General features: G+C 35.5%; 4 protein-coding genes and 1 long non-coding RNA gene across 5 annotated transcripts; 4 read left to right on the forward strand and 1 right to left on the reverse strand.

The window, feature by feature from the left end:
- The first annotated feature begins 2,448 nt into the window (after positions 1-2,448).
- On the forward strand, positions 2,449-3,288 carry LOC121234761. Its single transcript, XR_005934446.1, has 2 exons — positions 2,449-2,543; positions 3,026-3,288. It is a non-coding gene; the product is annotated as an uncharacterized LOC121234761 (long non-coding RNA).
- Positions 3,289-4,444: 1,156 nt separating this feature from the next.
- Positions 4,445-6,644, forward strand: LOC121234760. The gene has a single exon (XM_041130850.1). It carries the CDS (start codon positions 4,554-4,556, stop codon positions 6,417-6,419), a length of 1,866 nt encoding a protein of 621 aa, XP_040986784.1. The 5' UTR covers positions 4,445-4,553; the 3' UTR covers positions 6,420-6,644.
- Positions 6,645-18,605: 11,961 nt separating this feature from the next.
- On the reverse strand, positions 18,606-20,535 carry LOC121268797 (transcription factor MYB86-like). Its single transcript, XM_041173059.1, has 3 exons — positions 20,131-20,535; positions 19,881-20,010; positions 18,606-19,757 (listed from the first exon to the last, which is right to left on the reverse strand). The coding sequence occupies exons 1-3, from the start codon at positions 20,261-20,263 to the stop codon at positions 18,911-18,913; spliced, it is 1,110 nt and encodes a 369-aa protein (XP_041028993.1). The 5' UTR covers positions 20,264-20,535; the 3' UTR covers positions 18,606-18,910.
- Positions 20,536-37,308: 16,773 nt separating this feature from the next.
- On the forward strand, positions 37,309-40,996 carry LOC121235180 (histone deacetylase 6-like). The gene is made up of 6 exons (XM_041131463.1): positions 37,309-37,922; positions 38,414-38,854; positions 38,963-39,105; positions 39,700-39,790; positions 39,872-39,987; positions 40,644-40,996. Exons 1-6 carry the CDS (start codon positions 37,377-37,379, stop codon positions 40,696-40,698), a joined length of 1,392 nt encoding a protein of 463 aa, XP_040987397.1. The 5' UTR covers positions 37,309-37,376; the 3' UTR covers positions 40,699-40,996.
- Positions 40,997-42,882: 1,886 nt separating this feature from the next.
- Positions 42,883-44,133, forward strand: LOC121235973 (probable polyamine aminopropyl transferase). Its single transcript, XM_041132436.1, has one exon. It carries the CDS (start codon positions 42,939-42,941, stop codon positions 43,968-43,970), a length of 1,032 nt encoding a protein of 343 aa, XP_040988370.1. The 5' UTR covers positions 42,883-42,938; the 3' UTR covers positions 43,971-44,133.
- The last annotated feature ends 13,583 nt before the right edge of the window (positions 44,134-57,716 follow it).

A 57,716-nucleotide genomic window follows, 5' to 3' on the forward strand; every position in this document is an offset into this window, starting at 1 on the left:
CCCAAATGTATGCCCATAAAAAAAAAAGAAAAAAAAAAAGAAAAAAACTTCAACACCAAGAAGTACGAAGCAATCGCAGAGGAGGTGGATCGGTTATTAGCAGTTGGATTGATCAAAGAAGCACAATATCTAGAATGGCTGTCCAACGTGATATTGGTAAAAAAAATCTAACGGGAAGTGGCAACAGTCTTGCTCGCAAGATGGCTTTCCATCACCACGGATAGATCTGATAATAGACACAACAACAGGGCATAAAATGTTAAGCTTTTATGAATGCTTATTCAGGATACAAACAAATCAGGATGAAGGAGACTAATCAGTTGAAAACTGCTATAAGGTGATGCCCTTTGGCTTGAAGAATGCTGGGGCAACTTGCCAGAGGTTGGTGAACAAAATGTTTAAAGACTAGATCGGAAGAAATATGGAAGTATATGTCGACGATTTCCTAGTAAAAAGTATGGAGTTTGACCAACAGGCGGAAGACCATAAGGAGGCTTTTCAAGTTTTATGTTGGTACCAAATGAAGTCGCCCACAAACTTGAATGAGGTACAGAAGCTAGCAGGCAAGATAGCAGCTCTTAACAGGTTTGTATCCCGATTAATGGATAAATGTCTTCCTTTCTTTCAGGTGCTTAAGAAAACACAAGATTGAGATGCCAAGTGCAAGGATGCATTTACCTAGTTAAATGAATATTTGGTTAAGCCGTCATTGCTCAGTCACACCAAGCTAGGGGAGCCATTATCGCTATACCTAGTAGTGACTCTGGATGTAGCGTCAACTGCATTGGTACTAGTGGAGGGGAAGGAACAAAAGCTGGTGTCTTACGTAGCAGGGCCTTAAGAGGATCCAAGGCCAGATATCCTAAGGTTGAGTTAGTTGTCTTGGTTGTGGTGGTAGCAATAAGGCGATTACGACCTTACTTCCAAGCCCATCCAATAAAGGTAATCACCTCATCACCTCTACAGAAGATGTTGCAGAAACCAGACACCTCGGGACGGTTGGTCAAATGGTCAATTGAACTGAGTGAGTATGACATCAGTTACATACCAAAAAGCATCATGAAGGAACAGATATTGGCCAATTTCGTAGCAGAATTTTCAAACTTCAGAGAAGAAATCCATAAACCACTTGAGGAGAATCCATGGCAAGTATATGTGGATGGATCAGCCTGCCGAGCAGGGGGAGAAGTTAGTGTGCACGTGGTAACGAGTGAGGGGGAAGAGTCGTACCATGCTGTACGATTGGAGTTCAAGGTAACATACAACGAAGCTGAATATATGAAGCAGTACTCACCGATGTCGCAACAATGAGGGTATTAGGAGGAGAGAAAGTTGAGATGAAAGCCGATTCACAGGTAGTAGTCGGGCAAATCATCGAGGAGTATTTGGTGAGGGGAACCAAACTAATAAAATACCTTCACCAAATCCAGGAGCAGTGCAAAGGCCTCAAATTCTTTCGAATCGAGAATATACCTCGAGGAGACAATTTCAAAGCTGGCCGATTGGCTCGCGATGCCTCAGCAAAGTAAGAAGAAGCACTGTCATAGAAGGTTGATTTACGAATGATGGCTAGTCCAATGGTAGGAGAGGAAATTTTGCAGATCGAGGAAAGTTTGCAGATCGAGAAAAGTACACTAGGATGGGCTAATAATAGAAAACAGTATTTGGAGACAGGTGATCTTCCTCCATCTCGGGAAAAGGCGAGAAAGTTGAAAAGCAGGGCGACCAGGTTTACTATAGTTGACAAGAGTCCTTTGCAAGTGGGGTTTTTCAAACCCATTATTGCAATGTATAACAAAAGAGGAAGCAGAGTACATGATGAAGGAAGTACACGAGGGGATTTGCGGGAGTCACTCAGGAGGACGATCACTCGCCGCAAAGATTGTAAGGGTAGGGTACTATTGGCCAAATGCACTCAAAGATGCAAAAGAGTTCGTGAAAAAGTGTGTCCAGTGCCTGATTCATCACCAGTCCCAGGTGCACCTCCAGAAGAGCTGTGGTCCATAATGTCTCCATGGTCGTTCGTCCAATGTGGAGTAGACTTGGTAGGCCCTATGTCCCCCAACAAAGGAGGAACTAAGTTCATCATCGTAGCCGTCGACTACTTTACAAAGTGGGTAGAAGCTGTTGCGATGGCTACAATAACCCCCCAAAATACACTTTTTCTACATGTTCATCATCACTTCTTTGTTTATTCCCAGCAACTTATATACTGAAGCAGCTCTCTCTATATAAATAAGCTGGAAATTTTGTTTTTGATTATGAAGTACATTTTTTCTCATCATATACAAATTCTCCCTTATGACTTTTCACTTGATCCAGATTTCCTTTTGACTATTTCTTTGATTGCGTGGTGTCATCTTATTTTGATAACGATTATTCTTATTGCTGCTAGCTCCATTTCTCTATCACTTGATTGCAATTATTTTGATGAATAAATAAGTAATCTTGTGAAATGCAAGTATGTATTTGGAATCACACACGTCCCTCGGTTGGAAGATTGGCCTGTTAAGCCAGTGGAGCGCATTGGCTTTATGCTTATGGTAATCACTGGTTAATCTTACCCTGCATATGTACTTGTAAAAAGAAGTTAAAAAAAAATCATATGTTGTTTGCACATCTTGACTGCGGCATTAGTAACGAAAAGACATCGGTGATCGGCCTGTATTTGGGAGAATTGGCCCGAGGTGTAAATTCAACATCTTGTATCTGATGTTTGTATGCCACTTGCTTGATAGAGAGAATGCAACAAGTGCGGGTCTGTACCTTAGGCAAGAACTACAACCCTTATCATCACCAAAGACCATTCTTCAACTAAGTTTGTTTGAATGGTCACTTAGCAGTTTGAACATGTAGTGACCAGTGACCATAGAGTTGGCTTTATCTGTTCATATAAGTGGATATTTTGTGTAAATTGACTTGCCAATCAACCTCCTGAATCGTCATATATATATATATATATATATATTATTATGTGTCTCATATGTGATACTGATTCTGATGATGGATGTGCGTGTGTATGCAGCCTCATGGGTTCTTCAACTGCTCTCCTGCTGTAGATGTTCCTCCCAACTCCTATGAATTGGATGCCAACGGAAATGATGTCAAGGGCAATGGGATAGCCAAGACAATTCAGCCTGCATTGCTGGCGAAGATGTGAAGAGATGTTGCTCTCATGTGAATGTCTTTTATATGTAAAAGAAAGGTGACATTCTGTTGCTTTCAATTCAAGCAAGCAATAAGTGGGGAGTTCTTCAATCTCTATAAAATGGAACTTTATTCTGATTCTGTGATTGGAATTTCTTTTATTGCTTTATGGCTATCACGGATTCGAATGCTGATCGCTCCGTCCATAAAAAACCTATCCTGTTTATTTATAGAGTTTATTTCAACTCATCTCATCTAATCTAATCATTATAATTTTTTTTTAATTTTTACACAAAATATAATAAAGAACTCAATTTTTTCAAATCTCAAAACGATAATAATATTAAAAAAATAATATTTTAACAACATTTTATTAAATTTTTATCTCAACTCATCTCATCTCAACTCATTATCCATCTTATCTCATTTCTCAATATTATTCAAATATAAACAAATTTCAAATTCAAATATTCAACTTTTTCATTTAATTATTATATAATCATTATAACTTTTTCAAACTTATAAAAAAATACAAAAAATAATTTAACTTTTCTAAAAATTTCAAATTTTAAAAATATTTTATTTTTATAATATTGTTATTCAATTTTTCTTTTTCATCTTTCAAAACTTAATAAAATATCATAATTTAAATTATTTTAATATTATATATAAATTATTTTACTATTATTCATTTTAATATTATATAAAAATTATTTTCCTATTATCCATGTATTTCTATCTCTTCTCATTTCCGGAGCATGAGCTTTGAGAATTTCGTTTTTTCTTCTAGGCAAGTTAGATTATTTAATAATATTATATTCTTAGAAATTGAGAGGTGAAAGCTCTGCGAAAGGCACATAAAGTGGAGTTAATATTGCATTTCAATCTGTTTTCCACGTTCTGTTGCTTTTCTCTTCTGTAAAGATGATCTTTGGTCAATGGAGTCCAAAGACTTGTGGAATTTTCTTTTTAAAAATTGTTGAGAAAATTCAATTAGTCCAACACGGTAAATATACGTGGCATTTTTTAGTTGGTCACACTTCATCAAATCCTTTGACGTTTTGGTCTATTGATTCACAAGTAGGACCCTCCTACTGCTTTGCCACGTCATTTCTCTCCCCTCCATATCGAATTTATTTATTTAATTTGACCTGCGATACCAAAAAAGTCCTCTTTCCCATAGGAAAAGAAGAAAAGAGAACCCAAACCAATAATACATTACAGGCTTTTATTACAACTTTATCCCCAAAATCAAATTAAATAGTAAAAATAATTAAATGCTTTATACATATATTTTTTATGCTATTGCTTTCCTCCTGGCCGGCATACAATTAAGCAAGCAACAGGGACGCTGAAACATCGTTGCAGTTCTAGTACTTCACAGATTCTGGTCTCTCCGCTACTTCATGGCTGTCCCTGCTGACGACAAGACGCTCAATTTCCAAGATGAGCTCTCTTTTCCAATTCTGCTTGCGGCCCGAGTCATCAAGTCCGCCCAAGAAGCAGAATCCTCCAAGCAGGAATGCTCCGACCTCGCCATGCAAGTTGAACGCCTCTCCAATATGCTCCGCTCCACCGTCCGACTCGCCGCCGTCTCCACCCATCCACTATACGAGCGACCCGTCCGTCGGATCGTCGCCGACGTGGCCAAGAATCTTGAGCGAGCCCTCACTCTCATCCGCAAGTGCAAGCACAGCGGGGTTCTCCGCCAGGTGTTCTCCATCACCACCGCCGCCGACTTCCGGAAGGTCTCCAATCTTTTGGAGTCTTCCATCGGAGACATGAAATGGCTCTTATCGATATTTGACTCGGACGGGACCAATCTCTCGCTCCCTCCCATCGCAAGCAACGACCCTATTCTCGCCTGGGTCTGGTCCTACATCGCCACCATCCAGATGGGCCAGCTCAAGGATCGTACCGACGCCGCCAACGAGCTCGCTTCGCTGGCCCGCGACAACGACCGCAACAAGAAGATGATCGTGGAAGAGGGAGGGATTGCCCCCTTGCTCAAACTCCTCAAGGAGGGCGCGTCCGCCGAGGCCCAAATCGCTGCTGCCACCGCTCTCTCCAACATCGCCACGGACAAGGAGAGGGTCATTTCCATTGTCCAGAACCCCGGGGTTCCGATCATTGTGCATGTCCTTGGCGACTCGTCGACGAGGGTTCAGATTCCGGTGGCGAATCTGGTGGCGCGGATGGCCGAACTGTTCCCGGAGGCGCAGGAGGAGTTTGCGCGGGAAAACGCGACGAGGCCGCTTGTGTCGACGCTGTCGATGGGTGCGGTTCTGGATGATCCGAAGCTTCATTTGGGTAAGACCACCTTCCACTCCCTTGTTCAAATTAACAAAGAGTTAACTAAAAATGGCAAAGCACCATCAATAAACGATCATAATAATTCGTCATCATTGTTCGGTCGCTCTCACTCGAGTTCTACTCACTACGATGGGAGTAGCAGAGGCGGGCATTATAATAGGAAGGAGAGGGAGTGGGAGACGGAATCACCCGAGGTGAAACTTAAGGTCAAGGTCAATTGCGCCGAGGCTTTGTGGAAATTGTCCAAAGGGAGTTTGGTAAATAGCAAGAAAATTGCGGAGACAAAAGGGTTGCTTTGCTTGGCGAAGATTATTGAGGTTGAGAGAGGAGATTTGCAACTCAATTGCTTGATGACCGTGATGGAGATAGCGGCAGTGGCGGCATCCAATTCGGACCTCAGGCGAGCGGCTTTCAAGACTAACTCGCCACCTGCAAAAGCTGTATTCGATCAGCTTTTGAGGGTAACTCAAGAAGGGAGTAGTCCCAGATTGCAAGTTCCTGCCATCAGAGCAATTGGGTATTTGGCTCGGACTTTCCCTGCAAGCTGGGAGAGACGGATAATTAGGCCTTTGGTTGTGCAGCTTGGTAACAATAATGTGGACGTGGCAACGGAGGCTGCTATTGCATTGGGGAAATTCGTGTCCCCAGAGAACTTCAATTGTGTAGAGCATTCGAAGGCGGTTATAGAGTTTGATGGGATTCCACCCCTAATGAAGTTGTTGGAAATTCAAGAACAGGGGCCTCGTATGCACGGAGTCGTGTTGTTGTGTTACCTTGCTTTGCACGTTAGCAACAACAAAGCTCTTGAACAAGCAGAGGCGTTGAAGGCTCTTGAGGATGCTGCCCGTCCTGTTGTTGCTCAAAATCCTGGTTTGAGGGATCTGTTTGCCAAGGCCATACACCAACTCACTGTTTATCAGGATGCAGCTTATCCGCACAGGCAGCCTTCAGCAACTTAAATGCCGGAGTCTTACTAGCCAGAACTATTCCTCCATGTGAGTGTCTTAGATTGTAACATACCAAGAACGGATTGTTATAAGGTAAACAATATTTGACCATAGAGGATCTGATTGTGTTGATTGGTTGAGTTTAGCTTTCGAGAGTGAACGTTTTAATATGTACCTGTAATTGTTTGCACATAACTTTGACAAAATTTTATTGTTGTATTTCTGTGGAATTATCAATTCTCGTTTCCCCTATGTTATCTAACAATCGATATGTTTGGATCTTTCTTCCGGTTTTATTATTCCCTAATGAATAATTTTTATTTTTATAAGTACTAACATTTCTTTGATATGTTTTAGATTTTTAATAGGCCTCTATGGCACACCAGATCCTACAATATTTACTTAAAAAAACAACTTTCTAATATGCCACTATGGAAAGAATCTAGTGAAGTAACATCGATTTTATTTAGTGAGTGGAAACTTTTTCTGAAGCAAGAGTGATCAAGTTTCTTCTATGGTTGTGGTTCTATTTTGTTCTATTTGCAGACTGATTTGGATGGGCTTGTCTGATGTCTCAGATAGCTACTTCCTTTGCATCTTTTGGGCAATGTTCATTGCAAGCTTTCTGATTGTTTGAATCGGTCACATGGAAGGTTCGAAGCCATATCTTACTTTAACTTCAGGTTACTCAGGCTGCAAGTTATGACTCTTTTTGAGTGTATGATACTGCTGCAGGCTTGATATTTTAGTTAGCCATGTTTCTAGTAATTGTTCTTGTGAATATAATGTGCAATAGTTACTTTGATTGTTTAACCTCTTTCACCTCTAGCACTTACTGGTTATGGTCTTTAAGCATGTCTATCATGACGATGATGTCTTTCCCAAACCACAATATCATTTGGGTTTCAGCAAGAAATGGACCAACCGCTTTTTTGTGGCATTCCAAGTTTCTCTCATTCATAACAAGAATGCTATCTTAAATTCTCACTTAACCAAAAAAATAATAATACTATCAATTATCAAACCTAGTATTTTCTCTGTTAGTATTTTCATTGTTGCCACTGGCCATTTTCTGTTGTTACCATTGGCGGTCCTCCATTACCCCACTTGTTTGCACTGGTGTTTACACTATCCAACTTTTTTTTATTTTTTGAACTCCAAATTTATTGAAAAACCTTCACTTATGGCAGAGGAATACCGTGGTTATAATCTGATCCATAGGGACTCCAAATAAACAAGAAAACCAACCCAGGAAAAAAAAGAACTAAAAACCACCACATTAAACCAGAAAGACCTCTAATAGAAATAAAGAATAAGAAGACAACATGGTAATAAAGAATCTCAAAACCAACCCAAAAATAAGGAACTACAACCTGCACGCACTAAATATCCCTCAACAATAGATAAGGTAAGGAGTATTTGTTAAGGCACAACAAACTTTTAAGTCTTCTAGGAATAAGACTATGAGCATGAAGATCCATACAAGAATTACGGGCTCCTTTGGCAAAAAAATGGACAACCATATTGCGTTCTCGAAAAACATGACACATGCGACAATTAAGAGTCCAAATAAACTCAATCACCTTTTCCCAAAAGTTTCATAAATACCAATGGGAACATTCACCATGAGAATCCATGAAAGCACCATCATAGAATTTGTCTCAACCATAATATCCGATAATCACAGGTTTTTACATAGTCTAAGTCCATCTCTTAAAGTCTAAAATTCAAATACAATATTAGTTTGGATTTGATAGTGATGAGAAAAACCTGCAAATAAATCTCATCTATGATCTCGAGTCACACCACCACCACCAGATAAGCCAGGATTACCAAGTGAACAACCATTTATATTTAACTTCCAATAACCACGATCTGGAAGTTGCCAAGCAAAAGCTCTAGCTTTAGTACACCGCAGCATAAGGATAAGACATCTAATGCTCCGCAACATCTCTTGGTCCCGAATAGAACAAGACTTGAACTTCATAGGCACCACAAACACATTCTGAATCCGCATCAGAATAGCCGACACAATATACTCCCAAATGAATTTGCTATCCTCCATGCAAATCTTACACTGAAAAAACCAAAGTCCCCAAGTAAGCATAGTCAGAATAAGGCCACGCACTATCCCCTGCTAAGAAGAACTTTTGGCTTTCGACCACCAAAGTAAAGTACGATAAAAAATACTTTGACCTCTTTTATATCTCACCTCTAATCTTTTGGAAAAAAATTCTCAAATTTTTTCAGCTAGAAAACCATTCCCAAACAAATGTTATTCTGTTTCAATAGCACCTTTATCCACATAACAATAGCAGTGAGATGGTAAATGAATGCCAATTTTTTTAACATTCGCATCAACAAGCAGCACATGATTCCAAAATTTCTAAGTAATATAAGAGATTTTACTAGAAATACCTCTAAACCAGGTCCATTTTGCTGAATGGGGAGGTTCCAATTGAAGCCTTAAAATATTCCTTGCCCTCTTAGTCGAAAATTTACCATCAGACGAAGGTGCCCAAATGAAAATATCTGGACCTTACTCAACTGAGTATTAGATTGTAGAATTTTGTTACATAAATCTTCCCTGACCAAAGTTGAAAGACGAGGAATATTCCAACTAACTAGAGATAGTAAATCACAAATCTAGAGCAAAGGAGAGTCAATCTCTTGAATCCGATCAGCTAGCACACTAGATGGAAGCCAAGGCTCAAACTAGAAATTTACCTTACCTTTCCGTATCTTTCATAAACCATGTTTTGAAAATCAAAGGAACTCTATCAAGCACACTTCTCCAGACCACGAGGAGACTGAACAACTTCTAAAGGTGACATATTCCTCAAATATTGGCTCTTAAAAAAATTTTTCCAAAGAGAATCACTCCCAATCAATTTCCATGCAAACTTTAGTAAAAGCGAATCCTACATTTCCTTAAGGTACCTCACCCCCAAACTACCTTCTTGAATCGGTTGGCAAACTTTCCTCCATGAAACCCAGGTTTTTTTCTTTCTCCCTTCCTTGGAATCCCACAAAATTCTAATAACATGCGTTGAATATCTCTAAACACTATTAGAGGAATTTTCAGCACAGATAGAACATGAATCGGCACTCTATTAAGGACATACTTCAATAACACCAATCTTTCATCGGAAGAAAGAAGACTTATTTTCCAACTAGCAACTTTCTTCCTGATTTTCTCAACAAGCGACTTCAACATAGAAGCTATAAGTCTACAAGTATGTAGTGGCACACCAAGGTAAGTATAAGGAAATTTACCCACAATAAATTCCCGAAACCTCTAGCATCTTTTGTTTCTTAGCACAGTTTTTTTTTTTTTTAGCAAAAAAAACTTCATTTTTTTTTGCAATAATCCTTTGTCCCGAAATAGATTCATATATTTTCAAAGTTTTCAAAAAACCTCGCATGGATCATTTATCTCCTCTCAAGAAAATCAGCAAATCATCCGTATAGAGAAGCTGCAAAATCCTCAAGCAAGAATTCGAAAAATTATAAGACTTAATAGTGCCCAAATCAAATTTTGAATCCAGTAATCTAGAAAGGATATATTCCAATAAAATAAGAAGATAAGGTGAAAGATGATCACCTTGCCTTATCCCATGTGAAGCCTTGAAAAGGAAGGAGAGGAAATACACTGAAGAATAAGGTCACACTAGCTTAGAGAGAAGCTGAATCCCTTCATAACTTGAAGAAGAAAACAACAATTAACCTGATCATACATATTCTCCATATCAATCTTACAAATTACATTCCCTCCATGAACTTTTCTATCCAACCTAGTGACCAGTTCTTGAGCAATTGAGATATTTTCAAAAATACTACAATTGCTTACAAAAGCTGATTGAGTAAGTGAGATCAACTTACCTAAAATAAAAGCCATACGATTCACCATAATCTTGGAGAAAATCTTATATACCACACAACACAAACTAATAGGTTTGAATTTAGTGAAACTATCATGCTTATCCACTTTTGTAATAAGGACTAAGTTTTTAGCACCAAAAAAAGTGGGTAAAGGATAACCATTAAAGAAATCCATCGCCGCACACATCATCTTGAAAAATATTCTAAGCCACTTTGAAAAAGCCTACCGAAAACCTATTGGGTCCAGGACAACTATCATCCGAAATGGAATCAAGAGCCTCTTTAACTTCATTCAAAGATGGAGGCTGAAGAAAAGGAGCATTTTCCTCCTTTGAAACCAACTTTGGAATGAGAGAAAATACATCCTCATCTCTAACAACTTGTTCAGAGGCCAAAAGCTTCTGAAAAAAATTAATAGCTCCAACATGAATCTCCTTAGGAGACTTTAAAGAAGACCCATCCTGCAAGGTTAAAGAAGTTAAAATATTTCTTCTCTTTTTGTTCATGACACTCACATGGAAGAATTGAGTAGCATCACTCTCCTTTAACCATTGAATGCACGATTTTTGTTTGCACAAAATCTCCTCTCTGTCCAACCATAATTGATGCTTCGTCTTAAGTTGTGACATTTGATTTTCTGCCATCTCAGAATAATTTCCAGCAACCCCATTCTCCAAACCAATCAATTGATCCTCCACCAGTTGTAACTTCTTCTCTACACGCCCAAAAGTTGAAACATTCCACAATTTAAGAGTTGATTTGAGCTTATATAATTTTTTGGCCACCCGATTCAAAGCATTGCAATTCATATTAGAGTCCCACACTCTACTTACTAGAGGAAGGAAATCGTTACAAGATGTCCACAATCTTTGGAAACGAAACTGACTTGACCTTAAAAACTACTATCCTGAAACAACTCAGTGCACATTGGACTATGATCAGATGAAGTACGAGGAAGATACTTCATTTTTACATGCTAAAATCTACTCACAAACGATGGATTAACAAGAATCTTATCAAATCTAGCCCAAATTCGATGACGTCCATTTTGACCATTACACCAAAAAAATTTAGATCCCTCAAAAGGAACCTTTAGTAAACCACAATCATGAATGAAATTATTAAAATCCTGCTTCGCCCTAGCAGGCCGATGAACACCCCCACCTTTTCACCATCATCCCAAATAATATTAAAATCACCCGCCAAGAACCATGGCTTTCATTCACTATCTAAACTTCTAATATCATCCCACAACTCCAATTGCACCCACCTAAAACAACTGACATAGACAAAAATAACAAATATTCTATCATCACCAAGCGAGAACCAACCCGATAAGAGTTGATTCGTAGGCAAACCTGATGAAATCATATATCATCATCTTAAAAAAGCCAAACTTTTCCACCCTCTTCCGAATTCGAAACAAAATTGTGGAGCTTTAATCGCCGTGCCCAAAACTGCATATTATTGTCATCTAAGAAAGGCTCCATGATTGCAACAATACGTGGTTTAAAATTCTTTATAATACGGAATAATCGACTACGAGAAGTACGCACACTCCTAATATTCCACGTAAGGATGTTAAACATAATTAATGATGTTTTTTGGAGCAAGTGGTGACTCCACGATCACCTCCAGACTTCATTTTTTCTGACTCCAAAATTTCCTGAATTGTAACACCCATCTCCGAATTAGATTCATAATCCTTTCTAGCAATGGTTTCAACCTCCATCAAGCTTTCAGAATGCGACACAACAACAACACTTTGCCTCTTAATCACATTTGTCTCCTCCTCATTTTCCCTCTCCATATCATCAATAACATGTTGTGCTATACATCCCAATTCATACTCCAAAATTTCATCCACCATCTTTAAATAACTACACGGAGAATGCAAATTTACAGCTAGATTCAGATAAGCTTCACGAGGAGTAACAATCTCCTCTGACGACTCCACAAATTTCTCATCTGGATTCACCAAACTTTTAGATTGCACAAAAGGACTCTGCCTATTATACTCCTATATATTGCTCATAATATCTTCTCTAGAAACATAAAGAACCCCCGATCATCTTTCTCACTAAAATTCTGCCTTTCCTTAATCTTATTAAGAATCTCTTCTCTTATTATTATTTTTTTTTTTTTTGGTACTCTTTCTAATCCAATTTAGCTCGCTCAACCTGACGCCACACCTTTTTTGAAGCTTTCAGTTTTGAATTCACTATATCCTCTCCTCCCTTAATTTCTTTCCTTTGCAATAAACAAAGTTTATCAATGTGTCCTTGAACATGACAGTGATGACAAAATGTAGCAGGGTCTAAAAAATGACCTCCTGGAATTGGCTACCAGGTTCACCAGGGGACCCAATTCAGAACCCTTTCCGCAAAGGTTGAGAGATGTCCATTTTAATACAACATCTTGCTCCTTTTGGACGTGAAACACACGTAGTGGCGTTGTCTCTCCTAAACAATTTTCCATAACCTCCAGTGAGAATCTTCAACATGGAGATGTGATAAAAATTTGGGGGTAACCTCGGTAAAAACAACCACACCAGGGCATTCACAGGTTCAATATTTTCATCAAAATCAGGAGACCAATGAGAAATGCGATAGGGCACACCTTCGATGTCAAAAAATTCCCTTGCCATAGCCGTGCAAAAAGCATCCTCATTTGTCAAGCAAACCATAACGTTGGCCGATTTCCTCATCCCACCCACCATTGGTTGCACCTTCAAACCCTATCTTTGTTTGATAAATTTTCGAATCAAATCAAGAGATGGACGTTTCCTCAATAATTTCATAACAACAATGAATCGGAAAAGAGAGGCAGAGCGATCGATTTCCTCTTTTGAAAAGTGAAAAACATTTCTAGATCCTTAAAACCTGGGCGACGCATAGGAATCACAACTTCAGGAAGAGGTTTCGGGGATTCCATAACAATGTCAGCAAAGAAACGGCATCCCGCTAGCACTTGAGGATCCAGCGAGTCCTTCTGAGCAGCCATGCGGCTAACCACACGAAAGGAGAAAGCGATCGAAAATTAGAGAGAGAAAAAAATAATAAAAAAATAAGTAAATAAAAAACCTAGGCCATGTCAACAAGCAGAGCCCAATATAGCTTGTTCGGCTTTGTTTACACTATCCAAATCTAAGGCCTCGTTTGTTTCAGATGAGATAAGTTGAGTTGCGTTGAGATAGTTAAAAGTTGAATAAAATATTGTTAGAATATATTTTTTAATATCATTTTTATTTTAGGATTTGAAAAAGTTGAATTGTTTATTTTATTTTGTATAAAAATTTGAAAAAAATTGTAATGATTATATAAGATGAGATGAGTTGTAAAAACAAACGAGGCCTAATTCTTTGATCAGAAGAATACTTACACTGATGGAGGCTATCCTTATTGGCCAAAGTTCTTCTTTTTCCTTCTGGACTTCTAAATACTTTGTCATATATTATCTATCTCAATATATATATATATATATATATATATATATATATATATATATATATGATTTGTCATTATCTTGTAATTTCACTGACCAGCTCAAAGAAAGCTGGTTTGATCAACTCTAGTCACGCCTTACGTGGATTCAACTGAGAGCTCGAAGTTTACTTTCTCTTGCTTTCAGTGGGGGTGGACGGGATCTCTAGTTTCATGCATGGCTATAGAAAAAAGGTTCTATGAATTCTGAATTGGAGTTCCTGATTCATGGATTTTGCCCAAGGACCAGGGCAAGTCATGCTACTCTTTTGAGGCCAAGTAGAAGAACCATCTAATTTACAGAGAAAAGTAAAAAAGAATGGGAAAAAAAAAAAAAAAATCTGTAATCTGAAGATAGAGCGAGTCAGAATGACTTTGAACTTCAATTCAATGATCTTGTAACCATCATACCCTGACTCGAAATTTGAAGTTGAGTAATATGAACATTTCCAACCCCGTCTCCTCTGGATTCTGTTGTTTGCTAGGCCTAGGAAGCTTGGGATTGAGTTAAGCCACAGAGCAGGTAAATTTAAGAATGTAGGAAAGGCAGACAAGGCTCATCCTTTATATCAAAGGTCAATGCAAGCCTGTCCATGACTAACATTTCGGTAGCTGGTTCTAAGCCCAGAACAGTTGAGGTTGGCTGGGGGGGTTGATAGCCAGCATAAATTATACAAAATCTTAAATCTTGTAGTAAAATCACAAAATTTCCCCTTGAGTCTAGGAATGTTGCTCCACAGTTCACACTAGCTCACCATATATATTACAAAACCAGTGTCACTTTAGCAAACCTTAAAATAGTAAATTAATGCAAGAAGATCCAATATATCCTGACTTAATGAAATTAAAACATAATGTCATAAATAAGTCTAATTAAAATCCCAAAAATATAATGTCCTCGCAAAGTCAGTGTCTTTTCTTCCGACTTTGGCCTATAGATTCGTCGTCCTCATCGGAACCTAGGACACAGTTTAAACATAAAACACCAAATGAGTTAAATACATAATAGGCGGAACATATGTGGTAAACCTGGATTTCTTTGACATACAACACATTCAGCATCATGTCATGTGCGCATATATCATGAAATTTATTTGAGAAAAACGTAGCATTTTAACTTGAACATCATGGGCATGCCTCAATTGCGTTCCTTGAATAAGCTTAACTTATCAAACCATCATAGTATCACTCATTAGACATGACATAATGTTTTTACTTAACCATGTGTATATAAACCATCCTTGTATAATCTTTCATCCAGTTATGTAATCAATCCTTGAGTGTTACAGTTGGGGTTGAAGAGGCGTACGTCTCCATTCTCTAAGAATCTGATTTGGACGAGACCTTCAGCCCGGAGCACGACCCCGCTTCTGTTTGTAGCCAACTTTTTCTATCAGTTTTATTAATGATCAAGAAAAAGAAACGAAGGGATTATGGAAAACATCAGATCGATACACCTAACTAAAGAAAGAGAAGGCCGATAAAGAAAAAAGATAAAGAAAATCTTGAAAACTAAAGCTGCAGAGAGATAAATACGTGGGATGCCATTCAATGAGCATTTAGTTTCTACTTGTTAGGAAGCAACAAAGGCTGGCATCATGGGTGTGCAAAAGCTGCAGAATGGAGTTACTGTTGGGTAATACTGATGTGAGTTGTCGATAGTGCAGCTTCAATAGAAAATATTCGAAAGCTAAAATTAGTACAATTTCTGTTGACAAACTTCCCACAAAACTCAATTTGTTTTTCTCATGGTATGTTGCGTTTCATATTCTTGTGGAATTCTGTGGCTGGGGTTCGTTTTAGATAGCAATCCTGGCTGCAGGGAAGCTATGGAGATTGTAGAGTTTAAAAGCAATTTGTTTATCTCCCAGTATTATCCATTGCTGGAAACATTCATATTATAGAATTTAATGAGATGCATAGAGGTTAGATCCATTGCTGAAAACTTAGAATCTACGTTGAAATGAATTTTCCTATTGCTAATTTGGAGGCTTTTTCAGTGTTCTGCGCATGCCTCAACCATAAGCAAGGGCCTAGGAACAGATCAGCTATTGAAAATTGGAAGCACAGTCCCATCCCACCTAACTTCGTTAAACCAAGTAATAAACTAGACGTGCAATGGAGCAGAAAACGAATCCCAACTGTTAACAATGCAGAGCAGACAAACACTAACTAAGTAATCAGTAGTTTTTTCTGCTGAGATGACGAAAGAGGAAATCAATCGATTAAGACATGAAAGCACTTTTCCTGAGTTGTCGCACTAAGTAACTTATCTTTAATGAGACGCTATAATAAAACTTTCAACCTAAGAAAGATCCTATTAATTTTAAGTACTCGAAGTTTCTCTGCACTTTCACGTTTAAGCTCATCATTGCTCCAAACCCAAATTGTCAATCTGCAAATCTGGTAGAGACTGCTTTTGTAGGGACCCTAAAACCATAGGTCATGTAGTCCTTCCTATCTTGGAAATTTGGAAAGTATGCAGTACTAAAATCATTCCTAATTACAAGCTACTTTTGAAACCTAGACTCAGTTTGGTATGTCGGTATAACTTTGACCGAATATACCAAAGGTACATGTACATGATACTTGCTATTCAGGGCTCTAAAGTCTAAACCATAACTAGCGTGCTTGAACTTTTGCAGTATTGGTCCAATTATATTCACATCCATTATTCCTCAGATTTAGGTCCACATCAAATCTAATGAGTAGCAAAGCCTTTTTCCTTCTGACCTTTAAGTAATTACTACCTAACATCATCTCGTGGGATGTTTGCTCAACCGATATATATCTCGCTGTTTAAACATCAACTTTCATGAAAATTAACACCTTTGGATCGAGATCATCATGTTAGAATATATTTCAGTACTCAGGTGGGGATATCTTCTCATGTTTTCACAAGCATTGGCACCATAAGAGCTAATTGAAACTTTGCTGATGAGAGTCAAAGGCGAAGCTTTTTTGTAGGGCTTGGATGTAAGTAACACATGATTTGTTTCATATATAAGTGGGCCAGTTAAGAGGCATGAATGCCAGGCACATACCTTCATCATCGCTGTTTTCCCTCATTTTTACTTGATAATTATATTTACTGAGCCTTATTCCTTGTCAATATCTTGAATGTAATACCAGCCGCCCTGTCGGTGAAGAGGTGTGTGTGTGTGTGTGTATATATATATATATAGTCTGACTTTCTCAGAGGGAGACCTATCGTTAGGAAAATCCATGGCAAATGCAGTCACTTGTGGGACACCGTCACTTTGACCGAAGAAGGGTAGCAGATTGCTTGCTCCTCTTTGTATCTTTTCCTTAATTTTTTTTTTTTTTTTTGTAACGATAATTATGCTAGACCTTGCTTTATAGCAAGTCGGCATGCGTCTAAGTTCTCTAAAATGAGTTGCTAATGACGATAACTCGGTATTAAGAAAATGGTTAGGGAGCTGTTAATGGTCTTAAGCGCATGGTAATCAGGAGCATTGGAAGACTACAACCTGTACAATTTAGTTGGTTGTTCCAAGTTTTTGGACGTCTTGTGTGCGAAATGTTGGCTGCCTTTTGTCACTCGCACCGACTCAAAACTAGGTAATTGGGTCTATAGCTACTAAATACCAGATACCAGTGATGAAGGTTGAGAGTGTCGTTTTTGGTTCTGAATATGTATTAGTCCTTTTTAAGAGTGGTAATACGTGATATGACTCGTTAATTAAATATGAACACGATGCATATTTGAGTTTAATCTTAACGAGATTGGGTTAAAATAGATTGATTCGTTAAGACACGATTGCTTAACGAGTTGATAACGGGTCAATCCGTTATGACTCGTTAAGAAAGTTAAAATTACAATCATACTATTATACCTAAAAGTAAAATTTTTGAAATTTTAATTTCGATATTTTTATTGTTTAGATTGTAATTTTAGACTTGTAGTTAGTTTTATATTTTTTATAGATATTGTGATTTTAATATTTATATAAAATTATGCTAAACTTAATCATATCAAACAGGTTAATTTTCGATCTGTTCAATTCATTTACATAAACATGTTAAAACGGGTCACATTGTGTTAACCTATTTCGTAGTATTTACTAACGGGTCGTTACGTATCAACCCGTTATATTAATAGGTTGTGTTAGGATTTAAGATTTTTAACACAATAAGCTTAACGAGTCATATTCGAATTAATCCATATAATATAATATACATATCTTAACACGATCTATTAACACGATTCGATACCCGTCCGATCTTTCTGTCTTGGATATCTTTGCACCCACAAAAAAAAGAAGAAGAAAACGGACACCAAGTTTTGGAAACCTGAACCTAAAGCGTTGTTGCCAGGACATGGACTGGGAGAGGATGACCCCTGGAATCTCTCTCTCTCTCTCTCTCTCTCTCTCTCTCTCTCTCTCTCTCTCTCCGGCCAATAATGCAGAGGACAACCAAAATTTGGCCTTTTGGAGTGACTCAGAAATGCATGGATGAGGCTGGAGCCCGCAGCTGGATCATATGTTAGGAAATCAGCATCTCTTATATACTGTAGGTCCCGGTAATCTTCTTATTAAAGCTCTGCCAGCGCTTGATCAATAGATCACAATCTGAACCTATCCCATTTATCTTAACTTATTCAATTTGTACATAAGACAGACATACTGTAGTTTGTTTAAAATAACAGTGATCAAATTCAGATCATGGGAAGGTTTAAGGTTAAATTCACAGGAAAAGAAAATTGCCAGTGGAGGACTTTGTTTCTTTCAGATATGTTTTGTCGGCTCTTAAATGTGGTTTAGGTTAAGCAGGAAAAACAAATAAGAAGGCATGAAAAAAGCACTACAACTGCATCTAATAATGATAATTAGTTAGACATTTGGAAAGATTAGGACCACAAAGTTAATTAATTTCAGAAATACATTATTTCAACTTTCTGGAAACAAATACAAAGGAAAGAAAGAAAGAAGAAGGGGAAAATACAAATCAAAGCTCAAACAAAGATTAGCTAAATTGTTATTACCGGCTAGGAAACCAAAAAGAAAAAAAGGAATTCATCTCAAACGTTCAGTTGAAATTCCCTGTACTATCAACATCTCTGTATTCGTTTATGAAGAGAGAAAATAATTCAAAAAAAAAAAAGGAATTTACAGTTCATATCTGCTGGAAGACATCAAAATTTGCTCCCGTTAGATCTTCTGATAGCGACGTCAACGGATAGCTACTGAAATCTACTGAACTGCGAGCATGAAGCTGACCCTGTTCATGTTGCCAGGAACTTGGCTTTGGTTCATCGGATTTTATCCCGTTTACCTGAAACTGAAACAAAGATTCTAACTTGTTGTCGGCATCCCATGAAAAGGCTGCATTTTCTACCATGTTGTTCATCTGGAAACCGGCGTAGCTACTAATGTTTGAGCTGTTGCTTGAACTTTCCTTCACTTCATTCAAGAAAAAGGAGCTCATTCTCGAAGCTGAGTTATCAGAGAACTCTGTCCCGGACAAGTTTCCATGATCAGAATTGGTCAGACTTGGCATTGAAGCGAATCCATAGTTGGAATTCGTCTGGAAATGGCTTTGATCATTTGGGGTTTTGATAGTTGTCTGATTCTGAAGTAGGAAACTTGAATTATAGCCGTTTGATTCGACACTACCCGCTTGGAACTCAAAGTAGGCCATTGGATCAAAGGCAGGCTTGTACATGAGAAGCTCTCTTGAAGCATCTGTTACTTCACCATCATAGTAATTCATGTCTTCAACTAAAAATGTTGGACCCTGAGAAGCCAAGGCTGATATTGTTGGAAATTCTTGAGACTCTGGTATGTGCAAAGATGCCATTTCTGTACATTTTTTCTCATCTTTTGGTTCAATTTCGCTTAGTAGCTTGTGGGTAGTTGGGTCAATTCCTTGCTTCATCAGCTTCTTTTTCAAACATGAATTCCAGAAGTTTTTAATCTCATTGTCTGTTCTACCCGGTAACTGTGCAGCAATTTGAGCCCACCTGAGATTTAGACAAATGAGGGAAAAAGATCAGATCAACTCGAGCCCAATGAATATTCATTTCCATTTTCAAATCAAAGATCAAAATTCCGATATATTGCCTTAATGAAATTATGATCATTACCTGTTGCCAAGAACTTCATGAAGGCTGATAATGAGATCCTCCTCCTTTTGTGAGAACATTCCTCTCTTTAAATCGGGTCTCAAGTAGTTTATCCATCTCAATCTGCAGCTCTTCCCACACCTTTGCAATCCTGCAAGAATAAAAAACATTTAAAAATTTGTGGATACCATGAAGCTTGACATGATATGGTAGTACTCTCAAAAAGAAATTACAAACAGTGATGGAGAAAATTATATATATATATATATACCAGCTAGTTTAGGAACTGAACTCCAGCAGCCAACACCAAACCTCGTTATGTAATTGTACAGTTTCTCATCTTCTTCAGGAGACCATAAACCTTTCCTTAATTTCTGCTTTAAACAGCACGAATGACGTCCCATTCTGCAAAGGCTATTGTGAGGGACAATAGTATATTATGCAGCTGCAAGCGTGATCACTCGGACATGGAATGTTTGAGAGGTGGACGAGAATATATGTCTATGTTGTGAGAGTGGGAAAACCAGGACTAATTTCTGATGATTTAAAGGGAACAGGAATAAATCATACTTAGAGTTCAAGTTATGGAGAGAGAGAGAGAGAGAGCGAGCGAGCTGAGGAAGGTGAAGTAATCAAGTGGGTTTTAAGCAAATCCGGTGCTGCTTTTGCATTGGACTGGATTGGTTTTTAAGATATCTCTATCTCTAGAAAATTAATAAAAAGGTGATAATAAAACAAAAACAACTCCATAAACGTGTACTTATGAGTAAGAATACAGTTATATGTTTATTTTTAACATTAATTGATAATATAAACTATTAAATTAAACAGTACAGGTCTCTTGTATTTGGAACTAAGCAAAAAAATATGGCACCTTTTTTCTTCCTGATCTCGTTGTGTTAGCACCATTTTCAACAAAAAAGCTCTGTGATTCATGCATGGGGTCATCTGGCATATATGGAACCCATCTTTCTTTTAACTTTTTATATATCTTAGGTCGGAGAAATTTACCCCTTCATCACTTAAGTCAAAATAATTCTAAAAAATTAATTTAATCATGCATGCCCCTATTAATATTTCTTTATAAGAACCTCTAAATTAGTTAGCCTCGCCATGAATCTTCTTCGATGGCTGGTAATATCTCTCAAAGTAAACTTGCCAACTAAAGTAAAAATAGCTGATGGATACATGAACAAAGCATTATAGTATTTATTGTTGTCGGTATAAACTCTTGGAACAATATTATTAAGAAAATACTTTAGCAAATTAGATAATAAATATGGTTTGATGTGATATGTCAGATTGTAAAATTATTTTTATTATAAAGTAGATCTAACAGATTTTATAAAACTATATCTGTTTGTGAGTTTACTTTATATAATTTTTTTTGTATCTGTAGCAGCTCTTATATTATTAACCGCTCAATAGAGACTATTTTATATGTGTATATATCTCTTTCGTTTAAGACAATTAAAAAAACTTGAAAGAATCTTGATGTCGGGTGAAGTTTACTCCAAAGTGAACGGACGGAAGAAAAAAATCACTAGTTTTGAGAGGTAACGACCATATTTTTTATTTTCCACAGGTTGTTGGGGCGGCGTATGATACAAGTATATATGGTGTGTTTCATGCCTTTGCTTGGCAGCCATGCACTGTACAAAAATGCAACGGATATATATATATATATATATATATATATATATATTATTATACATAGAGTTTTCTCTGCTACAGATTAATTTTCCTGATCGAAAGCAATTACAGGGTCGACCGACATAGTGCGACGTCGACAATGAGCGTGTGGGCTCCATGCATGCATATATGTTTTGACTCTTTAATTAAGATAAGGAGCTAGGACTTGTACTACTGCCTGTGCGACCTTGAGGTTCCATTGAAAAATACAAAAAAATATTTAATGGGAAGAGAGAGGAAACTAAATAAAGAGAGGATTGGAAAGCTTTTGTTTTCTGTTTTTGGTACTTCCCTTTTGGGATCGAGTACCATAAAATAGTTGGTCGGTTCTACTTCTCACCTTAAAAAGATTATTTTCCTTATAACATCATGTGGCTAATTAAACGCGTTTATAAAATGATTAAAGAAAATCATATATATGTTATTAATGTTAAACCAAGTACGAAGTGGCACTCTAAAAGAGATCATGATCTTATCATAGGGTTGAAAAAATATATGCTTTTAAGAACACCACGAGACTTTATTAAATAACTTACTTCAATTAAATAATTTTAATTGTTCTTATGTGCATTGCACGGGTACTCTATGACTAGTTTCAGGTCTCGTTTGTTTTTAGAAAACATCACATCTCATCTAATCATTATAACTTTCTAAATTTCAAATACAAAATAAAATAAATAATTCAACCTTTTCAAATCCTAATAAAAATAATATTAAAAAATATATTCTAACAATATTTTGTTCAATTTTTTAACTTTAATTTCAACTCATCTTATATGTGAAAACAAACGAGGCCTTAGAGTAATGTTACTCATCATTATTTTATTTATTATTTTATAACGTGATATTAAATAATTAGAAATTCATTTATTATGTTAACTTATCTACCAATAATTTAATGTCCTATTAAGAGAGATTGAGACGATAATAATTAAAGTAATTATAAATAATTTTTTTCTTAAACACGATAAGAAAGGAATAGATTATACCAAATATAAAGTTAATGCATGTATTGGGTTGATTTACTCTTTTTCTCAAAGGGTGGGCTCTCCATGTTAATGCAAATATAAATAAGAGTAAATCTAACTCTTCTTGTTAGCTTAAATTTTTAAGAATAGTAATGATTTCACATGTTATTAAATTAAAGGTCTTGAATTCAAATTATGACTCTACATTTCATCTATTTAATTAAATGACTACTCCATAACAACTTTTGTAAGATGATTTTGCGACTGCATTTTAAATTGACGTGGAACATATAAGTTTGAATCGAGCAGATCATGAATGCTCGAAGACAGGACCATATATAAGTCTGAAATGCTCTTAAATGTTGCTTAAACCTTAATTCCTAAAATTTCCACCAAGTCATCATCAACATGAACAATAAGTTGTCCACCACCTATCTGATCTACAGCTCAAATCGAGCTGCATGCTAGCTAGCTAGCTAGCTACTCTCAAGTACCATATATATGAGCTCCAAACTTAATGTTTCATTGAATGTAAAATGACCGTTAGGTTGCAACGTCAAAATATTATTAAGTACTCATTTTTTAAGTAGTTCATGAGTGTTCTTTTCTTTGAAAACCTCAACATTCGATTTGAAGATTTGGGACCTTTTTTATTATTTTTTATTCAAGTAGGATGAGATAAAAAAAAAATTAAAAGGAAATGACTAGTTTGAGAGAGCTGTCCATGGACATGCAAGCGTTACTACAAGAAAATGATTCTGTAAAAATGACTATTTCCTGTCAAAAGTAGTTTATTTTTATCGTAAATAGTTATTATCATCGTAAATAATCCATCACAAAGAAAAAAGAAATTTACTTATTAGTTTTTAGATATATTCAACATACATAAGAGTTCTTATTTACAAGAGAAGTAATTTTATGTAAAAATTATTAGACAGAAAATTATTTATTCTAATAAAAAAAAATATTGCTCACAAATATTATATTATTTAGAAAAGTACTACAAACACAAATGAATTATACAAAAAGAAATCTATAAAGTGATGTGATTTCATGTATTCCATTATATCTACTTTACAATAAAAATAATCTTACAATCTAATGTATCATATCAAAATATATCATTTTATGATTTCAATTTTGTATATTCCTTCGTGGATAAAGTATTTGTTTATTATTTAATATCTAATTAGTTTAAATTCGATTGCCGATTGATCACCTTTTCAATATCATTATCTCACTATATATACATATCGGTTGAGATCCATATATATATATATATTTTTTTTCTTTTGAAAAGATTAAGATCCATATTGAGATATTTAAAGATTATTTATATTTTTTTTATCTAGACATGGGTCATGGGACCTATGATCAATCTTTAAAATAAAATTATTTTTAAAAAATATTTATTTTGTCTAATAATGAATAATGTTACCGAAGTGCTTGGTAGCACGTGGGTGAACACATTCCCCCATTGTCATCTGCGAGTAGTAAATAATGAATTTCTGGTTAAACCCCAAAAATGAATGAAGTGTCAATGATTGGAGGGTTTTGATGGACGTAACCAGAGAACTGAAGAACCGACAGTTACAAGTAGGCTGTCATTAAATTAAATGCAAAATAGTCTTGGAAAATACGCCGCCAGCTTGACATGCCAAATCACCCCCCCCCCCCCCCCCTCGGCGCCCACATAAGTCCAATTCGTACAGTTATTGGCTAACATTTTTTGTCTGTCTTTTTAATTTTTATAATCCCAATATCATATAATATATATATATATATATATATATATAATATTTCCGGCACACCGCCAACCTATCTGAATTTTCTATAATTTTCAAATTTTTATTAAGATATGAGAATTTGAAGAATGATTCGTTTGGATCATCAACTCATCATTATAATTTTTTTAAATTTTAATATAAAATATAATAAATAATTCAACTTTTTAAAATTTCAAAATAATAATAATATTAAAAAATAATATTCTAACAATATTTTATCATCTCAACTCAACTCACTTCAACATCTAAACATAATTTTAAGTAGTTTGGGTTTCACATTCATTTCAATTCATCTTATCTAATCATTAAAATTTTTTTAAATTTTAATATAAAATATAATAAATAATTCAATTTTTTTAAATTTTAAAATAATAATAATATTAAAAAATAATATTCTAATAATATTTTATTTAATTTTTAACTTCCATTTCAACTTAATTTAGTTCAATATTTAAATACAACCTTAATAAGAATGTTAATAAAAAAACACTTATTAACAGTTATAACTAGCGATATACTTAGCGCTAAAGGCTAGGCCGTCCTCTGGATTGATCTCTCTCTCTCTCTCTCTCTCTCTCTATATATATATATAAGTAATTTTTAAATTATAAGTTTTCCTTTAAAGTTGTAATTTAAAAGATTATAATTTATCTCAATTTATTCATTTTATCATTACAATTTTTTTAAATTTTTTTATAAAATATAATAAATAACTTAAAATTTTCAAATCTTAAAATAATAATATTAAAAATAATATTTTGATAATATTTTATTTATTTTATTTAAAATGGTCTCTGAATCTTATAAACGGGTGTAAAAAGATAAAAAAATAAAAAAGAAAGAATATTAATGCAGGGAGCTGACAGCTAGAAGATCAATTAATATACTCAATCAAATTCTGAATAATATTTTTGTAGTTAATGAAATGATTTGTTAATTCCTAGCCTGCGTGAACAACCGGCCTTCTCAGTCCTCATGCATGCATCGTTGGCTTTGATTTCAACCGATTTGACGTCTGGGTTATGGTTGTTCAATGCCAATGAAAGTTCGAGGGGATCATCAATACTTGAGTTGCACGGCTGAGATTGCTTATTTGACGATCTTCCAAATTATGGATCGAGGAGCTGCTTATTAAACTAGTTGTATTATTATTATTTGGAAAACTATTACCATACGACAGACACTGTTGGGCCATGAAGATCTTGTATCGCACGTGAAAACTAACTTGTCGGGGTGTGAAAGAAAACATCCTATCGACCGTCGGCAACAATATTGGCTAATTAATTTAAAATGGAAATTAATATTAATTCATCAGTAGTTGTCATTTGATCTACAATACATTAATTAATGTTATCTAATTGATCATTGTTTGATTTGAAAGAAAACTTAAATAAATCAGATTATATATATATATATATATATAATATGATTGACAAAAAAATTATAGTGGGAGAGTAGAGATGTTCGTGACGAAGAGGATCAAGTTGGTATCTCTTTACATAATTACAAAATAATAATAATCTACTTTTAATAATCTCTTGTTTGAAGGGTGTTAGTAAAGTCTAATCAAAACAATTAAGATGCCGTTTAGATAGTAAGTTAAAATAAGATGAGTTAAAATTGAATAAAATATTATTAGAATATTATTTATTATTATTATTATTATTATTATTATTTTAAAATTTGAAAAAATTAAATTGTTTATTATATCTTTTGTAAAAAATTAAAAAAATTATAATGATGAGATGAAATGAAATGAAACACTTTCATGATCCAAAAAGACAACATTAGTCTTCTTTTTCTTAAATTAATTCCTCCGGATTACTCATTTTGATCTGCTTTTGCAAGTTTTTCAACGCATGCACCAAACTCTAAGGCCATTGGACGGGGTTATAAATGACGAATGTACTCTATATAATTTCTTTCAAAAAACAATTAAGTAGCTAGCTAGGAAACGTAAGATCGATCAGTTCTTTTAGGTACTCTTCATAAATCATTGTTCTTTAATTTGGATATTTTAATAAATGACAATTTTCCCACATGCATGTTTATGAAACTCATGTTAATTTGCATTTACATTCGCTTAATTAATTAATTAGCATTTGACTTTTGTAGCCTTGTGCATGTCATTGTGTGTGTGGTATATATATATAATATATATTTATATATATATGATCTCTCAGCTTATAACTTCCAGCTAGGAAGGATTAATTGTCTTTATAAATTGATCAGGTCTATTCATGTGTCCCGTGATCACTTTCTGCCGGATCATCATCAGGTGTATATATATATATATATGGAACCGGAGACTGGATTAACGAGCTGATGCATCCTAGCTAGCTAGCTAGCCTGATAGGAATGGTTGGGATTTTTCTTTTTCTTCATGTAATTTGCTTTATTAATTAAGACGATATATATATATATATATATAGAGTAGGATTTTGTTCACAATATAAGATCAGTCAAGAAAAAGGCAGAAAACGACCATCCATGCATACCCATTATTCAATTTGATGATGATCAAAGTAATTCCAAACCTGTTTCTTTCAAAATTTGTTTGCCAAGTAGCTAGGAATTAAATCATAACTTTAACTTTACGCTTAATTGGCTCTGAATTAATTATTCATGAGAATATTATACAACGATCGACCAAATTAAGCATTTACGTACTGATCTAGTCATGATAATTTGTACGTAATATTGCAAGCATGCTTCTTTTATTTTTTTTATTAGAAATACTGCAATTATATATATAAAAAAAAACTGACTATATTTAATTTATTATATATAAATAAAAATAATTTTATAATTTGATGTGTGTATGACATTAAATTAATTCTTTATGCAACTAAAATATATATATTTTCGACAGTGCTCTAATGTGCCGCCCAACTTTGACTGCTTAGCGTGCCAATTAGTATAAATTTTACTTTTTATTTTTTTCTCTTTTTATTTACATTTTTTAACATATTTCAATATTTAAAAAAAATACATTAATATATTAATAGTCACTTTCTTAATTAGTACTAAGTAAAAAGAAAATTAAATATCTAAATGAATGGACAAAATAAAACTATAATTTATATATTTTTTATATTTTTCAAATGACCGCAAAAAATATAGATAGATAACTGGTCACCGATGGCCGAAGACAGGAGCCGCGGGAACTATATCTATGCACGTACAAGTCCTCGATCGCATGCGTGTCATCACTGTCATGTTCTGATGTCCGACATGTTCTATCTATCCCCGGGAAGGCCATACTGAAGTTACTGTTCCATGTTGAAGCCACCTAAGTCAGTCCTCGATCGTGTGGCTACGTCACCATGATGTCCCGGACATGCTCCATCTCCCTCATGGCCCACACCCACCCAACCCGGCCATCTCTCTCTCTCTCTCTTCACAAAGAAAAATACAAGAATTGGTGGAAGGCAAATTAACGAGGCCTGGTCGTCCAAAGACTCCAAACACTGCATCGATGAAAGATGATCATGAACAGGACCCAGGTGTAGTACTAATGTCATTTGGAAAAGCATTCAAAACTGATTTTTTCTACCCAAAAAAAGACATGAGTCCAAGCCACCCAAATAGCCCTGATCGAGAATACAACTCACTAGAGATTTATGGATATTATGTGTTTTTGGCAGAGTATAAAATAAGCAAAAATAAGATTATGCAGAACTTTTTGATCTATAAATAGCTATTCATGTAGGGACTTATTTAGATCATGGAGCAGTTCTATGCCCGCCCCATCTGTTTTTAACTTTCTCCTTTGAATCAGTGCCAAAACAACGTGTTCTAAACTTTAATTAATTTCGAAACAAAAGTTTGAAAAGTATGAAAAATAGATCTATCTTTCTGTCCAACTTCACACGAGAAATAATATAGAATATCAGATACCTCAGAAAAACAAAAGAAAAAAAAGATAAAGATCAAGAAACGTGATCACTAAACAAGCTTTAATTGATTGATATCAAATTATAATATATGAACTCTGATTCCTTAAACAAGCTGCATGCATTTTTTACGTGTTTTTCTTCTTTTCAGGTGCTGTCTGGCATCATCTAGAATATAAAATATTCTGCAGATCAACGATCGATTTCATGATCTGGTGTGGCTTTCCTTCGGGCTTATTGTCTGTCTGATGATACTCAAATGCATATATCCAGGCAGTGGCATCTACTTAAGCATATACTCAAATGCCTTACTCAAAAAGATCAGCCATGTGAATGAATTGAAATAATCTCGTGATTAATTTGTATTTTTATGATGTACGTGGATTCTATACAAATGGCCGGATGACATGTACATGAGTTATATAAGGTAGGGAAACTACTGGTATTTTCCTCTAAAGGCATTAATGTCCTTTTCGAGCAGTCTCAATCAACCAACAATAAAGCTTCCTTTTCAAGAGATGATGATCACAAAATGATAGTGAAAGTAAAGCTTTGGAAACCCCCATTTCTTTTCCTTCATCCTTCCCCCAAATGATTAGGTCCTTTGCCTGGGTCTGAAACTTTTGTTTGTCTACATAGAAAACAAGAAAGAACATTTCTTGTCGCCATGATAATTACTTCCTTAACGACCAAGGGCATGGAACTCTCCTACTACCTCTGTCATACAATGACACATGGAGCCAAGAAGTCGGAAGATGCATATGGGCTGTTGGAAATATATGGCACTTATCATGTGAATTAGGAAAAGTTGGAAGATCAGTAAATCTCAGGCATGCATGCAGCATGCAGAGTTACATGAGACTGTTTTACCATTTTGGGAATCGATCCTTGAAAACCAAATAAAGCAACAACCATGATGTGAGTGACATGATGAAAAAAAAAAAAAAAAAAAAGCATGCATCGGAAGGTCATTTTATATATTTGGGTCTTCAATCTCCTTTACCAGGTTGCTTTGGTGGAATATATTTATCAAACATAATTGCCCCAAGTTAACTTCAAACTGGGGTCATTAACTTGTCTCAACCCCTCCTCTAGCTACTGAGCTGTGTACAGTACAGAAAGTGTCAAGATTCCTTGGTCCCTCTTGAGTCCATATCCATGCACCCAATCCACTAGTAATCAAGTCAAAAGTTGCAATTAAAATGCCTTGAGAACAAAACACCTTCCATGTCTAATCATAAAGCTAAAGGGATAACCCTGATTAAAGTTTCATGTCTGCAATTGATAACAAAGTTTGATTTGACACCAATGTTAAATTAAACTCCATGTATAATTAATTATGTACCATTATTTCTTATACAACTTTAGTCCTCATTCTCCTACTCTGTAATCGATGATCTCACCTTTTGTTGCAGAAAAAATACCACTCATGATACGCGTACCAGCCGACATCAAAAGTCGTATAAAGTTGGAGAAGGTTTGAAATATTTCCATGGTTTAACGTTGGAAGGGACCTTTGAAAGACACAAAAATGCATTACAAGAAAAATAGTTATTTGTAATAGATTATTTGTAACGATAATGACTATTTATGACGAAAACAGATTATTTTTAACAAAAAATAATCATTTTTACAAGAAATATATGATTACAAATAAACAATCTACAAGCTTGTAGTGACTAGTGAAAGTGTTTATTCTGATAACTTCATAATCTTAGGAGGGGATCGGAGGGAGAAGAAGAAAAAAAAACTGGTATAATTAATGAGAATACACATGACCGACATCGCTTTCCCACAGAAAACTACTCCTTTAGTGGGTCGATCATTGCAGCCTGAGATAGTGATATCAGAATATTTTGTTGTCTGGAAAAGTTTGATTCTGCATGACCTCCATGTCTTGCGCGCACAACCAACATGTGAATGAAAACCAAGATTTTTTTTTGGAATTCCATCTAGTAGTTGTGTACCATTTTGTACGTAGAATTCAAACTATCTTCAAATTGATGTTTCATTTTTTCTTCAGCTCTATATTCAAAGTCAAAGATTGCCTACTACAATTAAGTCTGCAACAACCACCATGATCATATTTGTTTAACAAGCTTTCTTTTTATTGGGGGAGGCTGGGGGTTTGGTATATACGCTTGAAATGTGGGAGATCTCTAGCTAGCTTTCTTCTATAATCGGATCGTGATTTAAGAGTCATAATTCTACTCATAGTTACACAGAATATATATATATATATATATATATATATATATATATTCCTTGTTGAAACAAAGAAAATAAGCCAAAATAATAAAGAATATACATAGCAAATATGAAGAATATCTTTCTATTTTTATTGCATACTCCCATGGTGCTGCTAATTTTAGAGTTGATTTGGATTCAGAGATCATGAGATGAGATGGTTTTAGATGAAAGATGAAAATTAAAAAAAATATTGTTAGAATATTATTTTTTAATATTATTATTGTTTTAAGATTTGAAAAAGTTGAATTTTTATTATATTTTGTGTGAAAATTTAAAAAAATTATAATGATGAGATGAGATGAGATATTCCAAACGAGACCTTTTTAAATCCAAGAGATGATCCATGAGATAAAACCCTTTTTTAATCCAAGCGAGGCCTTAGTTGTTCAGCTGATTAGTTTCCAAACCGAATTGATCGGTGTCTCTCCGAACTCAATGGGTTCATGATCATATAGCACAAAGTCAAGCTTCGGGCGTTTTTGACTGGGCTTTGGACTTATGACTAGTATTCTTACTAACCCATGAGAGTTTTTTGTATTCATGGGCTTATTTACGTTCAAATTAATACAAATTATATTGGGTTTGTCTTTTATAGGCAGCTTTACAAAATATTAACAATAAATTAACATGGAAAAGGCCAGATTGATATAGATGGTAAAATCAGGTCTTGCTTACCTAGATTTCTTTGTTGATTACAAATTGGATAGAGAATGTTTCTTTTTTTTTTTTTTTTTCCATCTTCGCATTCGATTGAGAATATTGAGTTACAAGAAGATGATTATTCTATGATATGTGTACGTATTTTCAAAAGGAAACAAACTAAGGTCGGATAACGAAGCAGGTTTGACAGTATCTCTGTTATTACCACCTTCCCCTGATGAGTCAAAGAATGATGATAGTGTGGGTTCGCGGGGAGTCGCCCCCTCCCATCTATATAGATATCATCATCTGCATTCAGAAAATCGTATGCTTTAGAAAAAACTTGTACAATTTGAAAAGAGGTTTTGATTGATCAAAGCTCTAGCAGATAGAATAGTCAATTATGGGCAGGAAACAATGCTATATTTACTCGCATCTCTCATCAGTTGCCTACTGATCTAGTTGATATTTTTGGTGTTGGATAAAGCTGGAATGCTTGCTTCTTACACTGACAAAAGGTTAACATTGAAAGGGCCCAATGATCTGTATCCAACTATGCTCTAGTGAGACTCCTACTAGTGCTCTCTTTTGCTAGGTTCACCAGGTTTGTCACATTTTGTGCCTACAAAATTGGTACGATAAAATTATAAGATCTGGTTTAGATAGTAAAACCAGCCACTTATCTCTTTTTATCCTATTTCATTTCAATATTTAAATATATATCATAAACACATTTTATAATTTTCAATTTTCAATTTTTTCATTTAATTATTATCTAATCATTATAATTTTTCTAACTTTTAAATACAATATAAAAAATAATTCAACTTTTTAAATATCAAAACAAAAATATTATTAAAAAAATAATATTCTAATGATAATTTAATTGTATAATATTTTTATTCAATTTTTTTTCTATTTTTTCAAAATTCTGTAAAATATATTAACTTAAATTATTTTATTACTATTTATATATCATTTTATCTCATCTTATTATGTCAATGAGACATAAGTTAGGTTGTTTTGTTAATCCTAGGCACTCTCATATTACGATAAAAGTCAATCTACTTATAAGCTAACGTGGAGGGTACGTTATATATCCTATTTACATAGGGCGCCATTTTTTTTTTCCCCCAAATAAGACATTTATAAATAATCTACGGATACAAGATATAAATTTGGGATGGAAGTCTCCTATAGTCTTTTCAAAGCCAACATATTATAACACAGAAAAGAAAAATAGAAGATGGGTTTCGGAGCTAAATAAATGGCTCCCATCCAATTCCTACAAGGGGAAACCGCTTGGTGACGGTTTTAAAATAGTCTGCTGAACAGACTATAAAGCTACAACTAGAAGTCACAGTAAAATATTGTGTGCTGCAATATGTTGGTCTGGACTGGCAGGAAGGAACTTCATCTACTTTCACTCGATCTTTGGTCGGGTTCCAATGAATCGACACCGCTGATCCCGTCGGTGTCGTGCGTGGTGGCTGAAAACTTCCCCAGGCGTGGCGGGGAGTGAAACTTGCGCACGGCATAAGTCGCGCGTGAGGCTTATGCGTCGCTTGTATGGACATATTTTTTTTTCTGCCGGCTTGAAGATTGGCACTTGGGGAGGGTGATGGCGAGGCTCGTGTCAACATTGGCACACCGGAAAGCAGCAGATCGACTAGTTTTGGTGCTAAGAGGTAGAAGCTAATTGAGTATAACTGAGCCGGTCTTTGGCTTGCCGAGCTCGATATTTTTTTTTTATTCTTTGTTTGAGCTTGACTTGATAAGTTAAACTCTCAACTCGAGCTCGTCCCACAAATGAGTTCGAGTTGAGCCGCTCGAACTCGAATTGTTTATTTTTTTAATAAGAATTAATAATTAATAAATTAAATAAAATAAATAAAAAATCTAATCCTGTATTTACAAAATTAACAAATAGAACTTCTATTGAATTATAAAATTTTAAAAAATTTATAAATAATTAATATCTAACTACTTGATATTTATCCAAAATAAAAATATATTATATGTCTACATATATTATTAAGGAAAACGATAAGATTACTACCTTCCTGCTGCCTATTTACTAATCTTTTTGTATTTTATTTTTTAAAAAATTTTTTAGTTTACTTAATAGTTAAGAAAGTGAATATTAGTAAAATTATATATTTTTATTTGCTGCTTCAACCTTCCATCTTCAATAGTTGTCACGTGTGATTGTGCTCCCAACTCTATATACAAACATAAATAAATATTAATAATAAGAATAAAACATCAAATGCTAGTAAATTTGGAATACAAAAAATTCTAAAATTAAATTACAATAAAAACAAAGAAAATATTACCTGATTCTACTATGAAGCTCTCCACATTATCCATAACTTTTCGGATATCAATGGTTGTTGCTGGATGCTTTAACCAATTTTGAGTATACATAAGTGCCTCAATGGTTCTCGGAGCCAACAAACTTCGAAAAGGTTCAAGCGCACGACCTCTCATACTAAATGCTAACTCGGACACAACCGTGGAAACCGACATGTCTAATAAGTCTCGTGCAATCCTTGTGAGTATAGGATAGTCAGGCTCATTAATTTTCCACCAAGTCAAACAATGTACTAAGTGCCTCACAACTATTTGATAAATATCGATCTACTTTTGTTTTGGCAATAGTAAATCTTATGGCGGAATATGCTTTATACCACTTGTAGAATCATTTGGTCTCATGTTTGCCATCTCCATTATTCTTGGTTTTAGATGTTGGAGGGGGCTCATGTTCTTGGGTACTCATGGTGGAACCGAATTTCGCATTATAATCTGCATACAAATCTGTCAATATCTGTCTCACACTCGATACCAACTCCTTAGCATGAAACTCATCATGAACTTTCTTCATGTGGAAAGTAAGAAGTCCTAACTTGCTTCGTGGATCAAGCACAACTGCAATTAACATGAACAAGTTCATTCTGTCTAATGACCCTCAATACTTATCATATTTTGTTATTATGTTTATGGCTATACTCCTTAAGCATATATTAGTACTCTCACTCAATATGATTGACTCATTTTGGAAATAAAAAATCTCCAGAGAACTGGTGTTGGCTGTCACATATAACTATCCAAAAAATCTATTAGTGGCATTATAAAACATTCACAAAAAAAACTTAACAAACACCTGTACTGCCTCCCACTCCCTAGCTTTAGGAGATCCCATGTGCCCAGGCCCAAAGCCATCATCAAAGTAAGAGAGGTAATTATAATCCTCACTCTTCATTCTCCTGAAAGCCTTCTCAAACTTCTTAGCCGCTTCCAACATCATATAAGTTGAGTTTTATCGTGTCTGTACATCAAGACACAACATTTTCTTAAAATCAATTTTTTCTTTTTCTGTACATATCTTAAACTTGTCTAATCTTGCTGGGATGAACGCACATATTTAACTTAATTTCTAACCATTGTGTTGGAATCTTTGCACTCCCTCAAACTCTCATTCATAATAAGATTCAATATATAAACATAACATCTCATATGCATATACTTACCCCACAACAGGTTCCCAGCCAAAAACTATTTCAAAAATGAAATTGCAGTATCATTTGAATTTACATCATCAACAGTCACAATAAATATTCTATCAATGCCTCAATCAAGCAATCATGACTCAACATATCTCCCAAAAATATCTCCTCCATAAGTAAGTATTAAACAAAAATTAATGATTTTTTTTTTTTTTTGCATTTCCAATCCTTATCAATGAAGTGTGTAGTTAGACACATATAATTCAAATTATGTTTCAATGTCCATGTATCAGTCATCAACGAAATCCTCATGCCACCATCTTTAAACACTTTTTTAAATTTCCCATTTTCTAATTCATACAATTTTAAACAATTTCTTGCAACTGTGACATGACATGACACTTTAAACCTAGATTTAAAAGACCAACACACTTTCGTAAATCTTTGTCCTTCAAAAGCTCTAAATGGCATCTCATTTATAGTTACCATCTCTGCAATTGCCAACCTCATAACCTCTTCACTATATTTATAGGCTACAAGACTTCTTAATATACTACCATCACTTTCTCCAACCCCTTTCTCAAGTGTTGCTTTACCTGTCAATTTTTTTGATACCTATCTAAAGTCCCGCATTTATGAGAATTTTTAAGACATGAAGGTAAAAGGTTTTGTATTGTTGAAGTTTCGTTCTTCTTTAAGTGGCAAATGTACATCTTGCCACAATAATTACATTTACCTTTCAGATCATCTACAAGACAACCCTCAACCTTCGTAAAATGGTCTCAAACAATCAATGGATCATTCACTTTCCATTTCTTAGGTAATGGACAAGTACTACTAGTAAGGACACTATAGGGTTTTGATGTTTAGGTCTCCCTTAAATTATCTCTCAAGTTAATGGTTGATTCATTTGAATCAACATTAATCGGAGTCGACGGAGAATTAATCTAATTTATAAAACAAAACATAAATGTTACATGTACATTATATGTAGTGCATAACACATTATAATTACACAGCAACTATTTTGTAACATGGTAAACATCACAAGTCTAAGACTCTAATCTAGATTTAGTTCACTCATCTTTCCTCAATTTATATTAAATTATTTCACACAAATTATCACACACAATATGAATGTAAGTAAATGTGAGTAGAAGCAGCATGCTTCATGTAATTTAGGCAAAAATAAAGAATTCATGAAACTTTTTCTTTCCTTTACATAACTCCTGTTATAAAATAAATTTACCTTAAAATTCAAAAATAGTAAAATATTCCAAGCCCATATAGTTTATATAATATGGTATAATTCATGAGCTAGTACCATCAGAAATTAGGATTAATTTTTCATTCATCTCAATCTCATTTACTGCTTATTTTGAATTTCTAAAGAAAAGTTGCTTTTAGTCTTAAAATAATAAAACCAGTGCTCATAAAAAATGCATAAGAACAGAGACTCCCAAGTAAATCTTAAATCTTAATGAATAAAACCAGTGCTCATTAAAGCAAAGGAAAAGATCGAATTCATATGTATAGAGATACATAAACATGGTAGAACTGAGACTTCTTTATAAGAACAGAGACTCCCAAGTATAAGATGGGAGAACTGGCCGGCAAAGAAATTAACAATTAACTAAAATAGGACCTAGCAAAGACATAAAATACAAAGAAAACTCACAGTGGGGATTCGGGAATCGGCGTTGCACGGTGTCAAATGCGGGGGAGAGACGGAGATGGGAGAACTGGCCAACTGGGGGTCTAAGAGAGGAGAGAGGGCCGAGAGGTGTTGGCCATGACCCTGCCGTCGTGGGTCGTGGGAGTCGTTGGCAGTGAGAGATGAGAGAGTCTAAGAGTGAGAGGAGACGAGGTCACGAGAGGGAGAGGGATAGGAGAGTGAACTGTGAAACGAAGAAGAAGGAAGAAGGGGGAAATCGAATGATTCTTAACCCTAGCCCAAAAACGACGTCATTTGGCGTCGTTTCATTTAATTTTCTTTTGAGAGGGTTGAGAATAAAATGACACTGTTTCACATGAAACATCATCGTTTTGTATAAGAAATATATATTATATCGGTCGGTTTGGCGGTTTGAGACGGGTTTAAACCGGGACCAAACTGGGCGACGTCAGTTTTGTTAATTTTCTCCTGTTGGCCGACCTGTTCTCCACTGGTTTTGGCTAGTTCTGAATTTGGCGGCCAATCTTCATCGACGACGGTCGGTCTGACAAGTTCCTGTACACCCCTATCCTCTGCCCATGCAGGGGTAGAGGGTCGGGTCAGGAGCACCCCGTCTAGGGATGCGATCCACACCCCTAAATTACATGAAATCTAAAACTAAAGACAATTTATTTATGAGCGGTACTACTCTGCCGCTTAGAGTGCACTACTCAACCTTACCGCTAATTTAACATTTTCATTTTATTTTTGTTCAATTTTTTTATCATTTTAAAATATTTTTTAAAAATATAAAAAAATATCAATACACTAATAATCACTTTTTTAACTATTAAGTAAAGAAAAAATTAAAAAAATTAAAATACATGAGGTGTCAAAATAAAGAGGCAAATAGAATGAGTAAAATAGTATTTTTCTTTATTTATTTTTATAAAATAAAATATAATTAGAATGTAGAATTTTTCTTTCTTTTAATTCAATTAATTAATGAATTAAGCTTGTTTAAAAAAAATTAATGAATTAAGCTCAATATTCTAAAAAAATTCAATTTGCCCATCCCTCTCCCATCCATTCGCAGTTGATCCCCGGAGAGAGAGGTTTGGGGCTATGGGGGATAGCATAGAGGGCGCGTCGCTCCCAGCCGCGGCGGGGCCAGACGCGAGGAGGCGGCGTGTAACCTACTTCTACGAGCCCAGCATCGGTGACTACTACTACGGTCAAGGCCACCCCATGAAGCCCCACCGCATCCGCATGGCTCACAATCTCATCGTTCACTACTCCCTCCACCGTCGTATGGAGATCAACCGTCCCTTCCCCGCCGGCCCCGCTGATATTCGCCGCTTCCACTCCGAAGATTATGTCGACTTCCTTGCCTCCGTCACTCCTGATACCCTCTCCGAGAACGCCTTCTCCCGCCACACCAAACGCTTCAATGTCGGCGAGGACTGCCCTGTCTTCGACGGCCTCTTCGGATTTTGTCAAGCCTCTGCCGGTGGATCCATCGGCGCCGCCGTCAAGCTCAACCGCGGCGACGCCGATATCGCCCTTAATTGGGCCGGTGGTCTCCACCACGCCAAGAAGTCCGAAGCCTCCGGTTTCTGCTACGTCAATGATATCGTGCTCGGTATTCTTGAGCTTCTCAAAGCTCACAGGGTATATTTTGCTTCTCTGTTCTAGTAGTTTTTACTACAAATCATTGTTGAGCTATGTGTTATATGTGCGCTGGGTTACATTTACTTCAGATTTTGAGCTGCGTGTTCTTATTTGAAATTTTGGAGCTAGTTGTGATCATGTTTTGGGCTTGATCCTATTCTTTTGATCAATAAAAATTTATTTACCGATAAAATTATCAAAAAATAAATAAATAAATTATTTACCGTTAAAAAAAAGTTCTGAGCTTGATTGGTTTCTGTGTAGAGCTTTTGATATTGTGATCAAGCAGTATGAATCGTGCTCCCTCTTGCTTTGACTTTTAGGTGTAGTTTCTCGCGCGTAGACATTCCTTGAAAACATTTTCTTGTTGTTTCCATTTTCCCGTTGTGTTTCTAATTTCGGTCTTTATTGCCGTTTGGGCATTAGATTTTAATGTTACTGGACTTATATGTTATATTTTTTTGAACACTCTATTTGTTGTTATCTGACAGCGTGTTCTGTATGTTGATATCGATGTCCACCATGGAGATGGGGTTGAGGAGGCATTTTATGCCACAGACAGAGTCATGACTGTGTCGTTTCATAAATTTGGGGATTTCTTTCCGGGTACCGGGCACATTAAGGATACAGGATGGGGGCCTGGGAAGAACTATGCCCTGAATGTCCCATTAAACGATGGAATGGATGATGAGAGTTTTCGTGGTCTGTTTAGGCCCATCATTCAGAAAGTCATGGAGGTTTATCAGCCGGATGCAGTTGTTCTTCAATGCGGAGCGGATTCACTGTCTGGTGACAGGTTGGGGTGCTTCAACTTGTCTGTGAAGGGCCATGCAGATTGTCTTCGTTTTCTTAGATCTTTTAATGTGCCTCTGATGGTCCTGGGTGGGGGAGGGTATACAATCCGCAATGTTGCTCGTTGCTGGTGCTACGAGGTTTTCCTCTGCATTTCCATCTATCTCTCTACCTTGATGGCACAATCGTTAAAAACTCTATAGGTGATATGCAACGTCTTTATCAGTTACTTTGTTGCTTTGTCACAGACAGCAGTTGCAGTTGGAGTGGAGCCTGATAATAAATTGCCTTACAACGAATATTATGAGTATTTTGGTCCAGATTATACTCTTCACATAGAACCATGCAACATGGAGAATCTAAATACTCCCAAAGATATGGAGAAAATTAGGTATGTTTATGTAGTGTTATTTGCTTTTAGACCAAAATAAGCCCTTTGCTTACACGCCCGGCTGTAGCTGGTGCTAGTGATTGAATTCATAGAATTTTTTTACAGTTGAAGTTAAACCTTTGGGTGGTGGCACCAATTAATAAAAGTCATACTTTTGTCTGGAATAATATGTGTTTGGGGGTATGCTCAAGTGGTAAAGGTCTTGGGCTTGGGGGTATGCTTCCCCCAGGTCTAAGGTTCAAATGCCCTTGGGTGCAAACAATCTTTAGGGGCCATCGGACTGAGGGATTTTTCTCTTGAATTAGCCGAGGTGCACTTGCAGGAAACTCCTTGCGAGAGCCTGTGCACCCCGGGATTAGTCGGGGCATTGTTCCTGGATACCCAGTGCCAATCAATAAAAATATGTGTTTGTGTTTTTGCTTGCATTCATGCATGGGTGTGTGTCTGTTTCTGATGGATAATCGTTCTGTAAGGTTATCGATTGTCCAGTATTTTGTACTGGTTTCAGTCTGACATTGCCTTTGTTTGTGTGTCTATGCTCTGCTTTTGTATACCCCTTTGTTTGGCAAGTATTTGATCTTTGTAAGTTTTCAGGAATATGCTGCTAGAGCAACTTTCCAGAATACCACATGTACCTAGTGTACCTTTCCAGACAACACCACCCACCACACAAGCTCCAGAAGAGGTCGGCAGCCTTTAGCAAATCTTTCAATTATATTTCTCAATCTCCTTGTTTTGATATAACTGGAGGTCTGGTTGGACGCAGGCGGAGGAGGACATGGATCGGAGGCCAAAATGTCGCATATGGAATGGTGAGGACTATGACTCTGATCCTGATGAAGACGAGAAGCCTCGGCATACTGAACCAAATTCTGAGATGAGGTAAGCTTGATTTCTCATCATACTGTGTGAGATTTCGTATTCTCTTTTGTCCATGAAATTATGACCCTGTTTGGAACACCATTTTGATTTGCACCTTTTGAAACTTGAATTCCTTTCCTATTGTCAGGCATAATGAAACTCAGATCTTATAATAGTTTAGTATACTACATTTAAATGGGTACCTTTTGAAACCTCACCAACTGATGCCCTCATGTTGGTAGTGGAAAGAAGCCTATCTTTATTAATAACATTATTGTTTACTTATCAAAAAAAAAAAAAAATGTTGGTAGTGGAAAGAAGTAGCTGTACCTATGCAAGTATAGATCCCTCTCTAGGCAGGTTAGCGTTAGTTGCCAAGATACAAACAGGTAGTATACAAGTTCAACTAAAAAGTAGAGTTCCATGATCAGCTTAAGGTTTATTTTGGAGGTTGGCCTTGTGGCTGAGCCCTAGAACAGACACCTCCACATACACACAGAGGGAGAGAGGAAAGGTGTAGGGGTTGTTTGTGGCCCATGCAGATGTGAAGAAGCACGAGGTGGATATTCAACCTTCTCTCTTATTCCATAACAAAAAGAAAAAAATAGTAAGAAAATTTATTGAGTTGGCTGGTCTGACGTTTCCCTTATGCTAATGTTATGTGAATGTGTCTGCAGAGATGTAGTTGATGAAATGGATGAAGATAAAAGGGAAGGGCATCCACCATCTTGACATTGATGAACTTCATAGCTTCTATATTTCTGTTGCCTTTGGGTGATTTAGCTGAGATCGTATCATTTGGGCATGAAGCATTGGAAATGGCACTGTACAAATGGTGAAGTCCCTGCCCCACCCTCCCTTTTCTTCTTGCTTCTCTACCATTTTTGTTTTGGGAATTTCAATGTATCAGAGTCAGTTTACTTATTAAAAAAAATAAAATTGTATCAGAGTCAGAGTTATTAGTGCACTGTGCATAATCATATGACATTCATCTTGAGGATAACTAATATTTTTTTTTTTTGATTACCCATGCTACTTTGTCTAGGACCCTTGTTATGTGCATAATTATATTGTCTAGACTAGTCGTGCGCCTGCGAGACACGGGAGATTTTTAATTTTTCAATTTTATATATAAGATGACTGCAAAGTTTTCTAGAATGTAGCCTTGTTTAATTACTAACAGTAATAAATTAGATATAGTGGAAAGAAGCCGAAATGTTATGATAGAACATGAAATATTCCTAGCTTTTAAATTTTTATATTTCCTAATATTTATTGACTTGATCATTCAAATTGTTTTAAACTTGAATGACCAAATTCATGGTCATTTAAATATGCAAGACTGGACAGGTGGCTTAATAAGAACAAAGTTCCTTCTTCGAAAATTATACATGTGATTTATTGCTTGGTGCATTTATCATAATACATTGCATTGATCATGCAAAATTGGTCAAGGAAATAGGATTCTTATCACAATCGTAGGGGTTAGATCTTAACAAAGGTTGCAAATTATCGGCCCCACCTCTTCATACTATCATTGAGTTTGATATTTCTAGATAACTTGTGGAGTACTGTATTTCCATCCCTTCCCGCATCATATACAAAACAGTTGAGACAATTTTATCTGCTTTACTTCATCCAGAATGTGAGAATCTCATTAATAGTAATATACCTAAATCAATGTTTTTGGCCATTTGGATTCACCTGCATCATTCAATAACATGTCATTTTTGCTCATAACCATGATTGCACTGAGCTTATAATTTCCAACAATTGCTCCTATCCTTGCTTTTACATGCTCTTCAAAAAAGGCTCCATCAAAATTTAGCTTAAAAGCTCCTATTAGAGGTGCATTCCATGATATAGCCACCATCAGATCTGAGTTTCTTTTGTTTTTTAATGCACAACTTCCATTAATTCCTTAAAAAAAATAAAAAAATAGAGAAGAAGAAGAAGAAGAAGAAGAAGAAGAAGAAGAAAGTGCATCTCCCCTTCAGATGTCTTTCTCATATCATTTTCTATTTGGATTCAGAGATTAGATGAAATGAGTTAGAATGATTTGTGAATAGTAGTGAGATTAGTAAGATAAGTTTAGATGATTATGAATCGTTTATGAAAATAATGATTTATTTTGTTCCAAATCCCTCGTGCAATGGTAAGAAAGAACTCTAAATTCTCACCATTTTCATACTCCAACTGTTGTCTTTCCTCTTGTACATATCAGGTAGAAATAATTCTTTTCATCGGTCACTATTCATCTCTACATTTCACACCCTAAGAAGAAGAAAGAAAAAGAAAAATTTGTGAGGTGTAGGGTGTGGGGTGTGGGGTGTAAGGGTGAATAGTAACTGATGAATAGCAAATCATTCTCTCTTGCTTAGGTTATTCTTGGTTCCTTTGAAGACCTAAGCACTTTTAGCTGTGAACCCTACCTCTTGACTTCGTTTTAAATAGTTACACGACTTTTTCTTCAAGAAGTTGAAGGCATTTTTTGTTTAATTTTGAGGGATTTTACCCAAGGCACGTTAACCTACTTTAAAAAGAAATTTAAAAAATGATGTGTTATTAAAAAAAAAATTAAAATAATTATATTTGAAAATCTTTATATTATAAGCCATCCACATAATATAATTTAATTTAGAAGATAAATTATAAAATTTAAATCTGACAAATTAAATTATATCCTATGGATGATATGTGGTGTACAGATTTTTAAATAATACTACTCACAAAATTATATTAAAAAAATTAAAAATATTAAATCTAGAAAAATTTTAAAAAGAAAAATTTTAAACTCATATTGACCTTGTACTAAAAAACTTGTAACTTGTCGTATAAAATCAAGAACAAATTATAAAATAGAACTGAATAATTTATTTATAATTTTGACCAAACGTTCATCTTTTATCTCCATGCCTGTTGTGTATAAAGTGTGTCTACAAAGGAACGAACACGAACTAGGGAATGCCCGAATGGCTTCGGTGCCAACTCTGCTCCATACTCAGCAAATTTCATTATTCGGCCTAATTTCCCACCAACTCCCTTCCTTAATCTGCTACAGCCCCCCATTTCAAACATCCAACCCTCCTCATCTTCTCCGATTCACTTATCCAAACCTCATTCTCTCCCACAAGCAATTAGCAACACCCAAATCCCAACAAAACAACCACTCCTCCTCCCCCATAACCAAGACCCAAGACGACGGCATTCCCATTGAAGACGTCAAGATTCTCGTCAAGTTCAAGTCCAGGCACAATTACATTCGCGTTCTCCAAGTTTCCAGAAAAGCTGACCACCCTTTTGCCGGCTCTAGGCTCCTGCTCCTCGATGGCCCTGGAAACATCCACAGCATCTCGTTCCTATTCAACCAATCGCTCACCAACACTTACTTTGATGTCTTCGCCACCTTGCCGCCGATCTTGCCGCCCGGGCCTTTGGGAATTCTCGGATTCGGAGCGGGCTCGGCTGCTCGTTTGTGCCTTGAGTTGTACCCGGAATTGGTTATCCACGGATGGGAGCTTGACCCGTCTGTGATTGCTGTGGGGAGAGAGTATTTTGGCCTGGCAAAGCTCGAGAGACAATACAAACAAAGGCTTTTTGTCTACGTTGGTAATGCATTGAAAGCTACAGTTCCAAATGGGTTTTCGGGAATCTTTGTTGATTTGTTTAGTAAAGGTAGTTTGATTCCAGAACTTCAGGATCCGAATACTTGGCGGCTGCTGACCAAGTGTTTGAGAAAAGGCGGGAGAGTTATGGTTAATGTTGGGGGTAGTTGTGTGGAGGCTGAGGATTCGCGGAGAGATGGGAAGGAAGTCATGGAAGAGTCTTTGAAGGCAATGCAGCTGGTTTTCGGCGACAAGCTTTACGTTATGAATCTTGGGAATCGGAAGGATGATAGCTCCATAGCTCTCACCGGTGAGTTGCCGGATCTTGATGCTTGGAAGACAGCGCTTCCTCGTTCTTTGAGGTGTTATGTTGATATGTGGACAGCATTTCACAGTTAATATGGTATGTGCTGGCGCTGTTTATATTTGGCTTATGGCGTTTGTGTATGTAGACAAACTTCACAAACTTGCAGAATTGAAATGTTTATTCATGGCATCTTGTTTAGCTGTTTGTAGGAAATAGGAACTCATAGCAGGAAAGTTTATTCATGAAGTTGAACTATGGAAGGCCTTCTTTTGGCAAACTATGAAATATCAGGATTAGCTGTATACCAATCATGTGATTCAGATAGATGCATTGGAATGCATGAATATGATCGATATGGCTTTAAAAAATATTGAATTGCTGCTGGGGCTTTGAGATTTATTCAAATTGAGCGTTTTTACTTGACCTTAAAGGAGGCATAACATCTAAGCACCACAGGATCTTATTGAATCATTTGGAAGGTTTAAATATCCATTAAAATCACTATGTTTTCAGTGGTCTTGGAAAAGTCGATTTCAAACTTTTTATGTTCTTATAATTCAAATAAACGCCATTTGATATGGTAGCCAAGGTTTTATGTTGAAGAGTTAGTAGTCCTTAGGCATAACTTTAAGACAGATATTGCGCAGTGGATATAAACTAATCATTACAAATTGCCAAATTTCACTCTAGCTAGAATATTTATGTGGGATGGCTAATTTGTGCATTCCATTATTCTGGAATATCTTGTACATTCGAAAGATCTATATTGTTTCTTGCTGCACTTTTTTCTAATCACTTTTACCTAACCTTTGTGGCATGCCAATCAGCCACTTGAATGATTTCTCTATACACGCGTGATTGAGACAGGCACTTGTAGTGAATAGTATTTGAATCTACTCTCAGATGTCTTTTATTGCCCAATGCGTCTTAACTCTAAACACAGGCACAACGGTGTAGCTTCGCGCACGACATCTACCGTGTTTAGAGCATCCTCATTGACTTGGTCAAAGTTGAAGAATAGCTAAAATTTAGATAATTTGTGTAAAAAAGACACCACATTAGATTGGCTATCTCTAAAACAATTTAGATTTCAGCTACAGTGCTTCACCAAATATAGTTAACTACAATTGCTTCATCAAACATTAAAATATTAGTTTCTCACTCCAAGCAAACAAATTAAATTAATTAGAATATAATTAACATTTAACATTTAGAATATAATTATTATTAACATTTAATAATACTTTTTTTAATATTAATTTAATTAGAGTATAATTATTATTAACATTTAATTGGTAGAACTATAAAATGTGATAAAAATAAAATAAAATAATTAATTATTAAAATAATGATATGTTATTATTAAATAGAGAGTAAATAGATAATCTAATGTGAGGATTGAATTTAAATGAAATAGACAAATATAAATTCATGTGATATTAGTTAAAATTTAAAAATGCATTGGACTTATCCAATGAGAATGCTCATGCAATGTTAAGTAACTGGTGTTGAAATAGTGTGTAGCAGAAAAGAAAAAATCGACCGAGAGAATTGCTCCCCGCCTTCAGTACTGAGAGAGAAAAAGCTATATCACTCTACTCTTCAATTTCCTTCTCCTTCGTTTTGATGCATGTTCCCGTTTCTTCTTCCTCTCATTCCTCTTTCATTTGAGGTGCTACTAATTTGACCAATTGTCGTAACTTAAAATCAGATCAAGTGAGAAGTAACACTCCTATGTATCCAATATAAATAATGTTTGGCTTTGACAGTAAGTTGAGATAGTTTGTAAATAGTAATGAGATATTTGAATTAAGATGAGATGTGTTAGAAATAGTTTCAGTTAAAATATTTTATGGGATTTTGAAAAATAAGAGAAAAAAAGTTGAATAAAAATATTATAAAATTAAAATATTATTAGAATATAATTTCTTAATATTATTTTTATTTTGAGATTTGAAAAAGTTGAGTTGTTTTTTGTGTTTTGTTTGGAAGTTTGAAAAAGTTGTAATAATTAAGTAATGATTAGATGAAAAATTTGAAGATTTGAAATTGAAAAGTGTTTGTATTTATAATATTTAATTTGAATATTGATATGAGATGAGATAGAAGTATCTCTCTATCCAAACCATGCCTAAATCCATTGATACTAGGTGGGAGGACAAGCATATCTCGTTTGGCAGGGATATGATTCAAAATTCCAATAAATTATGTTGCTCTTCTAGCTCTTTCGTTCTATATATCACTTCCACTCCCTGAGAAAGCAATACAAAAATCATGCTTCAAGAGTTTCAGAAATTAAACATTACAAAAATAAAAGTAGCACTACTCCATTTAAAAACTTAGTAAGAAACATACTGAAATTTAGCAGATATGCATTGACTTCCCAAGCATAGATTCTATAACTTTAGACACATCTGGAGATGCAGTCCCATGCTTTTCATTTCCCTAGTGGTATATGGTATGCTTAACGATCTATTGTGTCAGATTTTCATTCCAAAAAAAAAATTATATCAAATTTTTAAGTCATGACTATTATCTTAGGTTAATATAAGAAAATTGTTGTATTTTATCTTGAATTTCTTCTATTTTTATATATAAATATATATTATTTTTTATAAAACTAAATTTTGTGAGAAATGGAAAACATGGATTGTTGCTAAGAATGGGATTGGATTAGTGTCGGTGGACCAATATCAACGCTACAAAGTAAGTCCATTTTTGTTTCTTCACCATTCTCCTTACCTTCTTGTCGGTGGAGATGAAAACTATACATACATCGTAAAGGAAATGAAAAGTAAGCTAATTCCTATCCCTTCCCCTCACAAGTCCCATAGTCTGATGTTGAAAAATAAAATAAAAAGAAAAGAAAAAGCTTGTAACTTGCAAAATACTCTTACTTGGTTCGACGCCAAGGAATGGGTAGCGGCTGAGCTCAGTCACTCTGTCCAAACACCAATATGAGAGATAGAGAGAGGAAAAAAACTGAGAAGATATTTCCCAAATCAGAGAGAGGAAGAGAAGTCTGGGAGAAAGGTTGCATGAAATCGGAGAGCACGAAATGAACGAAGGAAATGAAGCTTTGTGTAAGAACGAAGGTATGTATGAATGAAGAATTCTGTCGTCTGCATTTTCTTCCTCCTCGGTGGTTTCTTTCTTCTCCTCTTTTTTTTTTTAATAATATAAGTAAACGCCAAGTCAATGACGTGCCAAAACGCCACGTCAATGACGTGCACATAGAGACACAACTTGTGCCTGTATGTAGTAGAATTGCTCTTTGATTATGCAATGAATTGATTATTAATTGGGAACCTATTTCCACTTCCACAAAGCTAATTTGCAACTACTGACACCTTTTTAGTCCATTAAGCAATATTGCAACAACTTCTGCAATATTACAACAACTTCATGGTATATTATTTCTAGGTTTTCACATTTAGCATGAAAAGTGCCATCTCATGAGGTCTTTCTATGACTATATATTAGCATTTCGTCTGAACTTGTAGATAACATGTTGAATTCATAAGATTTTTCAATTGTTCTAACAATATATATCAAGGTCCTTGAGTCTTGGATCATCTCTCACCTGTCCCGGTCTTTCTTTGGTATCAAAAGTGGCAGGGGAGTTAATAACTTGTAGACACGAGAGGTGTCTTGAAGAGGATTGTTCCAATAAAACACGGAGGCTTTGAAAAGCTGAACATTGATAGTAAGAAGATAACATCGTTCTTGGGGCATATGAGCAGAAGTTCTGTTGCCTTCACCCTCCCATGTTAGATATAATTATATATAACCAAAGTTTGGATACCGAGTATTTAGGATCCAAATACTTGGTGGCAGTTGATCAAATGTTTGAGGAAAGGCGAGAGAGTTATGGTTAATGTTGGGGGTAGTTGTTCGGAGGCTGAGGATTCGCAGAGAGATGGGAAGGTAGTCATGGAAGAGTCTTTGAAGACGATGCGATTGGTTTTCAGCAACAAACTTTACGTTATGAGTCTCGAGAATAAGAAGGACAATAGCTCCATTGCTCTCACCTGTGAGTTGTTGGATCTTGACGCCTAGAAGATGATGCTTCCTCGTTCTTTGAGGTGCTATGTCGATATGTGGACACAATTTTGCAGTTAATATAGTATGTGCTGGCGCTGTTTATGTTTGAGTTATGTCATTTGTGTATGTAGACAAACTTCACAAAGTTGTGGAATTGAATGGTTTATAGATGGCATATTGTTTAGCCATTTGTAGGAAATGAAAACTCATAGCAGGAAAGATTATTCATGAAGTTGAACTATGGAATGCCATTTTTTTGGAGAATTATGAAATATAAGGATTAGTTGTATATTAAACATGTGATCCAGATAGATGTGTTTGAGTGCAATATGATCAATATGGCTTAAAGAAATATTGAACTGCTGCTAGGATTTGGGATTTATTCAAATTGAGCCTTTTTACTTGACCTTGAAGGAGGCATAACAACTGAGCAAAAGAAAATAATATGGAATCCTTTGGAAGGTTTATATATCACTATCTTTTCGGTGGCCTAGGAAAATTCGGTTTCAAACTTTTTACGCTCCAATAATCCAAAGAAAAATTCTTCTCATTAGCCACTATTCACTACCCCACATCCTAAACCTTATGAAAAACACCCCCACACCATATAAAAAAAAAAAAAAAACTATAGATAGGGTGTGAGAATGAATAGTTGCTGATGCTTAGCATTCTTTTAATCCAAATAAACAACATTTGATATGGTAACCAAGGTTTTATGTTGATGCGTTAGTAGTCCTAGGCATAATTTTAAGACAGATATTACGCAGTGGATATAAACTAATAATCACCAATTGCCAAATTTCACTCTAGCTAGAACATTTATGTAGGATGACTAATTTGTACATTCCATTACTCTGGAATATTCTATGCACTCGAAAGATCTGTATTGTTTCTTGCTCCACCTTTTTCTCAAAAACCATTTTTACCTAACCTTTGTGGCATGTCAATTAGCCACTTGAATAATTTCTCTACACACGTGATTAAAATAGGCACTTGTGCTAATAGTATTGGAATTTGCTCCCAAATGTCTTTCATTGCCCAAGATGTCTTTCTTTGACTATGCCGCTAATTGAGAATTTGTTTTACTTCCATCAAGCTAATTTGCAGTTCTTGACACCTTTTTAGTTCATTAAGCAATATTACAACAACTACTGCAATACTTTTTTCATGGTATATTATTTCCAAATTTTCACATTTACTATGAAAAGTGCCATCTCTTGAGGTCTTTCTATGACTCTATATTAGCATTGCATCTAAAGTTGTAGATAACATGTTGAATTCATGATTTTTTTTTTCAATTTTTCTAACAATATATATTAAGGTCATTGAGTCTTAGATCATCTCTCAGTTATCCGATCTTTCTTTGGTATCAAAAGTGGCAGGGGGAGTTAATTGCTTGTAGACAAAGGAGATGCTTGGATGAGGATTTTTCTAATAGAATAGGGAGGCTCTGAAGGGTTGAGCATTGATAGTAAGAAGATAATGTCTTTCTTAGGGGCATATGAGTAGAAGTTTTGTTGTCGTCACCCTCCCATGTTAGATATAATCATATATAACAAAGGTTTGAATACCAATTATTCAAGATCCGAATATATGGTGGCAACTGAGCAAGTGTTTGAGGAAAGGCAGGAGAGTTATGGTTAATGTTAAGGGTAGTTGCGTGGAGGCTGAGAATTCGCGGAGAGATGGAAAGGTAATCATGAAAGTGTCATTGAAGTCAATGAGACTGGTTTTTGGCGACAAGCTATATGTTATGAATCTCGAGAATTGGAAGGACGATAGCTTCATTGCTTTCACTGATGAGTTGCCAGATCTTGACGGTTGGACGACGATGCTTCCTCGTTCTTTGAGGTGCTATGTAGATATGTGGACAACATTTCATAGCTAATATGGTATGTGCTGGCGCTATTTGTGTTTGGGCTTATGGCATTTGTGTTTATGTTTGGCTTATGGATTTGTGTATGTAGACAAACTTAGAAAAGTTGTGGAATTGAAGGGTTTTTTCATGGCAAATTGGTTAGCTGTTTGTAGGAAATGGGAACTCATAGTAGGAAAAATTATTCATGAAGTTGAACTATGAAATGCCATTCTTTTCGGGAACTATAAAATATAAGGATTAGTTGTATACCAAACATGTGATCCATATAGATGCATTGGAGTGCAATATGATCAATATGAATTTAACAACTATTGAACTACTGTTGGGGATTTGGGATTTATTCAAATTGAGCTTTTTACTTGACTTTGAAGGAGGCATATCAATCGAGCGCAACATAATCTTATTGAATCATTTGGAAGGTTTAGATATCTATTAAAATCACTATCTTCTTGGTGGCCTTGGAAAAGTCGGTTTCAAACTTTTTACGTTCCTACAATTCAAATAAACGAGGTTTTATTTTGATGAGTTAGTAGTCCCTAGGCATAATTTTAAGACAAATATTGCGCAGTGGATATAAACTAATCATCACCAACTGCCAAATTTCACTCTAGCTAGAACATTTCTGTGGGTGGCTAGTTTGTACATTCCATTACTGTGGAATATTCTGTACACTCAAAGATCTATATTGTTCCTTTCTACACTTTTTTTTTTTTTTTCCAAAAATCACTTTTACATAACCTCTATGTCATGCCAATCAGCCACTTGAATGATTTCTCTATACACGCGTGATTGAAACAGGCACCTGTGTTGATAGTATCTAAATATGCTCCCAAATGTCCTTACCCAATGTGCGTTTCTTTGACTATGCCACTAATTGATCATTAATTGAGAATTTGTTTCCACTTCCACCAAGCTAATTTGTAGCTGCTGACACATTTTTAGTCCATTAAGCAATATTACAACAACTTCTATAATATTTTATTCATGATATATTATTTCCAGATTTTCACATTTAGTATGAACAGTGCCATCTCCCGGGGTCTTTCTATGACTTTATATTAGCATTTTTGTCTGAACTTGTAGATAACATATTGAATTCATGAGGTTTTTCAGTCTTTCTAACAATATATATCAAGGTCCTTGAGTCTTGGCTCATCTCTCAGTTGTCTCAATCTTTCTTTGGTATCAAAAGTGGCAGGGGGAGTTAATGGCTTGTAGACACGAGAGATATCTCGATGAGGATTTTTCCAATAGAAGATGGAGGCTTTAAAGGGCTGAACATTGAAAGTAAGAAGATAACATCATTCCTGGGGGCATATGAGTAGGAGTTTTGCTGCCGTCACGCTCCCATGTTATATATAATCATCTATAACAAAGGTTTGGATACCAAGTATTCAAGATCCGAATACATGGGTGGTAGTTGAGCAAGTGTGTGAGGAAAGACAGAAGAGTTATGGTTAATGTTGAGGATAGTTGTGTGGTGGCTGAGAATTTGCAAAGAGATGGGAAGTTAGTCATGGAAGAGTTTTTAAGGCGATGCGACTAGTTTTGGCTGATAAGCTTTACGTTATGAATCTGGAAAATCGGAAGGACGATACCTCCATTGCTCTCACTAGTGAGTTGTCTGATCTTGACACCTGGAAGACGGCGCTTCCTCATTCTTTAAGGTGTTATGTCGACATGTGGACAACATTTTGCAGTTAATATGGTATGTGCTAGCACAGTTTGTGTTTGGCTTATACCGTTTGCGCATGTAGACAAACTTCACAAAGTTGTGGAATTGAAGGGTTTATTCATTGCATATTGTTTAATTGTTTAAAGGAAATGAGAACTCACAGTAGGAAAGATTATTCGTGAAGTTGAACTATGGCATGCTATTTTTTTTAGGAACAATGAAATATCATAATTAGTTGTATACCAAAGATAGATGCATTGAAGTGCAATATGATCAATATAGCTTTAACAAATATTGATTTGCTGCTGGGTTTTTTGATTTATTCAAATTGAGCCTTTTTAGTTGACCTTTAAGGAGGAATAGCAACCGATCACAACATAATCTTATTAAATCACTTGGAAAGTTTACATATTCATTAAAATCACAATCTTTTCGGTGGCCTTGAAAAATTCGGTTTCAAACCTTTTACGTTCCTATAATCCAAATAAACACCATTTGATATTGTAACCTAGGTTTTATGTTGATGAGTTAGTAGTCCCTATGCATAATTTTAAGACAGATATTGCATAGTAGATATAAACTAGTCATCACCAATTGCCAAATTTCACTCTAGCTAGAACATTTCTGTGAGTGGCTAATTTGTACATTCCATTACTCTGGAATATTCTGTACACTCAAAAGATCTATATTGTTTCTTGCTCCATCTTTTTCCCAAAAACCAATTTTACCTAACCTTTGTGGCTTGCCAATTAGCCACTTGAATAATTTCTCTTTACACGCGTGATTGAAACAGACACTTGTGTTGATAGTATCTGAATTTGTTCCCAAATGTTCTTCATTGACCAATGTGTCTTTCTCTGATTATGCCACAATTGATCATTAATTGAGAATCTGTTTCCATTTCCACCAAGCTAATTTGCAGTTGCTGACATATTTTTATTCCATTAAGCAATATTAAAACAACTTCTGCAATACTTTATTCATGGTATTTTATTTCTAGGTTTTCACAGTTAGTATGAAAAGTGCCATCTCCCATGGTCTTTCTATAATTTTATATTAGAATTTTGTCTAAAGTTGTAGATAACATGTTGAATTCATGAGGTTTTTCAGTTGTTCTAACAATAACTATATATATATATATATATATATATATATATATATTATATCAAAGTCCTTGAGTCTTCGATCATCTCTCAGCTGTCCTGATCTTTCTTTGGTATCAAAAGTGGCAGGAGGAGTTAATGGCTTGCAGACACGGGAGATTTCTTGATGAGGATTGTTCCAATAGAATATGGAGGCTCTGAAGGGCTAAACATTGATAGTAAAAAGATATCATTGATCTTGGGGGCATATGAGTAGAAGTTCTATTGCCATCACACTCCCATGTTAGATATAATCATATATAACCAAGGTTTGGATACCGAAGTATGTTGTAACGACCCGATTCTATATTTTTATGGATAGATTATGGATAATTTTATTATGTTCAATAAATTAGTTAAAGTCTATAAAAAAGTTTATCGGATAAGTTATATTTATTTGAACATAGAGTTAAGCCTACATTATTTTTTTTAAATTCCCAGTCCATGAGTGTTAGACTCCAAGCACTATTAGCATCCTAGATTCCTCTTCATAATAAAACCCTAACTGATTCCCTCTATGAACTCCAAACCATGCACGTCTTCATCGTCAAAGTTCACTAAGATTACAACTTTACTTGAGCCCTCTTCACGTTAAAACTCCTTAAACCAATAGTTTATATATACCTACTGCGCCTTCGTGAGAATAATTCAAGCCGCGGTACCTAACCTTTCTCAAGTGGTCGCTATGTTCTTCCTTCCCCGCTTTGATTTTCTTGTTACCTACATAACCTGTTACACGACCAACGAAAGCCACCAGCAACCAACGGAGCAGCCCTCACGTTACCCAACTCCTTTACGTCGCCCTTGCACAAGCACTGCCCAGCCCATGAGCAAACGACCATGAACCATCACTCAGTCATCACCTCCACGTCGTGGGTCGCCAACCACCACCACCGAAAATAACCCCACTGCTGAGTTGTCCTCGCCGCAACCTCCCACGAAGCTGCACTCTCACGAACTCCCCTTAACCCACGACCACAACCCCATGTTTAGTCTTGTAGCACTGCTACCCCGGTGCACCACCTGTCCGTACTAACGTTCACCATGCAACACCCCTAGCTCACGTCTCCTCCCCCAGCCACAACACCATGAAGAACCACCTAGATCTGTCCTAACCCACCGTAAACCATGGACAACCCCATATGGCAAACCCATGCTTTTAGCCCCTTAAAACAGAGCATGGCTCCTCCACGCATCAACCCCACACGAAAACCACCCATCATGCACTGTAGCCAGCCTTGAACCCGCAGTGGAGCCACCAACAACTACCACGATTCCTTCCCCATGACGGATCTTCTAGCACCACCACAACACCTCCATAGCAGGCCAAACGAAGAGCCACGACCCACGCCTTGCAACAGCTCCTTCACGCCACCACCCCAGCAACTGTAGCACGTTGCCGCATCCACCATGAAAACCCACGCTACTGCACGTGAACCGCCATCACCCACCTTTGATTACCATTCATCCTCCATCGCACAGCATAAGCTTCTCCCTCACATTAGACTCTTTCTCTCTCTCTTCAATATAGTTTTATGTCTTTGGGTCACAGTCTTAGCCTAAACTTAACGTAGGCATGCATGTGTAATAGGTTGCAGGTAATTCAAGTGAAAACTTTAGGGACAAGGTCATAGGTTCGCACGAATTTTGAAAGGTGTTGATATTTTATCTTAAAATCAAGAGAAAATAGGCTCTTGGATGTGGAATTATTTTTAGGGTTTAATCGTGTGAATAAAGGGAGAGTGATGATTTTAGTGTTATTAAGATTTTAGGTTTTGGGGAATATACGTTATTTTAGTATCCTAGGTTATAATTATAAAGTCGTGTTTAATTAGAGATTTATGAAAAAACTACTTGCATATTTTATAGGTGATCGATTTTATGATGGAGATATCAGAAAGCGTCACGAGGTAAGTGGCATGATCATACCCTTACACGTATGTATGGTAAACTGCTTGTTTTTTATAAAAATATTATACATGTATGTCCTCCATTTAAAGCCCCTTTTTACGTACCAAAGATATGATAAAATTATGAAAATCCATGATTTTACATGAAAAATTATGCATTAAGTTATTTATAAAAATTCATGATTTTATGAAAGAACTTATGCATGAAAATAATTTATAAAAAGCCATGTATGATTTCATATGAAGATTTATGTATCAAAATATTTATGAAAAATCATGATTTTATGAGGAAACATATATCATGGAAATTATGAAAAATGCGATTTCATGTAAAATCTATGTTATGATATGACAAGTATGCATGCGATTTCTTTTGAAATATATGATATGACAAGTATGCAAGTATGATTATGATAAAATATGTAACGGCCCATGTTATGACATGAAAACAATACCTATGTTATGGGCATATTGCATTGCTAGGTCATACATGCTGGTAGTGCACCCAATATGTCTTCCTTATGTATGGATTCCACAACTCGTGCTCACGGGTAAAATCAGAATCTATTTATATTCGCTAACCCTAACTCACATGGGTCAACAGTGGGTAACGGCCTATGATAAGTGAAAGATAATTTCATGTTAATGTTCATGTTAATTACGCATGTATTTATGAGTATGCACGTTTTTTTAAGAAACCTTATGTTTATTATGTTTATTGTATAATGTTTCTTATTGAGTATTCGACTCATTTTGATATATTTTTATGTTTTTAAACCACCCCAAGTGATGATATTTATAAGGATGAGACTGCAGGACAGGACTTGACCTCGGGAGGCGAGGCAGAGGTCTAGACAGATTATCTTATGATTAATTTTTTTAATGGTTTAAGGTTTAAATAAATTATTCTGATAAGCACATAAGAATTTAGTATTTTTTTTTAAATAAGTGTTTCTGTAGACTTTATTTTAGATTTTAAGTATTTAATAAAGTTGTTTTATTTATGGAATCTTTCGCATCTGGTGCGTCATTAAAAGAAAAGTTTTTAGTCAAGTTTAGTAGCACACTGGCTCCTCAAAAATTCTAAAATGTCTTTATTGAGAAGCGGGGTGTCACATATGTCCATACTAAAAAGCTATCAAAATGAATCTTGGAAACTTGTGTTTGATATGGCTACGAAAAATACTCCATGGAGTGAACCTAAACACTTAAATGCAGGTTTTCAACCATACAATGACAAATAAGTTGCACAATAGACTTGATATTTTAAAGGCAATATTAAAACAGACAATCTAGCCTGAAATATGGTCAGGAGGCCGGGTTTTTCTCACCCAAGCTGACTCAATTAGACTGAATCAAGTAAATGCTTAATTTCATAATTTAAAATGTTGAATATTATATTCTCCTTTCCTTCTTCTACCAAATATGCTGAGTAACACAGAAAGCATTATTTGTAATTGGGGAGGAGACCCGACACACGACTTTTAGTGGTATTGCAATGAATAATAGCTGAAGTTCCAACCACTTCAATCCCCTCGTTGCCTCGAGGTAGCTTGTATTGTAAAATATCGACAACCAGTTTCACTTTGAAGCCATTTTCTTATTTTGTTCCTCATGAAAATCTTTGTGATAGACTTCTTCTCATGACATGAACCACATTTGCTGACTGCATTGGTATTAATGCTATCTTTATGATACTTTATTTGCTTTATACATTTTAAGTTTACCTTTCGATGTATTTGAAAAGGGAAATGATGCATTCACCGAGGATGCATCTCGACAAAAGCTACAGATTTTTTTTTACTTAATTGTTAAGGAAGTGTTTTTAAATAAGTTTGTGATTTTTTTTAAATGTTTAAAGGGGTTTAAAAAATGATTGAAAAAAATAAAAAAAATAAAAAGTCAGTGAAAATTTTCGGGGCCACTCTAGGTGGCACTAGCAGGACTTATTTGACAATTTCGTGATTTGTTGTGTGCTTTGTTGTTTGATCGACAACTTTAGATGTCTGCTTGTTCAAACCCATAATACTCTTTTTCACGATTATCTAAAATTATCCATTTATACAGTCTAAATTTATTTTTATATATATTTATAAGCAAATGCCCACTAAAACTGAACTACTCGATAAAAAAAGAAAAAGAAAACTTACACGTGCCCTAATTTTTTTAGATATAAAAGTAAAAAAGAGGGAATTTTATATTTCACTAGTACTGCTAGTTCTTGGTGTGTTGCCAATTGCAGGTTACTTTTTTCGTTTTTATTTTTTATTTTTTTTGAATAAAACCTCATATATTTTCATTTCATTCAACTATAATCAAGTATTACACTTCTATCAAACTGTAGAACAGAAACACATCATCCGGATAATCCTCTATCCACACTATTTCTTCTCCTAAATCAATTGTTTTTTTAGCTAAACTATGTTCCACTTGATTGCCTTCCTTATATACGTGTTGTAACTTCCATCTGTTTGTATATGTAAAAAACTGCTTCAGATCTTCTATCATTTGTCCATACCAGACTCAACTCTCTTATGATCTATTTATAGCATTTATTACAGTCAAAGCATCACCTTCAAAGGCTACATTTGTAAATCTAAGCTCAATACACAACTCAACAGCTCGCCACAAAGCATGAACCTCTGCAACTATTGGACTACAGACATTTCCTTTTGGCATCCTGAGAGAAACAAGTACCTCACCTTCCTTATCCCTTATCACTATGCCAGCTCCCATCTTCATGGTTTTCTGGTTGAAAGCCGCATCCCAGTTCACTTTAACTTCATCAACACCAGGTTTTTTCTATCTCATCTCTCTATTTCACATTACTCCACTTGACCTTCTCTGTCCACAACTGATTTCCTGAGCTTCCCTGTAAACTTCAATGTCTTCAATGACCATGCTTATAACTCTTTTTGGTCCTGTGAATTGTTTCAAAGACCACCTTGTTCCTTTGTAACCATATATGCCTCATTGTGACATCAACCAGTTCAATATCCCTTTGATTTAACTGTTGCACCATTCTGCTCCATGTTACACAAAATTCCTCCTCATTACAACACCACTTCTGAACAGGACTCTTCCCCTTAGCCCACACATCACTTGTAGCACCACAACTCCATATAGCATGACCCACTGTTTCAACTTCTCTGACACAGATAGGGCATAAGGCATCCTCAACCATTTTC

The sequence above is a fragment of the Juglans microcarpa x Juglans regia genome, chromosome 6D, assembly GCF_004785595.1.
Source record: "Juglans microcarpa x Juglans regia isolate MS1-56 chromosome 6D, Jm3101_v1.0, whole genome shotgun sequence".
NCBI classification, from domain to species: Eukaryota; Viridiplantae; Streptophyta; class Magnoliopsida; order Fagales; family Juglandaceae; genus Juglans; species Juglans microcarpa x Juglans regia.

Excerpts from the sequence above, each read along its gene's own strand:
- LOC121235973 (XM_041132436.1), top strand. The coding sequence starts at position 42,939 with ATGGCTTCGGTGCCAACTCTGCTCCATACTCAGCAAATTTCATTATTC.
- LOC121234760 (XM_041130850.1), top strand. The coding sequence starts at position 4,554 with ATGGCTGTCCCTGCTGACGACAAGACGCTCAATTTCCAAGATGAGCTC.
- LOC121235180 (XM_041131463.1), top strand. The coding sequence starts at position 37,377 with ATGGGGGATAGCATAGAGGGCGCGTCGCTCCCAGCCGCGGCGGGGCCA. Across the intron at positions 37,923-38,413 it reads AGCTTCTCAAAGCTCACAGG|CGTGTTCTGTATGTTGATAT; the intron begins GTATATTTTGCT and ends GTTATCTGACAG. Across the intron at positions 38,855-38,962 it reads CTCGTTGCTGGTGCTACGAG|ACAGCAGTTGCAGTTGGAGT; the intron begins GTTTTCCTCTGC and ends GCTTTGTCACAG.
- LOC121268797 (XM_041173059.1), bottom strand. The coding sequence starts at position 20,263 with ATGGGACGTCATTCGTGCTGTTTAAAGCAGAAATTAAGGAAAGGTTTA. Across the intron at positions 20,011-20,130 it reads TTCAGTTCCTAAACTAGCTG|GATTGCAAAGGTGTGGGAAG; the intron begins GTATATATATAT and ends TTATTCTTGCAG. Across the intron at positions 19,758-19,880 it reads CATGAAGTTCTTGGCAACAG|GTGGGCTCAAATTGCTGCAC; the intron begins GTAATGATCATA and ends TCTAAATCTCAG.